The sequence below is a fragment of the Garra rufa genome, chromosome 6 (assembly GCF_049309525.1).
Source record: "Garra rufa chromosome 6, GarRuf1.0, whole genome shotgun sequence".
Taxonomy (NCBI): Eukaryota; Metazoa; Chordata; class Actinopteri; order Cypriniformes; family Cyprinidae; genus Garra; species Garra rufa.
The window spans coordinates 5,200,273-5,272,361 of record NC_133366.1 but is presented as its reverse complement, the minus strand read 5'-3'; the positions used below and the strand labels follow the sequence as shown (position 1 = coordinate 5,272,361).

The following is a 72,089-nucleotide window of genomic DNA, read 5'->3' as shown; positions in this document are numbered from 1 at the left end:
GCACTGTGTAAAATACAGACTGAACAGAACATCAAAACATCCCACTACTGTATGATACGCATAGATGATATGCAAACTATCTTGGCTAGATAAAGCACTAGTCTCACTAGTAAAGTTTTGATGGATGAGCATTGCAGGGAAGGTAAAGACGATTATGTGGGCTCTGATCACACACTGTATTCATGCACATTTCAGCATCCATGTTGTTTCCACGCACACAGTCAAGATGATATTTGGATTTGTTGCTGTGTTTAGTAATTGTACTGCAGTTGGTTTAGTTAAGATTTTTTGGCATCTTAATGTGGTCCTGTTCATAACAAACTTGACTTGTCTAAAATGTTTTTTTTCTTCTTTAGTAATAGCAAATGATGACAACATAAAAAATACAGAATGCTGGAGATATTTACAACGTATGATTGATTACATTTATATAGTGGCCTATATGTTTTGGATCAATATTTTGGCGGCTATTGCTTTCCTTGACAGTGAAATTATTAGTGTTTATAATTCGTACCTTGAAAAGGACATTCATTTGTTTTTGTTTGTTTTTTTGTTTGTTTTTGTTTTTAGCTTAGCAACAGCATCACTGTTGGGTATGTGTATGACTTCAGTAAGAGGAAGTCACTGTGGTTACTGAGTGGCAGAAAGCATTAGTGCTCAGCTTGAAAACACACACAGAAGCACAAAAAAAACTAAAACTAATCTAAAATTGATTGCTTGATTACTCATTGGTTATAGCAACATATATTATGCTTTTCAGTATGTGTTTATTTTTATTATTATTTTTAAAGTCAATTATGATGAATCTATTCTACAAAGATTCAAAAGGATTGTTAGTGTTAGCCAACCAAGACCAGTTTTAAGCAAACACAGTTTTCTTTATAAGAGGTTACATCACAAAGCTATTTGCTACTCTCTGTCTATTGTGGTACATGAGCTGTCAACCCTGACCTAATAGTCATAAGTTTTCTGTGATAAGTGTGTTTAACTTACCATGTTCAGCACATCAGATCACCAGCAGCCTATAGTTTATGTTAACACGTGAACGTTTACATTGGACAAGTACTGAGACTTTGTGTGGTTAACCATGCCCAGTGGCGGAAATGTCTGTCTCTAACTTCTCTGATCAAGAGAACAACATCAGTAACCTGGAACTGAACAGAAAAATAATATTAAAACTAACTAAATAAATTGATAATTAAAATGTTTTTTTTTTTTTTTTCCCTTAAAGTGAGCCTGAATACATTCCCACAAGGCATTGTCGTTTTATATGGAATTGTGTTTAGGAGATGAAATATTTTAGCTAAAATGAGAACTAATTTTAGTCTTGACACTCAAATACAGTATGTAAGTACATTTTCTCTGCTGTATATTTCACCCTCATTATGAAGGCAGTTGGTGATTTTGCATAGACTGAAGAGAAAACCAAACAGGAATTTTTTCTTACATCCTGAGATCACATACTTACACATTCTAACCTCTTAAACTTAATCACAGACAAACACTTGTGGTTTATTGGTAATTTCTATAGATGCTAACACACACACACACCCCTTAAAAACCTTATATCAGGTTAATGATATTTGCTTTTAAAGACCTGGCCTTCACAGATATGTGACTTCACTGAAATGAGCGTTTTATCACATTATTTGACTCAGATCAACTATTTGCCGACCTCTGCAGGACATATTTAGTTGTTCACTCACATAATGCTGAGTTAGCTCCCTAATTCAATTTTCAGGGCACTGATCCAGGAGTCGGCCATTTTAAGGGCTGTCTCGATTGAAAACCCTGAAAAATCCAACAATGCACTGCAAAAACCGGGAAACATCGATGCGCACTATACCCTCTTACCAGAAATGACACCACATTTCTGTAGTGCGAAACATAAGACACATTTTTAAGCATATTTATTGATTATGATGATTTGATACTTTGGCACTACTAATAGATTCTCATGTTTATATAAGCTCTGAGGATCAAGAGCAGTTTAGGTTTAATATTGCAGTTGTTACATTATATAATATGGTGGCTGAGGTTGACACTTTGTAACCTAATACAAAAATGTGTTATGGAAAAGGAATCTCAAATAATAGAGATGAAGAAGGTCTAGCAGTTTTACTTATCCATGGTAAAAAAATATATCAATAATAAACATATATGTAACAAACAATCATATATGTGATGAATGAATAAACAAATAAAAATCACAGCTGTAATGAAGTGCTCTGGTAATGATCTCAATAGTGCTTCATGTCTACTGTCTAAGTGCTGGTCACATTACACTTTTCATTCCATTGACTTCCATTCATACACAGACACATGTGTAAGAGTAAAAACACAGACAGCATGCATGGGTATGTTTAAGGGTAAGAGGATAAATTCACCTTTTGGTTCTAAAAATGGAGGCAACTTTTTAGGGTATGTAAGTAAATTACATAAGCCATTGCAATTTACTATGTGAAGGATTGATATACTGCATACCCAAAGTAAGCAAGGCGTTGGTTAATCAAATGAGAATTCATGGTGTATGTGATGGTAAGTTAACCTTGCTTTCTGGAATACCCTCCTGTTCTCTTCTCGAGATAATAGCGAAGGTTACCACAGGGACAGCGACCAAAATAACTAACAACTGACGTGACAAGATCCGATTTGAGGTGAGAATTTAATGTGCAAATTTTAACCGTCAGTGGAGTGGAGGGCGGGGTTTTTGAATGATGCGTAGACTACAAAACTGATATGAGAAACACTTGTGATAAAAACTGACTAGCAGCCTGTATTTAAAAACCTTCAGATGATACACATACTGCTTCAGAGTCTCTGTGAGTTACTTTGTTGAGTGTTACCATTGTTGAGTTTTGTATGTCACATCTTTCAAAGACGTATCTCAGCATTTGCCTCACCCCAGTGAAAGATCCATCCACAAACGGTTGTACATATGAAATAAGTTTTGAATTAATGTTTGTGGATAAATAATGCTAAAATAAAACCTTCATTTTCATGCTAAGAACTTAAAGTCAGACAGTTGGTTTATGTCATATTCCAGCTTGTCATCATTTCAATAAATTATTTTATTCGTCACACTTCTGACATGACTAGATCAGAAAATTAAACATGAATCACCGTTATGGTGACTTCAAAACAATTATAGTATACAGCTAAATTTCTCACAAAGCCACAGTTAAAGACTTTATAACGTGAATTCACAGGAAAACAACAGCAGTAAATAACTGTGATGCATCATTCTGCTGTTCATTCACAGACATCTGTAAGAAAATGACCCAGCATGCACTGATTTCCACAGTAATGTATTGTAAAATAACACTTTTTTTAATCCTGTAAACTCCTAGCATTTTTTGCAGTGTAGATTCTGTAAAATGTTTTCACCAGACTCAACTTAAAAAAAAGTTTTTGAGTTAAGTCAGCTTAAAACCAGAAGTCATTTTAACTTCTTAGAATAAAAATTAGTTGATTTGACTTGTGAGTTTAAATGACTTAACTTGATTTAACTTAAAATTTTAAGGCAGATGCAACTTAAGTTTTTAAGTTTAAACTGGTGAAAACTTTTTACAGTGCAGTGCTTTACCTTCTATTTTACCTAAATACAATTCAAATTATAATATAGCCTAATTCATCCTATCCTTATTTAAGTAAACAGTTTTAGTGTCCATTCATGAACAGAGGTTGTTTGTGTAAAATTGAACTGATACACATCTCATCAAAGTAAAATCACCTTTTTGTCTTTGTACAGAAATACAAAAAGGTAACATGAAATCAAAATTTACATTTATCATATATTTGGAATATATATATAAAAAAAATATTCGAGACATCACATAGCATTAAAATTGGAACTATAATAAAACCTTTAATCACTGCATGCACAAAAAAATCTGATACTAAATTATCTAGTTCTGTAGATTTGATCTAGAGATCACAGTGCTGATTACAATGCTACAACCAATCCTAACCCTTGTAGCCTACTCTATGCCCTAACTTTATGTGTAACTGATTATTGTATTATTTTGAATAATTGTATTATTTTGCATTTATTTGTGCTCTCAAATTTCTTTAAGCATCTTCCCAACAATATAAACAACACCCACCACCTATTTTTCTCTTTACCTATTTTCTCCTTGATTATCACTTCTCCTCTTTTCCTTGATATGTTTAACTTTACCTGTGACAACTTTAACACCAGATCCTCCTGCTAGAGCTGCTCCTCCTGCCATTAAAGCTACAGGCACAGCCAATCCTCCAGTGGCAGCAACTAGTACTGCACCTCCAGCTACTGCTGCTCCTGCTCCTGCTACAGCTGCTCCCAATAAAGCTGCATCCTCAGCCTTCTTCATCATGATCTTTCTCTGGGCCTTCTCGTACATCTCATTTGTGTAATGCTGTCCTCCGTTATTCGTCACCATCATGCCTATCTTCTTCAACAGCTTAGTAACCTGTGCTGGATTTTTATCAGTGTTATTAAAAACATGATACCTGCCACCACACTGACTAACTAGCTCATTAATCTGATTGTTTTTGGACACAATGTCCTTTATAGATGCTTTTTGAAACAGATCTCCTCTAGTGAACAAGATGATGGTGTAACGTTCAGCATCTTTTCCAAAGTTCTTCTGGATCCACTTCACAGTGTTTTTCTCCTCATCTGTGAATCTCACGTCCAGTCTGATGACCACCAAGAACACGTGAGGACCAGGAACAGACATCTCCACACACTTCACTATTTCTTCCTTCAATTTTTCTTTACTGATTTCTGTATCAAACAGTCCTGGAGTGTCGATCACTGAGATGTTTTGACACTCCACTGTGTTCTGTTGTTTCTGGCATGTCTTAGTCACAGACTCAAAATGTAATTTTTCTTCAAAAAGCTTAGTTCCCAGGATGGTGTTTCCTGTTGCGCTCTTTCCAACACCAGTTTTACCCACCATCACAATTCTGAGATCTGACAAGAATGAAAAAGGACAGGATCTTTTTTATGTAGTTTATGAACTGTAATAATATTTAATATACTATACAAAGTGAGATCTTCATTCATTGCCACGTAATTAACACATTACTATCATTTAATTAACTCATATTTAAAAAAAATAGGTCATGTTTTGTTAACAACTCATTTACTCATTTTTTGTTTACAACTCATAAATTGTTCTCACTTTTGTATCTAATCTACTAGTAGTAAATTACTACTATAACCTACATTTATAAACTATATATTATAAACTTTTAATACTTTATTATATGATATAAGAGGGAACATTCTCACCTTTTTTGGATATGTTATATGTATTTTTATTGCCCCAGTTTTTTTCTCTCACTCCTTCAGTAGATAAATCTACAAATCTGTCTAATGAGGCAGTATCAAGTTTTCCATATGTGTTGGTTTTCTTCATGTTTGGTTTCCAAGGAGAGAATAATCTTCTTGGGGGTTTCTTTTCTTCACTCAGAGTATGTGTTGATCTCTCTTCTGTTTCACTCTCTTCTGTTTCACTTTCCGTTTCCGAAGTCTCTGACTTTACATTTGCTTGTTCTTGTCTTGCCTCTTTCTCTTGATTTTTGTCTCTGTAGGCACTTTGTTCCTTTTGACTTTTTCTTTCCTCTTCTTGTTCAACCACAGAGTGTGTTGTCCTCTCTTCTATTACACTGTAGGTTGTAAAAGTCTCACATGATGATTGTGCTTGCTTCTGTTGAATATGTAGCTCTTTTCTTTGGTACGTATTTTCTTCTTGTTTGTTATTTATTCGTATGCTCTTCGTTCGAGACATTGAGTAAATCTTATTATTGTAATGCAGACCGCCATTCTGTCTGATGATTTCATCAATCTTCTGCAGAAGCTCTGTTATGTCGGTTTGATTAATCTGATTTGTGCTGTTGATTGCAAGATATTTATCTTTGCAGGGAGCAACTAGGTCCCTGAATCCTTCACTGTGTATAAAGGTTCCCCATTCTAGGTTTGTCATTTTTTCTCTTCCAATAAACAACACCACTGTGAACTTAAATGCTTGAGGTTCAAAGTTCTTCTGAAATTGTTCCACAATTTTCCTCTCATTCTCTGTCTTGAAAGTTTCCAGGTCAATGACGAGAAGGAACACATGAGGACCAGGATCAGAGAGATGCAGACTCTTCATCATTTCAGTCTGCAGCTCTTTATCAGTCAGTTGAGTGTTGCAGAATCCTGGAGTGTCGATGATGGAGATGTTTCTGTTTCCTACTAACCCTGTCTGTTTCTCACTCCTCCTGGTTATTCTCTCTTTAAATTCATCTCGACCCAGTATTGCATTTCCTACAGCACTCTTTCCAGCTCCAGAGACTCCCAATAACACAATCCTCAGATCCTGTGAATCACCTGCAGTCAAACAGTTAATGTCATTAAATTGAGTTATTATTGATTTGTATGCTTCATGTATTCTTTTCCCACCCCAGTTATTAACACAAACCCAATCTCCTTTACAATTTAAAATATAAATTCATAGAAACTGTGAGACAAGATATAGAATAAAAAATGCTTAAAAAAGTTATTTTACTGAGAGAACAGAGAGAATAATAATAACAGTTATTCTCTCTGTGATATTTTTCAATTTTTCAAGTGTTGCAGGTGTTTTTTCACTGCATATTTGATTTAACTAGAAAAGCATTAATTTTTCATTATGTTTAGTAAAAATATGTATTAATCTGGGGTGGGATGGGCATTTGGGAAAGGGGAGGTGCCATATTTATATGTGCCATATTATATCCATAGCTTCCCCCTGTACATATCTCCTATAAGTGCACTTATAACTTATAAATTATACCTTTATCCTGCACTTGCTGCTTATTGCACTCCTGGTTAGACCTATACTGCATTTCGTTGCCTTGTACTTGTACATGTGTAATGACAATAAAGTTGAATCTAATCTAATCTAATCTATTTTTTTATAGGTTTATAGGGGGGTGCGACCAAGAATGACAACCACTGTGCTAGATGGACATGTATAACTATTGTGCTTGCATCTGGCGTCTTTTGCAGCATCTTCCTCAAGCATCATGTTGTTAAGTTGCCACGTCAAGTTAAAAGCATTTTTAATTTTTTACACAGAACTGGTTATGAATGTCAGTGTAACAGAGTGATGAGGATGGATCCAAGTGCAAAGCTTTATTTAAATACAAGGTCAAACAGGCAAGGTCGAACAATGGCAAACAGGTATGTAGAGGGCAAGCCACAAGAGTAATCCAGGGACAGGCGAGGGTCAATCAACGGCAAGCATAATCCAAAGAGGCGAGGCAAACAGGTAATCCAAACAGACAGTCAGTAGATCAAATGAGGGGCTAACAAAGTCTGAAACGGCAAGACGAATGGTAATCCAAAACGGGAGAGAGATATAGGGCAGGCAGAAAAACAGACAGGACGAGATAAACCAAGCAGGGATTCAAGGCACGAATGACGAGACTAGAACAAGACTTTACTAGAATCAGGAAACTTGGAAGTGGCTCCATAGAGTTGCTAACACTAACAATAAATTATTCGCTTTTGAGCATAATTTGTGTGTTAAGGTCTTTTTTTTTTTTTTTTTTTTTTTGCCTGGTTCAAGTATAGTATAGGGGAGAGTGTGGAGGGTTGCAACAAGGGGCAGTTGCAACAAGGCTTATTTCTTCAAGCAGGTATAAGCTACAGTGTGTAATGCCAAGCCAGCAGAGGGAGCCATCACCCGAATACTGACTGAGCGCTCCCTCTGCTGCTTCTACACTCGCTTCCTGTTTGGGACTATTTGAGCTGTGCCCGCATGCTTCCTATTCGCGAAGTATTGCCAGTTTACCTGCCTTACCGAGCGTTCTATATTATTTCTGATAAGCCTGCCTGTGTATGATTCTGCTTCGTTCTCTGACTTCTGATTTCACGGATTACCCCATTTGGATTGTTAGCCTGATCGGACTGTTTTCAAGCTTGGACTTCTCTGCCTGGTTTATGACGTACGTTTGCTGGATTATCCTCTGGATTGTTGCTAGATTGAACTGCTTTACCGTTACCGACCATCTACCTGTTTCCACGTATTTGATATTTGTTGTGTTCAATAAACTTCTGCAAATGGATTCTAACGCCGCCTCAGCGTCCTCGTTACATAATACTTCGCCTACCCTGAATCCAGCGGAAGTTTCTAGCTTGCAAGCCGCGTTCGCTTACCAAAGCGAGGTTCTAAAGAATTATCAAGAACAACTTGTGAAGCTACAATCCGTCAACGAACATCTGACTAACTATGTGCGATCTCTTCCTCCTCCCACATCATCATCGGTAAGCTTTGCTCTTCCTAATAAGTTTGATGGCTCTGCTGAACAATGCAAGGGGTTTATTCGGCAAGTAAAGCTATATTTTGATTACCAACAAGATCGCTTTGAGTCTGAGGAGAAGAGATGTGCTTTTCTCATGACGTTGCTCACTGGCAAAGCCCTCGACTGGGCCTCAGCGGTGTGGGATAGCGATCCGCAGATTAAAGGATTTTTTACGTCAACTCCATAAAGTTTTTGAATATCCCGCAGGGGGCAGGGATATTTCAGATCAAATTATTCATGTTAAACAGGGCAACCGCACCGCAGCTGAGTATTCCATTGAATTTCGCACGCTGGCAGCTCAAAGTGGGTGGAATGATACTTCTCTCAAGGCCATCTTTTACAACAGCCTGAATATTGATCTGCAGACTGAACTCGCCTGTCGTCGGGAGGATTTATCATTTTCTGAGCTTGTTAATATGGCTATCAAGATTGATAATCTCATGAGGCAGACTCCTAAGCAACGTGTAAATAGGAGGGTTTATGATAAATCTCCAGCTACCTGTACCGCTGCTGAAAAGTCATCTGTTGAACCCATGCAGCTTAATATCTCTCGCCTATCTGAAGAAGAACGAATCAGACGTCGACAAAACCATCTCTGCTTCTACTGCGGTGAACCAGGCCATCGTAGTATTGGTTGCCCACTCAAGACCAAGGCAACCACAGGGGTAATTATTCACAATTTCTCTGTCCTGAAGAATAAATCACTTACATTACCTGTCACCATAAGAACTGATACTCTGTCTTTTGATCTCACAGCGATGATCGACTCTGGAGCAGCCCTGAATATCATCAGTTCCGATATCATCCAGAAATACCAGATTCCTACACAACCATGCATTCCTCCCATCCCGATCAAGGCCATCGACGACACCCTCATCAGTCAAGGTATCCAACGTCAAACTAAAACCCTCAAACTCCAAACTGGACTGTTCCACCAAGAAAACATCACTCTGTACATCGTTGATTCACCCAAATATGAAATCATCTTAGGATTTCCATGGCTCTCCATCCACGATCCCTCCATTTCATGGTTTCAAGGGGAATTAACCCATTGGTCGCCATTCTGCTCAAAGAACTGCCTTTCAATTCAACCACAACCATGTCTCACTACAAGCATCGAGAGTCCCGAAACCCAGGCAAAGGTAACTATCCCCATTCATTATCAAGATCTTTCAGAAGTCTTCAGCAAGACTAAGGCCACACAACTTCCTCCACATCGTCCATGGGATTGCGCCATTGATCTCCTTCCTAACGCCATGCCTCCCAAAAGTAGAGTGTACCCATTGTCACGAATTGAGGAACAGGCTATGGAGGACTACATTGAAGAGGCTCTTGACTCAGGGTTTATTCGCCCCTCCACATCGCCTGCAGCCGCCGGCTTCTTCTTCGTAGGCAAGAAGGATGGTGGTTTAAGACCCTGCATCGACTACCGTGGACTCAACAACGTCACAGTAAAATTCCGCTACCCCTTGCCCTTGGTACCTCCAGCTCTAGAACAACTGCGAGAAGCCACTATTTACACTAAATTAGACTTACGAAGCGCTTATAATCTTATCAGGATTAAGGAGGGTGATGAATGGAAGACCGCATTTCTCACCACCAGGGGGCACTTCGAGTACTTGGTAATGCCCTATGGCCTAGCCAACGCCCCAGCTGTCTTTCAATCTTTCATAAATGAGATCTTCAAGGACTTCACTAATAAATTCGTGATTGCCTACATTGACAACATTTTGATTTATTCCAAGTCAGAGACTGAACATATCACTCATGTACGTGCTGTACTGTCCCGTCTACTAGAACATCAACTCTACGTCAAAGCGGAAAAATGTGAGTTTCATGCCAGTCAAACCTCCTTTCTTGGTTATCAGGTCAGTCATCAGGGAGTTAAAATGGATCAAGCCAAAGTTCAAGCAGTCACTGATTGGCCTCCACCTGTTACCATCAAGGAACTTCAGCGATTTCTGGGCTTTGCTAACTTCTACCGCCGTTTCATCAGGAATTACAGCACAATAGCATCTCCACTCACATCACTCCTCAAAAACAAACCCAAGAAGCTCAACTGGAATGAAGAGGCGGATCAAGCCTTCACCACCCTCAAGTCAAGTTTCACCTCTGCTCCTATCCTGAAACACCCCGATCCTGATCTACCATTTGTTTTGGAAGTAGATGCATCAGACTGCGGAATAGGAGCTGTTCTCTCTCAACGTCACGGCCAACCAGGCAAGCTTCACCCATGTGCCTTTTACTCTAGAAAACTCACGAGTGCAGAAAGAAACTACGATGTTGGTAATAAGGAACTACTGTCTATGAAAGCCGCCATTGAGGAATGGAGACATTGGCTTGAGGGTGCCCGCTATCCGTTCCAAGTTATCACTGATCACAAAAATCTTGAATATATAAAGGGAGCTAAAAGACTTAACCCTCGTCAAGCTCGTTGGGCTCTCTTCTTCACCCGCTTTGACTTTTCTGTCACCTATCGACCAGGCAGTAAGAACAGTAAGGCAGACGCTCTCTCCCGTAAGCATGACCCCCCACTAGAGGATACCACACCAGAAACAATTCTACCACCCACTATCATTCTAGCACCTGTCTCATGGGACATCATGGAGGAAATTCAACGCAGGCAAGAACAAGACCCACCACCACCACAATGTCCTCCCAACAAACAATATGTACCCCAAGTTATGCGCCATCAAGTACTCCAATGGGTTCACACTTCCATCAGTTCAGGTCATCCGGGTATATCTCGCACCCTTCAATTATTAAGAAATTCGTTTTGGTGGCCTTCAATGACAAGGGACACAACCATCTTCGTTAAATCCTGTCAGATCTGTGCCACATCCAAGACCCCCAAGGAACTACCCTCAGGCCTACTTCAACCATTACCCATTCCTCAACGACCCTGGTCTCACCTCTCCATTGACTTCGTCACTGATCTGCCACCATCTGAGGGGTTTACTGCTATTCTGGTCATCATAGACAGATTCTCGAAATCATGCCGTCTAATCCCACTAAAAGGATTACCTACAGCCATGGAAACAGCTCTAGCTCTCTTCAACCAAGTGTTCCGCATCTATGGGCTACCTGAGGATATCGTCAGCGATCGTGGAACACAATTTACCTCCCAAGTCTGGAAAGCATTCTGCAAACAGTTAGATATCAACGTCAGTCTCACGTCAGGATATCATCCTCAGAGCAACGGCCAGGTGGAGAGACTCAACCAAGAGATCGGACGCTACCTGCGAACCTACTGCAGCAGAGAGCAACACAGGTGGTCAGAGTTTCTCCCCTGGGCCGAATACGCCCAAAACTCACTCACTCATGCATCTACAGGCCTCACCCCCTTTCAGTGCGTCCTGGGGTATCAGCCTCCCTTGTTCCCGTGGTCAGGGGAGCCTTCTTCGGTTCCAGCTGTAGACGATTGGATTAAGCGTAGTGAGAGGGTGTGGGACAGTGCCCATGTGCGTCTTCAACGGGCTGTTAGGAATCAGGAGATCCAGGCCAACAGACGCCGACGTCCACACCCTCCCTACCAACCGGGACAACGGGTCTGGCTCTCTACTAGGGACATCAAGCTGCGGCTGCCCAGCAGGAAGCTCAGCCCAAGGTATGTAGGCCCCTTTAAAATTCTTAAGATAATTAATGATGTGACCTACCAGCTTGAGCTTCCTGCTAATTATCGTATCTCTCCCTCTTTCCATGTGTCCCTGCTAAAACCGGTCCACCCGGAGGCTGACCCCGGCCAGATGGCCCCAGAACCACCGCCACCCATAGATGTAGGCGGTATGCCCGCCTATCAGGTAAAGGAGTTACTGGACTCTCGGCATAGAGGGGGTCAGCTCCAGTATCTGGTGGACTGGGAGGGCTATGGACCTGAGGAGAGGTCATGGGTGGCCGCCAACGAGATCCTGGACCCATCTCTCACGGAGGAGTTCCATCGAGCCAGACCCGACCGTCCAGCACCACGACCACAGGGACGTCCTCGCCGAGCTCCGGGAGTCGCTCCTAGAGGGAGGGGTTCTGTAATGCCAAGCCAGCAGAGGGAGCCATCACCCGAATACTGACTGAGCGCTCCCTCTGCTGCTTCTACACTCGCTTCCTGTTTGGGACTATTTGAGCTGTGCCCGCATGCTTCCTATTCGCGAAGTATTGCCAGTTTTCCTGCCTTACCGAGCGTTCTATATTATTTCTGATAAGCCTGCCTGTGTATGATTCTGCTTCGTTCTCTGACTTCTGATTTCACGGATTACCCCATTTGGATTGTTAGCCTGATCGGACTGTTTTCAAGCTTGGACTTCTCTGCCTGGTTTATGACGTACGTTTGCTGGATTATCCTCTGGATTGTTGCTAGATTGAACTGCTTTACCGTTACCGACCATCTGCCTGTTTCCACGTATTTGATATTTGTTGTGTTCAATAAACTTCCGCAAATGGATTCTAACGCCTCAGCGTCCTCGTTACACAGTGATGATATTCATACTGCACATGCTTTATTGGCCCCTTATACTTCCTGGAAAAAATCAGCCACATGTGATCATTCCTTCTACAAAAAATCAATTTCATGGTAAAAAAATGTTTGGTCATGGTGTCTAAGTTGTTTGTGTGACACACTGTAAATACATAACATTTTAATCAGTGTGTTCTGAGCTTCTCATAGGCATAGCTAGTGTGTGTCAATAATATTGTGTCTAGCTAATATACCAATTTTATCATGGCTATCACTGTAGCAACTGTTCCAACATGCTGTTCCTTACCACAAAATTGATTTAAAAGCTTGCCATAACATTACACAATTGGAACTTCATAATGATAATGATAATGAACCCCTTTTAATAGTTAGATATCTCTCATTTGTTAAGTGAATAGGTAAAAAAATCTACTTGTTACTTAAGAATGTTTTTCATTTTCTATTCTTTGTTTTTATACTGCCAATTTACCTTATTAAAGACCCTGACTGTGCACAAATAAAATTAATAAATTGCTAAATGATATTTAAGAAGTATTTAATTAAATTTTCTTAAATGTTGCAACTGTCCCTGTTGTGTTGCAACATTTCACTTTGTTTATTTTAAGTGTAAATTGTACGTATATTATCATATGTACACATGTTGCAGCAATATGGATAAGTAGCGGACAGATGCGGCTTTATTGTATTAAAATGTCGGCTTTCTAATAAAAACAGTCTCTGAGAAACTAAAGGAAATGCAAAAAGTGTTGCAACTGTCCCCACTCTCCCCTATACTTATATAGTACAGTATAAAATAAGTGTTACAATGTAACCCCTAGACTACTAAAATTCGGAACTGGCATAGCCAGAATGGCAACTGTTATATTTGATAGCAACATCGCCGGAGGATATCCTGGATACTTGATTATCATAACCTGTTTCTTTAAAAAATAAAAACACACACATTCAGTGTAAATGACCCCGCAGTCATTATTGAGACATGGGACAAAACAAGTAAAGCAATTATAACTGCTCATAGTAAAAAAAAAAAAAAAAAAGCATTTAATGTATTTAACACAATTATCCCCTTCAAATTAGTTGTATAATTATATGTGAAATCGATTACACAGTGTGTCCAGAGAAGGGTTTATCATTCATATGCTTGAAGTAAAATACGGTAAGGTAAAATACATTGTTTTATCAAAAGAAACACTTAATAAAATATCATATTAAAGCAAGGTTGTTTTTCAGTGAGACATGTGTTTAAGCAGGTTTAGAAGTTGTGTCCTTACTTTTTGTCAACACCGTCAGACATTAATTAAAATGTAATAAAATCAGGTAATATCATGGGCAACTGTCACTCTAAAGGACCCCCTTGCCACAGTCCTCTTCTGCAGAGTACATTAATGTCACACAGGCTCTGCTGTGTTTTACAGTTTTAGAATATTTTAATTCTAATGTTAATATTTCCTGTGTCACAACCATAATATGTCAACACCATCTTCCAATTTCTGAGGAAATTATTTGAAATATTTAGATTTTTTTTTCCATTAGCCTCTAGCATCAACAGAAAAAACAAAATTAAAATAATGTCTACTACATGAACTCCATTGCAAATGTGTCAACACCGTCTGATGTTGTGTTCCAATGATATATCAAAATACTTAAATGTGACTCTTGAATAGAAGCTTTATAAACAATAACATATTCACTGTTTGTTGTGGTTGTTTTAATAAAGTAATCAATTGATTCAATGTATCTACAAATTCAGGTTTTGGTCACCACCGTCAGATGTGTCAACAGATAAATATGTTGATGATATTTCATTATAATATTTTATATTTGTTGTGGAATTGTTGGTCACATGTAAAAGTGAAATCTGTCTACTAGCATGAGAATGTGTTTTGAAATGTTAAAAACATCTAGAAAGCTGTTAAAGATAAAGTAAAAATTATATTATACAGTCCAAGTAAAAAAAAAAAAATGTTGGGAGGTTGTATCAAAGCGTAACTCAGTAGCTTACATATAAGATACATAAATGTAGTTCTCTTTGTCTGAGTACAAGGTTTTACTTTATTTTATTTTTTATTTTTTTTATTTTTTTCAGTTTTGGACCCTGTTTTGTCCCTCTTCTCTAGAATGACTGCCCTAATGGACTTGAAACGTGTTCAGTGAGAACAGTCTGAAGCTGATAAAACGTGTAAAACTCTAACAAGAATTGTTTCCATCAGCAATAAATAAATGAATACAACTAAAAAATAAATTTAAGATACAAAACAGTAAAAACAGGATGAAAAAACAGGATGAAAAAATAAATTAATTAGGAGATTTGAATGTCAAAGGACACATTTAGTTGCCCTGAACCATCAGCGTGTTAACCTTACAACATAATAACAGTCAACTTTTACAAAATAGATTGTTTGAATGATATAAAGTAATTGTTGGATCCAATTCTTGAATACCTGAACCACGTTTTTTGGTACTTGTAATCACAGACATTCAGATATTGTGTTTTAATCAGGGTTGAGACTAACATCAGGAGCAGCATATCAAACTCTTGTCATACATATGTATGCAGCATTAGGATAGTGACATAATTCTGTTTGTACTAATGTATGATGAAACATGTATATTCTGAATGTATAAAACATAAATCAGCTTTTAAAACATAAGCTTTGTAAAATGACCACTGAAGTACATTCACTTTTTACTACCTGATTTACTTTTTAGTTTTGTCAGTACCACAAATAACAATATCAATATATATTCCTTTCTCAGTATGACATTAAACTAGCTATCATATTTGGTTAATTTAGACTGACCTTCAAATGCTGATGCCATGTCTCTTGCAGGTGTTTTTTTTTTTTTTTTTTTTTTTCAGTCTCTTTGTCTGACTAAACGATCTGAAGAAGAAAAACTAGAATTGTCTATACTGAACTTTAACCAAGTAACGTGTATACTGAACCTTGACCAAAGAAAAAAGCTGTAATTTAGACACCATGCAGAATAATGTGTTTTGCTGTAGCAGCCTGTGTAATGCCAGTCTCTTATCTTTATCAGAGATGGGCCTGGTTAATATTTGAATGGAGTGTAATATAATATATATATATATATATATATATATATATATATATATATATATATATATATTAGGGGTGGGCATAGATATTTTTTATTAATCTAGATTAAAATGGCTAATTTGAATTCTGCTGAAGGCATTCAGAATATGTGTGCTACCCAAATAATGACTAAAAGTAAGTCTTCGAGAACGGGCCAGGTGGCGCATTAGACCAGGCGCTCATCTCCTGTTTCCAAAATGCATCACAAACTGCTTGACAATTGCATTTACAACATAATTACCTATACAAACTTGTGTAACCAAGTACTTCTGCGCAAAAGGCTGCACGACGTGCGCGTTGCCGTTAAATACACAGACGCGCACGGGCATGGATTTCTGCGTGCATAGTCTTCCATTAAACTGCGTTGCTTTTTGAAGCGTCAATTCAGTTGTTGCATATAGTTTAATGTCTTTATTTCGGGATTATCAAAGTAAATTATAACTCACGTGCCCCAGTAAAAAGGGTCTAGCAATGCACCTGCCCTGAAGCGGCTTCATAGCTGCATCCATGTTTGCACGTCTCATTTGATGTGGTAATTTCACAGAAGTTGAAGACTCGTTCTCGCCCCCTACAGTGCAATTCGACTAGGTATACGTCATCCGCGCTAAAATATCAAGGTGAAAGTCATCATATCTTGCGTAGTTTAGACCCAGCTCCCAACCCAACTTTGAGAATAGATTAACGGCGATATTAACGGCGATATATCGCCCGATAAGAGTCTCACGTTAACGCAGCACGTTAACGCCGATAACGGCCCACCACTAATATATATATATATATATATCGGGCGGTTATTAGCCTCCACGTCCTGCATTTAAAATCCTTTAACGCACGGCAAACCGTTGATTATCCCTTTCGAATTCCACGGACCGATGTCAATTATTCCGTTTATTCTACAGTTACCACACCTCAAGACATCGATCAGATGATATATTTACGTTCGCCGTGCATTTCCCTGAAAATAATGCACACCTCTAGAACGTTCGTCAGCCATCAGATTCAAGCATTCAACGGCCATGTCGTATAAACTATTATATATATATGAAGGTTTAGGGGTTAGAGTAGAAATGTAAGAACATGCTTGGACCATCGTAGAGGCTCATTGTGATCAACTCACAACTTCCAAGCTGGATGGTCATATTATTGGGCTGTACCATTAAAGAAAGTGTAAAGGTCAACTTGGATCACATGTGCATTGATAACCAATCACATTAAAACTTTAATGCCGCTGCAGGTTGCCTTACCTGCAAGGTTAGGTAAACAAAGCAGCTGTGTTTACTACAGGGAAGGAGACCAGAATTTTTTTTTTTTTTTTTTTTTTTTTTTTTTAATGCAGTAAATAGAGCAGGTAGAGATTCTCAACAAGGGGGCACTACTGGGCCTCAGTGATCCTCGAGGTGGGCAGCGAGATGGCTTAAAATTAATTTAAATATTATCCTAAAATTGCATAATTTCATAAATAATGTTTTAAATTAAAATGATCAAAGCACGGTCTCTCTGGTGTTCTGTGATTGATTGCTATGGCAAGGCAAGGCAAGGCAAGTTTATTTATATAGCACATTTCATACACAATGGTAATTCAAAGTGAGGAATTAAAATCATAATATCATAAAAATCATGAAAATTAATAATAATAATCACAACAATAAAAACAGAGAATTGAAGAACATTTAAGATGATTTAACAATTGATTTAAAATTAATTAACACAGCAAAAATGATTATACATAAAATAATACAATCTGCTCGGACGTAGCACAGCGCTCATTCCATAAATGCACAATTGGACAGATTGAGTCTGCATTTAAATGTGGCTATTGTATTAGCACATCTGATCTCTTCTAGAAGCTGGTTCCAACTGCGGGCGGCATAGTAGCTAAAAGCAGATTCCCCTTGTTTTGTGTGAACCCTTGATATTACTAACTGACTCGACTTAGCACCGCAAGCCTCATCGCACTGTTAAATACAGACTGAACAGCGGCTCAAAACTTCCAATCACTGCCGCAAACTTCATGAGAGACATGCAAGGGACAGACGTTTTTTTTTAATTCCGCGCCCGCCCGCTCTATCCCTTTTCCAGCAGGATTTGGCACCTGTCCACAAAGTCAAAACTACCAGTACCTGGTTTAATAGTCATGGAATAACTGTACTTGATTGGCCGGCAAACTCGCCTGACTTAAACCCCATTGAAAATCTCTGGGGTATTGTCAAAAGGAAGATGAGGGAACAGAGACCCTGAAATGCAGACGTGCTGAAGGCCAATATCAAAGCAACTTGGGCTACCAGAACGCCTCAACTGTGTCGAAGGCTGATCGTCTCCATGCCACGCCGCCTTGATGCTGGAATTAGTGACAAAAGGAGTCACAACAAAGTGCTGAGGACATAATGCAGTACATTAACACACTTTTCAGAAGGCCAACATGTGTTTAAGATCCTTTTTTATTGGTCACATGAAATATTCTAATTTTGTGAAATACTGCATTTGGGTTTTTTGATGTCTTTAATCCATAATCACCAAAACTGAAACAACTAAAGGCTTGAAATATTCCACTTTGTGTGTAGTGAACTACTGTAATATAGCATACAAGTTTCACTATTTGAAACAAATTATTGAAATAAATGGACTTTCCCTCAATATATTTACATTTTTTGGCACATACCTGTATTCCAGTAGATTTAACTGCTGTTTTTAACCCACAATGGCTGACAGAATAAAAGATTAAACATACAATGTGTGTAAAGGCAAGACTTGTGTAGGGATCAATTTGTGTATATGGATTGACTGCTTCTTCACCATGAATATAGCCATAGATGCTGGAATGACATTAAGGAAATAAACAAACAAAAACCGTATAGAATACTAAGAAAAAGCATGATTTCTGCCTCTATATCTGAGATGAAACCACGTCAGATCACAGAAGGAAGATATTTCAAACACCCGACTGATGCTATGAAGTGAATTTGGACAAAAAGCATGTCATTAAATGTTCTCGAAATAAAAGTTTTCGAAACAGGCTCTCACAAACATGTTGCTATGGTAAATGCATGGCACAGACACATGACAAACAGGTCACACTGCATATCTTTTTTTTTTTAATGGAGTCATGATGGTATTAAAATGTGGATTAATTCAAGTAGGACATCATTAAAGGCCTAGGTATGAAATGCACAGTGCATTATACAAGGTTGTAGCTCCTATGCAAAAATGACCGATACAGGTGAAATTTTCTTGCTAATCGTGTATTACTACTTCAATCTAATGGCTTAAACGATTAATTCACAAAAATCCCGGATAATAAATTTACTAATTATGTTGTTTAACATGCACAGAGCGTATTATTAATTGCAGCTAGCAATCTATTAAAAGCTCTATTAAAACAGTTGGAAAACATAACCATTTAAAAGCGGCTTTGTGCCAAGATCATCTAGCTGCATGACCTATTTTACATTAATGACTTAAACAATGACATCACTAGTTTTGAATGACGTGTCTAATGCTGAAAACCGAGTTTACTGTCTACCAAAAAGGGAGGGATAAGATGTCTAATTATTACCTACTACACGCAGGCATGCATGTTCATTTCATCTTCTCTTCTGAGCTGCACATCACCTGAGACAACACTTGACACAATCCACCAGCCGCATCAAGTAAGTTTTCTCAGTCATCTTTCTAAAAAGGAAAAGAGATTATGGTGCAGGTCTAGGCATATCCACAACAATGTCTGTAGGCTAATCCTCACACTCTTCCAGGGTCTGTTGCTCATGCATGGATTACTCGGTTGGATTGAATTGTTGTTAAGTTAACATGATCGAGGATTGTTAGGTTCTTCGCAGTTTATCCTGAATTTGCTGTCATAGCACCAGGTCTGTTAGCTCAAACATGTTTGGGAGCATCTTATTTCATGTAAACAGTATTAGATGTAGCATTTTAAGTGAAGATAATACTGAAAGTCTGTCCCAGCCACTGCTAGTTTCTTATAAGTGTACCTTATTAAATCAGAAAAAAAAAAAAAAATTTAAGTAATTGAGAGATATATTCCTGGATTACTATTGTGAAGACTTTTCTGTAAAATGGAAATCTTTTGCAGCTACATCAATGCTTGGTCTTCTCCTGGACTGAAGCACAGGCTCTACCCTTTGGCTCTTAATGATAACCCTCAAAACTCAGACAACAGAATCCCTTTAAATCCAAACAGAACGTTAAACACTAACAGAACTCTCTAGATCTCAGCACATTTACTTCTTCAGACTATTTAAACTGTTAAACCAGTCTTACTTTATTTCTCATACAAAACGTCTTTTTAAGACTTAACAGAGGTTTGGATAGTAATGTTTTTAAATAAATAAATGAATAAAAAGTCACTGTTGTGAAGATAAGCATTTGCTTGACTAGTGTTTACCCTTGACTGTTTACCAATAGTTTTTCTCCAGATGCTGTAACTTTGTGAATGGTTTACTACACAGCAAAATCCCCGGTGTTAATTTAACACTCTCAGTGTTAATTTGTGGACTCATATATACACTGCTTCAGTGTTAACTTCAACACTGCTTCAGTGTTAACTTTAACACTGAAGCCAGTGTTAAAGTTAATGAGATAATTAGGTGATTAACAAAGCGATGATTGATCATTATTGAAGACACCTGATGTTAATAAGCATAATCACAGAAGGAGAAAACCAACATTTTTAAGCAACCATTATAGTGGTCAATATTTGCATTAGTTAGGCTCTTGACCCATAAATCTTCGATATTAGGTCTTATTTGGCTGCAATAACTGGGTTATAACAGCCAGATAAGCCAAGAGCAGAAATCATCAGGAGGCATTGACTGTGCTTGACATATTATCATATAGTGACTTGAGTATTTGAGATAGGATTTCCTTACAGACTACAAGAAACTGTGACCAAAAGAGCAATCAGTTTTGGCATAATCAGACAGATGAAAAGAGTTAATTTTAATTTAGACACACAGACATGAAGAATCATTGTGAGCATCACAACAACGGTGACCATCAAAAAGCGTGTTGTAGCCAATCAGAACTCATCCATGACTCCCATCATGCATTGCGGCATGAATAAACGATGAGAGTTCAGAGTTGATCTGTTTATCTGAATATGCCTTTGTCACCATTGTTGAGATTCATGGGCTGGTTCTTGATGTCTATGTGTGCCTACATGAAACACTTTTCTAAAACAGGTTGTAAAATAATCTTTCCAAAACAGTATAGGAAGTGCTGGATCTTCTGTGGATTGTCAAGGCTATTACAATAAGTGAAAAAACAACTAACAGATTAGACACGATGATTCATGTCAAACAATGAATATGTTAAAACATAATCATCACCTGATGACATGAGCTTATGTCTGGCTGTTTTAAATCAAACACAGCAACAAAAAAAATCTAGTATTAAAGATCTAAGGGTCAAGAGCCCAACTAATGCAAACACTGACCACTATAATGGTTGCTTAAAAATGTTGGTTTTCTCCTTTGGGGATTCTGCTTATTAACATCAGCTGTCTTCAACAATGATCAATCATCACTTTGTTAATCACCTAATTATCTCATTAACTTTAACACTGGCTTCAGTGTTAAAGTTAACACTGAAGCAGTGTTGAAGTTAACACTGAAGCAGTGTATATATGAGTCCACAAATTAACACCGGGGATTTTGCTGTGTAGTCTGCTTTAAATAATGCAAGATAACAGATAACGAACTCAGAGATCAGATTAGATTAGATGATGAGATTAGTAAATCAGACCACTATATGATGATGATCAAATAATTTTAAAATAAGATGTAGAGTCACTTCTTTAAATATCAAAATGTTTCATGTTGCACGGCTAATTTAAATGGTCAGTTATGTCTTAAGATGGATATTATGGCTTAAGAAACTTTCATTAAAGGGGTCATCAGATGCAAAATTCACCTTTATATGTTGTTTGAACATAAATGTGTGTTGGCAGTGTGTGTACAACAACCCAGTTTTTTTTTAGTTCTTTTTTTTTTTTCTTAAAAAATTATAACCCCTATCTTAGATCAAGCCATTCTCAGATTCTTGGTTGTGTGACGTCAACTTGCAGAAAACGGGCATCCGATGGCCCCTTCAGTGGTGTCACGCATAACAAAATCAGCTTCAAATTTTAATGAATTAAATTCAATTTAATGAAATACTTTTAACATGAAAAAATGCATATCCTGTACGAACACTAAAAATGGTGGGCACTCATTGGGAGTTATTTTAAAAAACCGTTACACATTTTATTCATCTGTTAAATCTTTTATGACATTTTACTCGCTAGACTGTTTCCTTGAACTAAATTATGTTTCTGTCTTATCACCAGCCAATCACTGCATTGCTAATCTTAGTTTAGACTTTCAATGTATGTGCCCTTTTCCCACGAACATTAGAGCACACAGTAATCTTAGACAGGTTAATGCAGCTATTTTAATCAAATCCACTAACTTGTTTGAAAAAAAGAAAGAAAGAAAGAAAAAGCCAGAGATGAGTTATCAGGATTAAAAGATCTAGCATCTGTCAAATGATCTCAGATGTACTAAGTGAGGTCTAATAGGTTTAAAAAAAATCCTTTCAGTTTTCTCGCATGTTTGCTATCCGTTATTTTTGACCAATATATTACAGCTTCAAAACCAACTTGAACTAAACCACGGACTACAGGGATGTTGTGTACATGTGTTTATGTTTGGAAGGCTGCCTCACAGCACACTGCTCTTGCAGATAGCCATTTCCACTTATTGTACATGTTAATGTAAATTATGCATCAAATGTTTAATGCATTTGTAAAAGTATGAATCATTTTATATACATTTATGCATTCATAGATATTTTGAAACACCTAACCCCACCCCTGCCCTAAACCTAGCCACTTCTGTACAATATATAATATGTAACAGGTAAATAAAAGTCTATTCATAGGTATTTATTGCAAAAACTTACCATAAAAAAGCAGTATAAAAGTGTTACAAACATGTGTTGCATTCCAAGTCATCTAAAGCCATACAATATCTTTAAGCAAAGAACAGAGAAAATGATAATGTTTTAATCACTGAAAATGATACCGCTTCAGCCACGAGACAGGCATTAGCCAATGGCATTTCACAACCAAAGCTGAACACTTCAGTACAGTAGATGTGGAAATGCACCTTAAAAGTTAGTTGCCACCCGCCATTAAGAAGAAGAAGAACCAAAGCTGACATAAAGCTTCTTTGGGCAGCAGTTTTTGAATTTGTGCACAAACTGCACACAGTATCTGAACTTTACAGTGGATAGAAACAACGATTGTGTTTATTCTTCTCAGAAATATGCTGTTATGTCTCAGAAGACTTACAACTTTTTGAAAAAATAAAAATAATAAGTGTAATTGTGTTTTGACTGTTTACATTGGAAAAAAAATGTCCAATAAAAAAATAAATCATACCCTAAACATATCCAATAATGCCAAAAATAATACCCAATATGTAGCCTAATTTAATCATGGCAATAAAATTCATGATTTCTTATTTAAAGCAATGGAGGGCCCTGCACGTCTAAAAATTATGCTAAAGGGGTAAAGTAATTCCAAGGGGTCCTGACCAAGTGTCAAGATGAGTTGGAAGTGAGAATGTGTTGGTTTTTGGGCATGTTTTGTAGGCTTGGCTCATAAGTCAATCAAGTTATTTTTTTATTTATTTCTTTATTTATTTTTCCCAGCAACATCTGAAAACACAGGCATGACTGAATCGAGACCTCATTTTATCTTGATTACCATGTGCAAAAGACATACTGAAAAAAGTAACATATTTTTGTGGAAGGATAAAAAAATCTGTCCTGTGCAGGTCTTTATTTTTGACTACCTGTGTGCAGTTTCAATATATTCTGGTTACAACATGATTTCACCTCTAGGTTGTGCTTATTTTCCATGATAATTATACTTGAATTAGTCTACTGAGCTGAATGCATATAGTTTTATTTAGTACGTTTACACATCATACCTCTCCTTTTTTGCTTCACAGGAAACAACACAATATGTTTGAAGCAGAATTATCTTCTGAATCAGTGACTGAGACATGCTGTCAAAATCAGCAGAAGCTGAAAGGACGAATCATGTCAGTGATCAGCACTCCAGGACTGTCAACAAATAAGCAGATTAAAGATCTAGTCAAACAGTTTAAAGGAGGTTATAGTGTGTTCAATAACACAGATGAAGAAGAGCAATCACATGTGGCTAAACTAATAGAGAAAGCAGACATGGCGGAGGAGAACGGAGGACAGCATTACATGCACAAGGAAGCTCAAAGATGGAGGTTGGAAAATTTGGAAGAGGAGGAAAATTTGGAGGCTGAAGAACCACTGAGTCTGGCTCAGAAAGCAGCGTTATTGGGAGCAGCTGTGGTAGGAGGACTAATAGGAGGAACAGCAGCAGCAGCAGTCGTTGGATGTGTAACGCGTGGGGCTATTTGGTTTATAGCACCTATAGCTTTAATAGGAGCAGGAGTTGCTCTCATAGCAGAAGGAAGTGCAATAACTATTACACGATCATTGAAAGTTTGCAAGGAGCAGATGAGAAACACAGACAATTGCGCATGATGGGGTTACAATTATTACAAACATTACCAGAGCATTGGACAATCTCATTATTCTGCTTCCAGCAAGTTAATAGAAATTGCATAGTTTAAGTAAATGTTTAATTGTGATGCATGCATTAACTTCTGCATACAACAGTGTATAAAGTATATTTTCAAATGTGAGGGTTTTATAGGTATCTTCATAACTATAAACATCACTTTATGAACAGTTTAGGTCCCAAATCCAAACCAAGTCTGTATTGTCCAATGGCTTGTATTGGTGCTTGAATGATTCGATTGCATTTTAATTTCATTTACTGTAGGTCAAGTTCAGGTTTTTGTTATTATGCGATGCTTATTTGTTATGAAGATATAAACAGTTATTTGTCCTGGTGGCACCCCTGCCCTGCATGTTTTGCATGTTTTTTTTTTTTCCATCTGACACACCTGATGCAAATCATCAGCTCATTTTAGAGACTGCAAGACCTGATTTGGGAGTGTCTAATAAGGAAGATGTTCAAAATATTCAGGGCAGGTTTGCCCTCAGGACAGGTTTGAAATCACCTGCTCTAAACTACACCCTCAAAGACTTTTCATTTCCCTGTTAGCCCTAAACTCCACCCACCCAGTCTCAAACCAATCAAGACTTTCTCACTGGCTTTATAAGCTGCACCTGTGCTCACAGCTTTTTTTATTTTAATTTTTATTGTGTGTGGCTGTACTGTGCAAAGGACTATGAGATCTACTTCTTTCATTCTGTTTTTCTTGTGTATGCATAATTGACTGTGTAAGTGCCTTTCTTTGATATTTAAAAATAATTTTGTATGACTAAAGTTCGAAATGTATTCATTTTCATATGTGCTATATTTTCTGTTTAGGCATGTGCTTTAGTTATTTAAATGTGTATTTAAGGAACTTATAGTATGAGTAGACAGCCTACATCACTCCCAGCTCATCACATTAGTGGCACTTGGTCAGGACCCCTTGGTGTCACTTTTTGTCATTCAGGCTACCCCTTTAGCATAAAATGTCGACATGCAGGATACTCCATTGCTTTCAGTTGTTTGCATTTTGGATCAAATTTTATTTTTTGCATGAATTTCAAAAAAATATAGATCATTCTATATACATTTATACTTTAATAGTTTTTTAAAACACCGAACTCCACCCCTGCCCTAAATCTAATGTAGTGTAATGTAAAGTATCATTTCTGCAGGAGTGGAACTAAAAAAAAAAAAACTGTCCCGTGCAGGTCTCTATTTTTTTGACTACCTGTTTCAGGATTGTCACGGAGACACCAGTCTTGTCAAGTCCCATGTTCAGATTTTACCTGAATTCTGATCCCCCACACCTGCTGCACCGCAATCAAGTCCAAATGGATGATAAGAAGGTTCAAACTATTAAGCGATAGCCATTACCCTCCACCATAAAAGAAATGCATTGTTTCCTCGGATTTGCCAACTTCTACCACTGGTTCATTCAGTCCTTTCTCACAGCTCCACTTACATCCTTACTCACAGAACCAGCTTGGCTGGGAGGTCCAGAGCGGAAGCCCTAAGTACCATCCTCTCTCCGACTTACTCTTCTGGACAGGCATAGGAGTCGAACTCCTATACATGCATCCTGATGGCAGTTGACTGATTTGTTAAGGCAGGGGTGGGGAACATTGATCCTTAAGGGCCGGTGTCCCTCTAATCAAGGTCTTCAGGATACACGTTGGTATTTTTTATTTTTTTTTAGGGTTGGAGCTAAAACTCTGCATGGACACCGGCCCTCCAGGATCAAGGTTCCCCACCCCTGCTCTAAGGCATGTAAACTCATCCCTCTACCCAGATTACCTACCACCATGGAAACTGCTGAATTACTGTTTTACCATGTGTCCAATCGAGGAGCACAGTTCATCTCACGGATCTGGCGAGCCTTCTTCCGTCTCTTGGAAGAAGGCTGCAGCACCAACATATTTCTCCAGATACCACCCTCAATCCAATGGCTAGTATTTCGGCCCAGAGGAACAATCCTGGATGCCCAGGGACGACATACTTGACCCATCTTTGTGCACAGACTTCCTAGGGGTTGCAGCCGCCCTCTGCATCGACAGAGAGCATCAGGAGCCACCTTTGGAGGAGGGGGTACTGTCACAGAGACACCAGTCTTGTCAGGTCTCACTAATCAGCCAACACATTAACAATAACCTGAACTCCGATTCTCCACACCTGCTGCACCACAATAGGCTTCATGCCCAACAGGCTTCCGTTTTCTGCTAAACAGGTCTCGTTGCTTCCGGTTCACGCGTTTTGCATATCCCTCTTTAAATATGAACATGATTTACTCAAGATTCATTCAAAGTAGACACTAAAAATGATCATAACCAATGTCCATCACATATGTGGATTGATATATAAAAGTTTTAAATTTTTATTCTTTTCACTAACATTTATATATAAATATCGAATGAAACGTCCACAATAAACAGCTGGCTTGTTTAACTGATTACCTTAAAAGTCCGTCGATATCGCCATTATTTATTACGGCTATTAACACGTTCTCCGACAAGCGGAAGCAATGAGACCTGTTTTCCGGGGTTGGTCATGTGACGTTCGGCATAAAGCCTATTAAACCAGCATAAAGCAACCATCAGTTTCATTCACCTTTGCCTGGTCTTAAAGTCACATACAGACTGTTTACTGGACTCAACCTTGGATACTTACCAGCATCTCCCGATGCTTACCTTCATCCGCCGTTGATCCAAGCAGCCACCTATAAAGAAAGAAAAGGACTTTGCTCAGATTTCCAAGGTGGTTCAGTTCATACTCTGCATATTTGCTTAGCTGTTTGTGGCTTCACACTTGCTCATCCTGCCTGTTGAGTGAATTATCCTTAACTTGCCTGTTTGCCTTTTGTGTTGTGACTAATATATTCTGGTTACTATCCGATTTCACCTCTACAGTAGGTAGTGCTTATTTTCCATGTTCATTCATTCTCAATCATTATGACTGATTTAAGGTATCTATGCTTGAATTAGTCCACTGAACTGAAGGTATATAGTTTTTCTTTAGCACATGTTTACACATAATGTCTATTCTTTTTTGCTCCACAGGAAACTGAGACAAAAGATGTGTGAAGCACAATTATCTTTTGAATCAGTGACTGAGAAATGGCAACAAAATCAGCAGAAGGTGAAAGGACAAATTACCTCAGTGATAGACACTCCAGGACTGTCAACAAATGAGCAGATTATGGAGCTAGTTGAACAGTTTAAAGAAGATTATCATGTGCTCAATAACAGAGATGAAGAAAAGCGATCACTTACGACTAAACTGATAGAGAAGACAGACAGCACGGTGGAGGAGAACAGAGAACAGCATTACATGTACAAGGAAGCTCAGAGAGGGAGGTTGGAAGTGGAGGAAAAATTGGGGTTGGAAGAACCATTGAGTCTGACTCAGAAAGCAACATTATTTGGAGCAGGTGTGGTAGGAGGGCTGATTGGAGGAGCAGCAGCAGCAGCAATCGTTGGATGTGTAGCACATGGGGCTATTGGTTTAGTAGCGCCAATAGCTTTAATAGGAGCAGGAGTTGCTTACCTGACAGAATAACTATTACACATCTCTATTGAAAGTTTGCAAGGAGCAGAGGAGAAACACAGAAAATTGTGCATAATGGGGTTACAATTATCGACATTAACAGAGTGTCAGACAATGTTATTATTCTGCTTCCAGCTTGTTGTTAGAAATGACAAGAGGATCTAAACAAGACACCATTAACAATACTTCAAACAAATGATAACTAATCTGTAATAAGAGTACCAATGAAGTGCTAATGTGGTGTATTATTGGATGTTTTTTTTCTGACATTGATAGCACTATTTATCAAATCTGGTTATATATCTGTAATGCGATTTATACAGTAACATATTTCTGTACAGTAATTTCTTATGTACCGGTTTTTGGTTCAATTAGTAGTATGCCTTCTTTGAAACTTATTGAATCATAGATGCAGTAAATGTTTAATTGTGATGCATGTATTAAATTAAATAATTAATTAAATAGTTAAACTGGCGTAATGATGTGCCCTTATATTTTTCAGCTCTTACCTGATGACATTCCTCTGTAAGGTCACATTGTACAGTTCATTATTTTTAATATTTTTATGCCTACAGTGTATATTTTCAAGTGTGAGGGTTTTACATGTGTATACATTTATAACTATAAACAAACTCAACGAACAGTTAATGTTTTAATCAAAATAAGTCTGTATTGTCCAATGACTTGTATTGGTATTGTTGAATGAATGATTAAATTGAATTTCACTTTCATCCAGGTAAATTTCATATTTTCTTTATTATATTTATTATATAACACAAACAATAAACAGCACAAAAACCACATTTTTAAACATGGTTACTATTGGGAAGTTTTTGTGTCTCTCAAGCCTGAAAAACACACTGCATAATTGTCAGAAGTCCTAGACGAAAGATTGGCATTGTGAAACAATCATGGTGATTTCTGTGACCTTAAAAAAAAACAAGTTTCAACAAAAAATAAAAAAATAAAAATAAAAATAAAAAAGTTTACTCAACTCAATGATCCACGTTTTCAAGTAGTACAACTTAACATTTCATGTTGACTAAACTTAAAATTTTAAGGCAGCATGTCACACTTACTATTTTAAGTTGAATCAACTTTTTTTTACAGTGTACATGAGAGACATTCAAAGACAGCATTGTCACAGTCTTGTGTGTCTTGCGACAAAAGATAGCCTACGATCATTTTCTGACATTGTTAAAAATTCAGCCTGATCAACGCACACTGTGTGTTCACTCCCACAACCCATGTTTGCTGACCAGCCAGACCAATAATAATGCGACATGAAATCAACTTGACATGTTGCTAAAACTTAAACCTGCTTACCTTGAGGTCTTATCCTTTCTCTTTAAAAAACGACAACTGCCAAAATGCAATTTATTCTGCTCTTTTTGTTTACCAATAGTGCATACTGATTTTTCTATAATAATGTGCATGGTAGCCTATGAGTCAATAGGTGTTATCATCATATAGTTTACATGCATGTCAAGTTTATTAGATCCATGTTGCACAGTTTGTTAGTATCTTGTCTATCGTCTCGTTTCGTCCAGCACGCAGTTTCTAACACTACCAATATAATATCTTACATTGTCTACGTGTGCATTTAGCACTGAGTGAATTCTCACTCTCACCCTGTATTTATATATGCATTTATTAATATCTTAACATATTATTATCTTTTCTTAACCATTTGCTCAAACAAGCTTTATCCGACTCTCCTCCTGAACAAAGACGGAGGTTTTCAAGCCACTTTTTCCTGCACATTTTTCAATTTCTAGCCGTTCCCCCAACAAATTTTTCATACATGATAAAAGCTCCTTATGGTTTCTCGAGCATCCTTGAGCAATGCAAAACATAGGCATTTTAAGTTTCTGCTAGTGATTCCTATGGAGAAAAATCACTTCCTGCTCTCAAGCTGCATTTCGCGCCATAGCAATGACGTCATGTGCAAACAACCTATAAGCTACACCTTCAAAGCAAGTGCCACACCCCTCTTAGACTGATCATTCCCCTGTTAGCTCCAAGCTCCACCGACCCAATCTAAAGCCAATCGTCACTTTATGGCCTGTGAAAACATTGTGCTGTTTTAATTTTGCTGGATCTCAGTGCAACATTTAACACCCTTGGTCATGGCATTCTTTTAAATTGTTAATAGCAAATTGTGATTCAAGATTGTGTTTTATTTAGAAACCCATCCCTGATACTTGATACTATTTGAGCCTCACCTAAACACACAGTACCTGCTTGGATGCTGACGTGACTAGACTGAACCTGTTCTAACGACAGCCCCACAGGCACAAGCTAGCTATACCTAATAGATTTACCTAAGCATTCCCGCCTCCTCCTTTTCAGTTGCATGACTGCATATGTTTCATAACTACGTAGCTGAATAGTTTGTTTTGTGATGTCATGTAGAGCTGATGATTAGTATTCATCAGCTGGAGTCATTGGGTTAAAATTGATTAAAAAAAGCTACCAGGGAATTGCAAATTTTTAATAAATGAGATAATACAGTGTAACTTACTTTCTAGAAAGCCATGGTCACGATTTCATGAGAATTCACTAACAAGGAACTATATATGTGAGCTTAACATGGATTAATATGTATTTAAATTTTTAATTGTGATGGAAACAATTCAATTGGGCTTATATTTCCTTATCACAACAATGGAGTGATAACTTCACCATAATCATCTCAAAATGCACAGATATTTTAATAGTTAAGCAGTTAATCTCAGGTGAGGATCGCTGTATTTCAGTTTACATCATCAGGTAAGATTTTCTGCTTTTGATGATTAACATTTACTGTTTGTTAATCAAACATGTGTTGATGTGTGATCATGCATCTATTTTTTTTTTTTTAGAAACTAATGCACTACATTTCTTTTGGCATTACTTTTTTGTTACCTGGGTAGGGCTTGCTTATTTTTTATTTTAATAACTACAGGATGCTTCGATAGCGGCCTTAAGCTCATCCAGAGTGTTGGGTCTTGCGTCTCTCAACTTTCTCTTCACAATATCCCACAGATTCTCTATGGGGTTCAGGTCAGGAGAGTTGGCAGGCCAATTGAGCACAGTAATACCATGATCAGTAAACCATTTACCAGTGGTTTTGGCACTGTGAGCAGATGCCAGGTCGTGCTGAAAAATGAAATCTTCATCTCCATAAAGCTTTTCAGCAGATGGAAGCATGAAATGCTCCAAAACCTCCTGATAGCTAGCTGCATTGACCCTGCCCTTGATAAAACACAGTGGACCAACACCAGCAGCTGACATGGCACCCCAGACCATCACTGACTGTGGGTACTTGACACTGGACTTCAGGTATTTTGGCATTTCCCTCTCCCCAGTCTTCCTCCAGACTCTGGCACCTTGATTTCCGAATGACATGCAAAATTTGCTTTCATCTGAAAAAAGTACTTTGGACCACTGAGCAACAGTCCAGTGCTGCTTCTCTGTAGCCCAGGTCAGGCGCTTCTGCCGCTGTTTCTGGTTCAAAAGTGGCTTGACCTGGCGCCTGTACACAGTGGCTCTGGATGTTTCTACTCCAGACTCAGTCCACTGCTTCCGCAGGTCCCCCAAGGTCTGGAATCGGTCCTTCTCCACAATCTTCCTCAGGGTCCGGTCACCTCTTCTCGTTGTGCAGCGTTTTCTGCCACACTTTTTCCTTCCCACAGACTTCCCACTGAGGTGCCTTGATACAGCACTCTGGGAACAGCCTATTCTTTCAGAAATTTCTTTCTGTGTCTTACCCTCTTGCTTGAGGGTGTCAATGATGGCCTTCTGGACAGCAGTCAGGTCGGCAGTCTTACCCATGATTGCGGTTTTGAGCACAGCAAAATCCCCGGTGTTAATTTAACACTCCCAGTGTTAATTGTGGACTCATATATACACTGGCTTTGGTGTTAAAGTTAACACTAAAGCAGTGTTGAAGTTAACACTGAAGCAGTGTTGAAGTTAATGAGATAATTAGGTGATTAACGAAGTGATGATTGATCATTATTGAAGACACCTGATGTTAATAAGTAGAATCCCCAAAGGAGAAAACCAACATTTTTAAGTAACCATTATAGCGGTCAATGTTTGCATTAGTTGGGCTCTTGACCCGTAAATCTTTAAAACTAGGTCTTGTTTGTTGCTGTGTTTGATTTAAAGCAGCCAGACATAAGCTCATATCATCAGGTGATGATTGTGTTTTAACATATTCATTGTTTGACATGAATCACCGTGTCTAATCTGTGAGTTTTTTTTTTTTTTTCTCTCTTATTGTAATGGCCTTGACTATCCACAGAAGATCCAGCACTTCATATACTTTTTGGAAAGATTTTTTTTACAACCTGTTTTAGAGAGGTGTTTCACGTCGGCACACATAGACATCAATAACCAGCCCATGAATCTCAACAATGGTGACAAACAGCATATTCAGATAAACAGATCAACTCTGAACTCTCATCATTTATTCATGCCGCAATGCATGATGGGAGTTATGGATGAGTTCTGATTGGCTACAACACGCTTTTTGATGGTCACCGTTGTTGTGATTCTCACGCTGATTCTTCATGTCTGTGTGTCCAAATTAAACTAAACTACTTTTTCATCATCTGTCTGATTATGCTAAAACTGATTGCTCTTTTTTTCACAGTTTCTTGTAGTCTGTAAGGTAATCCTATGTCAAATGCTCAAGTCACTATATGATGATTATGTCAAGCACAGTCAAAGCCACCTGATGACTTTTGCTCTTGGCTTGTCTGGCTGTTATAACTCAGTAATTACAGCCAAACAAGACCTAATATTGAAGATTTACAGGTCAAGAGCCTAACTAATGCAAACATTGATCACTGTAATGGTTGCTTAAAAATGTTGGTTTTCTCCTTTGGGGATTCTGCTTATTAACATCAGGTGTCTTCAATAATGATCAATCATCACTTCGTTAATCACCTAATTATCTCATTAACGTTAACACTGCTTCAGTGTTAACTTCAACACTGCTTCAGTGTTAACTTTAACACTGAAGCCAGTGTATATATGAGTCCACAATTAACACTGGGAGTGTTAAATTAACACCGGGGATTTTGCTGTGAGTAATGAACCAGGCTGGGAGTTTTTAAAAGCCTCGGGAATCTTTTGCAGGTGTTTAGAGTTAATTAGTTGATTCAGATGATTAGGTTAATAGCTCATTTAGAGAAATTTTTACATGATATGCTAATTTTTTGAGATAGGAATTTTGGGTTTTCATGAGCTGTATGCCAAAATCATCAATATTAAAACAATAAAAGGCTTGAACTACTTCAGTTGTGTAGTAATGAATCTAAAATATATGAAAGTCTAATGTTTATCAGTACATTACAAAAAATAATGAACTTTATCACAATATGTTAATTTTTTGAGAAGGACCTGTAGCTGCCATCCAGGTGGATTTTGCACATTGATGGTGGTTGAGATTCCCTGCAAAGCACTTTTAGTATCCAGTAAAGCCAGTATTTTGGCATTTAGTGAACACTTTTAAGACACTGTGCCAGAGGTACAACAGTGTCAGTGTTTCTATTGGAATTTTCATATCTCATTGGCTGTTGTTTTTGCTTTATTAAAGCATTAATGTAAAATGTTCATATCTTTCTAATAGTTAATAATTAATAGTTGCCTGTTGTCAGTCTGACTTTACAGGCATAGCAAAAGGCATTCCTCAAGGCTCTTCTCTGGGACCGTTATTATTTTCTATATTTGTAAATGATATGCCTCTATGCTGCACAGACTGTAATATTCATCTTTATGCTGATGATACAGTTATTTACTGTAGTAAACCCACCATCTCCGGGATAGCCCTCTCTTTACAACACGATTTCAATTCTGTACAGCAGTGGCTATTAGTTAATAAACTTCTCCTTAATAAATCGAAGTCCTATTCTTTACTGTTCCATAGGAAAGCCTTGAATATAGGTGAAAACAACCTTAATCTTCGTTTTCTTGACTCCTCTCCTTTGGAGTCAACTAAGACCTTTAAATATCTTGGTGTTTGGCTGGAATCTGATTTATCTTTCAAAACTCATGTACAAGCAGTGACAAATAAACTCAATTCTCGTCTTAAAATACTTTATCAATCTGTTAAATGTTTTAATTTTCTGGTCAGGAAAAGAATAGTCTCACAGCTGCTCCTGCCTATTTTGGACTATGCTGATATTATTTATCAGAACACTACTGCCTCTTGTCTTCACTCCATTGATGTGGTCTACAACAGTCTTTGCCGTTTTGTTCTCCGCTGTCCCTTTAGGACACACCGTTGTGTGTTGTACAGAGAGTTGTCCTGGTTTGCACCTTCTGCCAGGAGACAGTTTCACTGGTTACAGTTTATTTTCAAAAGTTTTTATTTTAATTATCCTATTTATCTCAAGCAACATCTTGTGCTTTATAATACGCTTTACAGTCTGCGACACAATTGTCAGATTTTTTTTTTTTGTTCCTAGAGTCAAAAGAGAGGTAGGGAAATATGCATTTTGCTTTAAGGCTCCATATGATTGGAATAATCTTCCTTTATCTGTTCGCTCTTTAACTTCATTTTCTGCGTTCCGAAGGGCTCTTGGGGAACATCTTCGGAACATTTGTCTTTGCTTGTAGTTTTGTTTGTTTGATTTTGGATATTATTATTATTATTATCATTATCATCATTATCAATGTTTTTGTTTGTGTTCTTCTCAGTCTTTGATCTTGTGCAATGTTAGTCATGGGGTTGTTCTTCTGTCACATGTGGGGTTTGTGTTGGGTGGGGTGGGGTTGAGCATTGTGAGCTGGTGTGTGTGTGTGTGTGTGTGTGTGTGTGTGTGTGTGTGTGTGTGTGTGTACCTGGTATTCATCACGTTGTGGGGACCAAATGTCCCCACAAGGATAGTAATACCAGTAGATTTTGACCTTGTGGGGACATTTCTTAGGTCCCCATGAGGAAACAGGCTTATAAATCATGCACAATGAGTTTTTTTTGAGGAAGTAAAAGTGTGCACAATCTCCTGTGAGGGCTAGGTTTAGGTGTGGGGTAGGTGTAGGGCAATAGAAAATACGGTTTGTACAGTATAAAAACCATTACGCCTATGGAATGTCCCCATAAAACATGTAAACCCAACATGTGTGTGTGTGTGTGTGTGTGTGTGTGTGTGTGTGTGTGTGTGTGTCGTGTGTTGTTGTGTATTATTATGCTGTCTTTGACTGTGATTTTTGCTCTGCTGTCTTGGTTCTTTTTTTTTCCTTTTACTGTGATGTACTGGAGGACCCCCTTGAAAACGAGATGTTTCATCTCAAGGGGTAATCCTCGCAATAAAGATATGTTAATAAAGTATAAAATCGTTGCTTAAAAATATATCTTCATATTTATAACATGAAATATACATCACTGCTTCATAACACCAACCTGTGATATTAACGTTTCAAAATGAAGACATGTGAACGTAAAGACAAATATTTATTGAAACCACACAATGAAAAGATCAAACAACAATGAAAAATAATATCAAATGACTGATCAATGAAAGAGTCAATAAAAAATGTATAAATGGCTTAAATGAAAAATGAATGAATGGATATAAAATAAGAAAATGTATGGTTGCTCTCTTTAAGCAGAGAATGTTCAGTTTGCAACAATGTTGTCCAAAATATATAGTTTGATTTAGAACATGTCTTCACATATTTCCTTTTAGCTCCAATCATGTCAGATCTAAGCCCTAGATCAAATAGCTTGTCTACAATGTTTGCATTAGCATGTGCTAACATAAAATGAAATGTAATAAAACAAGTACTGTAAATTCTGAATGTAGTAGCTTTAAATAAATAAATAAAAAAACATAACAAATAAAGATGCAATCATATTTATGATTTCAACCGCAGAATACAGTTTAGATCTTACCACTAATCAATAAGCTGTAGTCTGTGTCATATTAGGTTTTCATTTACCTTTATTATGCAGATGACTCTTGTCTGACTAAATCAATTGAATGATGCAAACTAAAAGATTCTGATCTTCCTCATACTCTCAAACATCATTCAGCATCAGCAATTGGTTGCATTTTCAGTCGTGTCCAATTTCGTATCTCACAGGTTATCTAGAGTAAGATCTGTTTGTACTAAACAAAAGTATTTGTATGAGTAACCACATCTAAACCATAATGCACTCACCTGACTGCAAGATAAATGTAAATTGCTTTGATGTTCTTGTTTATGCTTTAGTTTTACTGCACTGTAAAACGATTTCACAAGTTTCAACTAAAAACTTTCAGTTCAGCAGCTGCCTTAAAATTTTAAGTTAAATCAATTTAGAACTAAAAGTCATTTCAACTCATGACAATAAAATAAGTTACATTGACTTGATTTAACTTAAAATGTTAAGGGAGCTGCTGAACTTAAAAATAATTAAGCAACCATTATAGTGGTCAATGTTTGCATTAGTTGGGCTCTTGACCCTTAAATCTTCAATTTTGTGACCCAGTTTAACGTTTGACTTTCTGAAGAGTGAAAGATACTTTCATTAACATTGATCTGTTTATTTGTCTTAGCATGTCAACTTCTGACTCAACCATTGATGTGAGTTAGTGTGGGACTTTCTGTCTGACTGACTAATGACACATAAGAGTAAAAAGTGACCAGCAATATATTTCACATCTGAATGAAATTCTCTGACCAAAACCGAAGTGAGAGGCATGATAAATGTGTTAAGATAGATATATACATGTAAGTATTATCATGTATTTAACATGATTTTCTGTAAACATGTCTAGGGTTGAATATAATGTAGTCAACATAAAACACTTTAGTAGTTGTTAGTATTTGATTTTTAATAAATGTGTCATCTGAAATAAACGCAGCATTAAATATGACATGAAACTGAAACGTTTTGCTAAATAAAGGGTTTGTTTGTTTGAATGGTTGCGAATTGTTTTGTTAAAGTTGGCGTTATATCACTTAATGAACAGCTGATGGCTCAAATTCAGAATAAGTCTTCATTGTCCAATGGTTTGTATTAGGTTTTAGCACATAAATAACTGTATTTCAGTTTCATTCAGGTCAAGTTATATTTTTTATGCTTTTGTTATGAAGATAATATAAATGCAGTACAATAATCTAAATATACAATATGCAAGTACAAAATCTATGTATAACAGAATAAATACAATACAATAAAAATAATTTTTCTTTTTTTTATACAAAAGACTAAAAGCTCTGTACGAAACACGTTTATAAGAATATCGGTAACACTTTACAATAAGTGTGAACAAATGTGCATTAATTTATGTTTAATTAATGCACAGATAATCACAAGTTAATGTATAATTAATGAAGAACTAAACAATTTATTAATTAAAAAAATGCATCTTACTGAAGAAGAATAAATGGGATTAGTAATGACAACTAAGAAGAAAACAAAAAAGTAATGGTCAATATTGGATTTCTTGGGGTAAATCTGATCAAACCAGGGAGTTAGCTACGGCAAATGAAGGTGAAAATATTAGATATTCAAGTATAATATTCCAGCTAGATAGCAAAAGTAAAGTTTATATAAAAATGCACTGACAAGGAATTGCAAATGGGAGTTTTACATGCATCCATTTGTTTTTGAATTTGAATTTGAGGAGGAAACGGTGGACTACAGCTTGTATTTCCTTATCAGAATGATGGTCTGGTAACTTGTCTATAAATATCTGAAAACACAGAGATATTTTAATATTTAAGCAGTCAGTTGTGTCGGTGAGGATCGCTGTATATCAGCTCACATCAGGTAAGATCTTTCTGCTTATGATGATGAACAGTCTCTGTAAATCAAACACTGATAAGATAAAAAATGTTTATCTTGTTTCTAGTCAAAATAAATAAAAATGCTTAAATTAAGATGCATTTACTAGATAAGCAAAATGACATATGATATTTAATCTTGTTTTAGCTAAATGCACTTAATTTAGTTTCCCCCCTAGAGTATTTTAGGAAAATATTCATGAAACAAGAGTATTTTACATACCCCATTGGCAGACTAGAAACTAGCCAAAAATACTAAGTGAGATAAGCTTTTTTTTTTTTTTGCAGTGTGATGTGTGATTATGTCTGTGATTTGTAGTTACAGCTGAGCAATTTGGGCTTTGATTAGGTCCGGACTCACTATAAATCCTTTAACATTTTTAAGGATATATAATTTTTTATTAATTACTCTAAACTCGGATATTTCATTGTAAGCTTAAAAAGCAATGTGGTTAATATTCACTTATATTCATTAAAATATACCTGATTACGTAACTTGTAACTACGTAACTAGTTTTACTTGTGATGCATTACTCCCAGCAGTGGTAATATCTATACGAGAATCGTTTCATTATGTATTTAATTATGCTTTGACAATAAATGATTCATTTTTAAAATTTTAATTTATAAATGCAGTGGAATTGAAGAAAAAGATACAGAAGTAAACAGCAGATTTTTTTTTTTTTTTTAGTCTCTCTCTGAACATTTGGCATTTGGATGAAGATAAATACACCCACCTGTCAAAACTGTCAATGGCTTCCTTTCAGGCTGGTAAGTATGTATGTATTTATTTAGCAGACTGATTGTATTGATTGTAATGAATAGCATGTAATAGTTGGGTAACACTAAACCAAAAACATTAAGAAAATTTTTGGTCAGACGATGAATGTAGGATTTTATTTCTTCATATTTAATTACAGGTTTCATAAGAGCACTGATCTCTGTTCTGCTGTGTAAGTATAAACTGTGAGTTTTGTTTGTTGCTTTTTTAAAAATGCAAATATGTGACACGAACAGTGTTGGGGAAAGTTACTTCCTTTCTAATGTTGATATATGTTTTGTATCGTTATCTTTTTTTCAGATGTCTTGGCCTGTATAACTGTCTCACAAGAGACAACCACAGCTGGTAATGTAGTGTGCTGTAATGTTTTAACTGTAAATGTAAAACTGTAAATCAACATTTTTGTTGACTCCAGTAATACTGTCTGTATTTTTGAAAGATAATGTATGTGAACAACTGCTAAGTTATGTTAATGCTAAATAAAAAGAAATGTATTTTTTTCCCCATAACAGCAAATCTGTCTGACCCCTGCTACAACTACACTGTGCTGGACGAACCATGGAGAGCCTTTACTAGTATACCTAGAGTTCCAGCAAAGTGTGACAGGTCAGTGACCTGGAGCGGCTGGTATCGTCTCTTCATGAACAGTGTGAGTGCTCATATCCCAGAGACATGTGTTACACAGAATCATTGTGGCACTTATGCCGCACTGTCAATACCTGGTGGACACCCAACAGTTGAGGATGGAGTCGTCACTCGAGAGGCCTGCGCTCAATGGAGCGATTTCTGCTGCTATACTAGGTCTTTTCCCATTAAAGTCAAAGCCTGTCCAGGCAATTATTATGTCTATGAGCTGGTTAAACCAACTCGCTGTGATTCAGCATACTGTGCAGGTGATTATATTCACATTAGACCTTTTCTACACATTCAATGTGTGTCTCTGTTCATTCATCACTATTCATCCACACTTTCAGATGTTAGCAGCATCAACACCAGCTCTACAGCCGTCACACCAGCAACCATCTCAACTGGTAATGTAACACACTATTGGTCTATTTTGTGGCCTGGTGTGATGATCTGTATTCTAGGGTTTGCTTGTCAAGTGAATCAAATATGAGTCAAGGAAGCAAGCTAGCCAAAAGTGTCAGTATTCAGCTCAAATTCCTTTTGTGTTGATAAATTAGAAAATCAAACCGATGTTTCACCGCAAAGAACCTTTTGTGAAACAGAAAGGTTCTTCAGATGTTTAAGGAACCATTTAGACAAAAAGGGTTCTTCTATGGCATCATGAAGCATCTTTATTTTTAAGAGTGTACCTGAACACCTTCTCCTTTTACTGGCATAAAGAAGTCTCCAACGTTACACACACCCCTGGTTTCACAGACAAGGCTTCAGCCTATTCCTAGACTAAAATGTAAATCTGAGCTGTTTCAACTGAAAGAAATAGCACTGACTGATCTTAAAATAAATCAGTGCCTTTGTTTTGTCTCAAGATGCACACCATTATTTTTTTTCTAAGCATGTTTATCAAAAATCACTTAAATGTCTTAACTGAACTAGGGTCTAATCCTTAGTCTAAGCCCTGTCTGTGAAACTGGGCCATACTAGCACCAAATTATGCAGCATTTGAATTCATATATATTTTCATTCCAGTTTATCCCTCTGTTGACCCCTGCTACAACTACACTGTGCTGGACGATCAGTGGAGAGCCAACAGCAGTCAGCCATCAAATCCCTTGACCAAGTGTGACAGATGTATCACCTGGAGCGGCTGGTATCGTCTCTTCATTAATGGTGTGAGCACTCGGATCCAAGACAAGTGTGTTGAAGTCTATAGTTGTGGCGCTCTTTACCCACTGTGGATTCGTGGAGGACACCCTACAATTGAGGATGGAGTCGTCACTCGAGATGTCTGCGGTCACTGGGACAATTACTGCTGCTATTACGGGTCTTACCCCATTAAAGTCAAAGCCTGCCCAGGCAATTATTATGTCTATGAGCTGGTTACTCCAACTATCTACCAAGCAGCATACTGTGCAGGTAATTATAATTACATGAGTCTTTTGTATTATTTCTGTCCTTGTTCATTGATATTTATCAGTCATTGTTTGTTTCAGTTCAGTTTTTTCAGTTTCAGTTGTTACTAATATCATTGCCACTTTTTCAACAGTCGCACCAGAGACAAGCTCAGCTGGTAATGTAGTCTATTGTTTCCTCTGTTGACTGTGTTTTGACTAAATGCTTGTGGATCTGAAGAATTGAGTTTGAGTGTGTTTGTGTCTCTAGATAAAGATGAGGGGTGTAAAATGTTCTTCACTATTCACCCAAACTTTTAGATGTAAGCAGCATTAAAAGGCAGTGAATGGTGACCTACTTCAAGCTTTAAAGCAACACCAAAGAGGTTTATTTTACCTTAAATTAATGTTTCCGAACTCGTGTCAGTGGTTCATCAACTCATAACGGTGAAACGGCACTTCCGCATTCGCTTTGCGACCTTTTATCGGCCATAACAGCACTATGTAAGTTTGGGTCGTCCAGTAGCGGTTTTGTAGTTCAAATGAGACTACAAATGTGACTTGCTTTACGGCAAAAATAAATAGCAAACAATGTCATTATTATGTTTTATTTCGTTTTCATACTTTCGTAAATTCATGCAACATAATCTACCTTGTCACTGGACATCATTATTTCCAAAGCCGGTCCTGGATAGCCTCCAAACAAAAATCGTGCATGTGACGCGACGGTAGGCTAAATTATTTACGACAGCGGTAATGGACAATTCCGCTTCCAAGCTGTAGAGGGATAAAAAAGTTATATGGTGTTGCTTTAAAAAAGGCTGTGAAAGACCGTGAATATTGGATATTATGTCTTGAGCGTCAGTGTGCAAATGAAATGTTTAGGAATATTAAGAATTTATGTTTCCATATGATTGGACATGACTGTGCGGAGAATGAATGACATATTAGTCATGTTTTATCACAATGAAACTACAAAAAATGTGTTTATTTCCCACACTCATGGTTGCATCTGTTGATTTTTGTCATTGCAGGTATAAATATTACACTACAGGAAGGATGCACTGTAAGTTGAGTTTCTGAAATTAAAGTTTTAGAGTTAGACTCAGCTTCTATCAATAATAGTCCAAAGAGCAGTGCAGTAAAATGTTGCAGATATGAAAAATATAAGTGTGATTTTCTATTTATTGCTGGATGTGTGCACTTACTTTTGTTCGCTATTAACTAAAACCCCAGAGTCTGGTTTATTTATGGTATAAAGCTCAATTCTGATTTCAGAGTCAGACCTCTGGAGGATGTTTTCAAAATCTTTTTGAGCAGATAGAGAACATCACAGCTCAAGTGCTTCCTCTGGATGTAAGTCCTCATACAGTATAAAATTATACAATAATCATATCTGTGTGATTACATTAATGATTGATGTTGCAGGCATGTACAATAACTGCATTTTTTGTAATCTATAAACTAGACTGTGGAAAACATTTTGAATATGGTCATGAACACTTCAGAAAAGATTGTAGAGTCATCTGCAGCAAACTCATCTGAACTAGCCTCCTATGGAAACCGTGTGTTAAAAGCCAACGAGAAACTCGTTTCTACATTGGTGAAGCCGACAGGCAGTAGTGACAGAGTCAGTTTTGCTCTTGCTGCTGTGGGTAAGTGGAAACACAATTATTAATAAAGAGGAAATTCTGATTATATATAATGTCAGTGATTTTATTTAGTGTGGAGAGCAGTAGTGGGTTGTAGCTATTTAATAGTGTTTCCCATAAGAGTGGGCATAGGGCGAATAGTGGGCAAAATGGTGAGTCTTACCACATTATTTTGATGGATTATCATACTTTTAAGCAAACAGTTGTACCATTAATGCACTTTGTTATCCTTTTCGTTATTTCCCTATAGTAGCTAATGAACCTGAAGTCTCACTCTTAGGCTTACTTCCACATTGAAAAATAAGGTGGAGATAAGAGATAAGACAGCAGGAAACACTTGCCTGTATTATTTTTTTATTTTAATTATTTATTTTTTTATTTTGTCAACGGTGCAATTTATGCTGGTAATAAATTACAGCATTTGATTTTAAGGACATTCTGGAGGTTAAAGTCTCTGAAGAGTTTTAACTACATCAGAAATGAAAGCCCAACAGTACTCAATAGTTTATTTGATTATTATTATTATTTAATCAGAGGGCCAAGTCTTCATGGTTGGACCACAGGTCACCTTAGAGAAAATCCCTCGACTTGACACAACAAGTACTTCTGTGGACATTGATCTGATTGGGATCGCCAAGAACAACATTGAGAGTATGTCAAATGTTTTAGTTTGTTAAAAATAATAATAAAAAATTAATCAGAGAGATATCATATTATTACAACTAAAGCACATTTATTTTTGTTTTTACATAGTATGTAAGCTTCTGTTTCTGTCACTCAGGATCAGCTGCTGTGGCTTTCATGAGCTACAACACGATGGAGGATCTACTGAAGCCAGGCTTCTTCAACACACCAAAAGACACGAATAAAACCATGATGTCCACTGTGATCTCAGTTACTCTTCCCAAAACCACCAACACTAAACTCACCAAACCTGTCAACTTCACCTTTAAACACATCAGAGTGAGAGACTAAATGTGCTTTCGTCACCTGAGCACTGATGAACTTAATCTTAAAATATCTCATATTCAATGTTCTGATATTTTCTTTATGTTCATTCTTCTGTTTGCAGGAGTTTGATCCCAGTGGTTCTCTGTCCTGTGTGTACTGGAATATCAGCGAGTGGATTGTAGATGGTTGTTCTGTTTTAGAGACCAACAGCAGCTACACTGTGTGTTCCTGTGATCATCTGTCAACATTCGCTCTCATCATGCAAATCAACCGCCCACCAGAGGTACGAGAACATTTCTAGTCAACACTGAAGAACAGCACAGATTTGTCACTCATGTACTCTGACATGTTTATTCTCAGAGCGACTCACAGATGGATCTGTTGAATTTGGTGTGTGTGATCGTGGGGCTGGTGTTCTTCATTCTGGCCCTGTTGAGCTTTGTCCTTTGTCAGTGGAGTCCTGGAGTCAATAATGTGGCTCGAATCAACATCTGCATCAGTCTTCTGTTGGCTCACCTTCTGTTCCTGCTCACACAGCAGTTCCTGAGCGTCATACGGCCTCAGCAGGTGAGAATGATGAAGGAGCCCTACAGCTCAGCACAGCCTCACTGAGAATCATCATAACCGTCTCTCATGGTCTCCAGGTGTTGTGTGCCGTGATCTCAGGCCTTCTGCACTTCCTCTTTCTCTCCGGCTTTGTGTGGATGTTCATCGAAGCTGTGATGCTCTTCATCTGTGTGAGGAACCTATCAAAGATCAGCTCCAGAAAGAAGGAGCTCCTTAGCAGTGGATACTTGTGTGTGATTGGATATCTGGTTGCGCTGGTTGTGGTTTGTGTGTCTGTCGGTCTGGTTCCTGAAGGCTACGGCAGTGAACAGTGAGTTGTTGTTGTTGAATTGATTTGATTAGAAATCATGCACACAATTACAATCTCTAATATTTCATCAGTCAGCAAGTGAAATTGATGAATTCATTCAGTTATTATATTGTATTATTTGTTTCTCTAAACAGGTGCTGGATTAAAATGGATAAAGGCTTCATCTGGAGTTTTCTTGGTCCTGTTTGCATTATACTAGCAGTAAACACATTTTTTTTTATTTCTCATGACTTCTATATTATAAGGAAAACAAGGTGATTAACTGCTCTCCTACTTTGCAGTCAAACATGATTCTCTTCATCAAAATTGTCATCAGTCTGAGCTCAGCTCTCAAAAATCTCAATGCTGAAGTTTCACAGATGAAACAAACCAAGTAACAGTATGATTTAGTCTCATTATAGAAAATTACATAGTCAACAAAGACATATCAATGCGTTTTATTTTATTTTATTTTATTTTTTTTCTGCAGGATTTTAGTGTTCAAAACACTGGCTCAGTTTGTGGTTCTTGGTTGCTCCTGGATTCTGGGTTTCTTCACTAATGACAGTAAGGTGCTGGAGATCCTCTTCCTGATCTTGAACTCCCAGCAGGGAACCTTCATCTTCCTGATCTATTGTGTTCTCAATAATGAGGTCAGACATCACTCAGTTTACTTGTGTAATATGTAGGATGTTTTTACTGTTCTTATTTTGGTGATCTGCAACTTTTAGAAAGGAATATCAGAGAAAGTTTGTTTAATCTTTTACTTTTCCATTTCTTTCCTTTGACAGAATGTTCAAATGAGCCTAAACTATTCAAACTCAAATATAAATCGACACCGAATGTCTTTCATCTCCAAGCTTTTAAAATTACAAATACAATTTTAGGCTCTGGTTTTTCAAGTCAATGTCAGATTGTAAAGTATTTTTCTTTATTTTGTCAGTTTCTTTCTTTCTTTATTTTTCAGTATCTTCACATCTTAAAAAAAAATCATGAATATTTGTTTCTAAAAAAAATTATATACTATTTTTCTTACTGGTTAATTATTAACAAACTCTATTCTGGTTCATGAGTTTCAGATGTTACATTGATCAGTCATTCAGTTCCTCTCTTCTCATTCTTGTCCAGGTCAGACAGCAGTACAGGAAATTCTTCAGATGTCTTTGCTGTGTCAAAAAACCCTGAGGACAGCATGTTCAGAAAGTAATGCATTCTTTTTAAGTGCCACTGAAATACAGGTGATTAAAAATAAATAAATAGATAAACAAAAAAATCTATGTTTTTTGGATGTTACATGTCAGAGTCATTGCTCCTTTTTACACGTTAGAAAAACATGTTTATTTAAGTGTCATATTTTATAGCTTTTAATACTACTGATGTAAAGCTGTTTTACTGCTGAAGTGTTTTATTTAGTCCTCTTTAAATGTTTTTTTTTTTTTTTTTTTTTTTATTGGTGGAGGGTAAAAAGCATATTTTTACAGCTTTCTTAAAATAATCACACTTAAATACTTTCAAGTAGAAGATGGCAAATTAAAAAGGAAAAACTCCTAAACAATATGAAATATATGCATGGTAAAGGGAAATAAATGATGTGTATGGAATCATACAGTTTATTGTGATTAACAAATGTTTACAATGTTATCTTTCCTTGTTGAGTTCAGAAAGCTCCAACTTAATTACATTATTTTCTGTATAAAGATCCATTTTACAGTTGATTACTTTAAATATTTTACTGCATGTTAAATATTCATATGCCTCATAGAAAATACTGTTTGCAGGAATGAAGGACACACGTGTTACTGGTGTAGTGAAAAACATTTAATAAGGAGCTAATGTTTTCTGTTCAGTTCTGTTTACGTTCAAAACTAATCTGCATTGTCACTTAACTTTGAATTTTGTATTGGAACATGAATTTCCTTTTGCCTTTGTTCAGGTCACATTGAGGTTTTTCTGAATAATTGTAATGCATTTCTGTTACAAAATATGTTAATAAATTAATTATGTAATAGACTGACTAATGATCAGTATTCAGCTGCTGCCAAAGTTACAGCAACCATGCAGTCCAATTCATTGGGTTAAAATAGACAAAAACCTGATAGAGAATTACTTCAAATGAATGTGAAACTGTCAAATCCTGTCTACATTATGAAACACTCACCTGGCCGCAGGGTGAAGGCAACACTTGTTGATGGTCTCTTTTTTTTAACATTCTGTCGACAATAAGTAGCATTGCACCTTCATATCTACTAACTCTCATTAGAGTATCAGTATCTGCTAAATATCTGTTAACACTTTATTGCGATTGCCCTTTAAAATTGTGAAACCTATAACACTTTATTTTCAACATGATATACAAAAGAGGTGACATACATGTTTTACTCATTTGCAATTGCATATCATGGGCCTCTTTGTGGAATTTGGCTCTTTGGGTTGTTTCAACACTTCTAATCGAATTATCTGATTCTTTCTGATTCGCTCTGATACGCTAATACATGAAGCCGGTAATGCTGTTTGTGGAGTTGTTTAATTCTCCTCTGCTATGATCTTCAGAGATTTAATGTCTTTTATATTCAGTTAATTTCATCTAAGGCTGTGGCTGAAGTAAGTTGTGTTTTTATCTGTCTCTTTTTTTCCGTTCTCTTCTTTCCTTCCGTAATTTTGCCTGTTAATGAGTTTCTTAAGGCTGAGATGAATCCATATTTAATATATAGAGATTTTGTGGCTCAGATAAGGTCCAGTTGTGGTTTATTTCTTTGGTTTTGGTTGACATGTGGCATTGCTTTTACATATGGCCTGCTTTTGGCCCAGATTTGGCAAACAGGCACGGTCCACCCAGGTGCTATCATTCCATGTTGCATGATGGCTAGATCATCATTCCACATGTTCCGGATGTGGGCCGGATCTGGGCCGACAATATGTCTATAGCCAAAGACATTTATGTAGAGCATTTGTATATATAAAAAAAATCGTATTTGTTTGTCACGATTGACAGGATTGCATTAACATGTTCAACCCAAAGGGATTAAAAGTTTGCATACATTTATGTACATTTTTTATTGTGTATGCGACCTTTGAATTTTTGTGTAATCTCAGTAGATCATAACTACTGAGCAGTGATAAGATTAGGTCTTTAACGAAAAATAAGTCTCATAGATTTTACAAATATCATCGGTTTATCAGCAATAAATTGCTTTACAGCCTGTTCATCTGCCGGCCAAAGTCAAAGCATTACTTTTTTCAGAAATAATTATCAAGAAAGGAATAATAAATGTTCGTTATTGCAAAATAAACCCTGACAGCATGGTCACGTCCCAGACACAGATTTGTATCACTCTAAAAGGGTTTATTTTACTATAATGCACTGTTCTTTTTGCTTCTTATTACCCTGCCAATTTACTGTGGTAAAACTGATTGGACGTAAATTTATTCAATTATGTGACAAGAAAGAGGCCGTAGAGTACAAAAGACATAAAGCACAGTGTATGAAATTGAAGGACAACAGCCAAATATAAACTTAGAACGTTGTGACTGACCAATCAGAATGATTATTCCATAAGGCTGAATAATAATAAACAAACATAGACTTAAGAGACTGAAACCATTGCATACGTTCAGTTACAAAGGTTCAAAATGTCAGATATTCTCAAATGAACTTGTATCATGAAACTCTTTCCAGTCACTCCGTCCCTTATCCTCTCAATCTTGCATTACTGGCAAGACTGATTATCTTTAAAGCACCGTTGATACCTGCTTACAGTAGAAGCCATAACTGTTTATGACAAACAAGTAATTACAGCGCGGAGAGGGATATATATTGCGCGGATAGTCATTCTCTTCACTGACTTCACAATACAAACTGACCTGACTGTGAATTATGGAAAAGATGGCCTTATTCTCTGTTTTGTTTGTTTTAGCTTGTCTGCACGTCGACAGTGTAAGGAGTGCTTTAGGTAAGTCAAATTTGTGAACATTTTCTTCACAGGACAAAAATCTTAAGGTTGTAGTTTTGATTATATCATGATTATGCACTGTAAAAAACAACCTATAGAATCTACTCAATAAAATGGGGTAAACTGATGTAACAATTTGCACAGTTTGTTTGGGTAGATTCTATCCTATATATCTGAGTAAACAATACCTGAATTGATCAGCTAAGACAAACTAAAAAAAGTAGGTAAAGTCTACACAGCAAAAAGCCCAGTATTAAATGAACTCTCCCAATAGTTTGAGTCCATACTCAAGAGTATTAAAATGAACACTGAAGCAGTGTTAGAGTTATTGAGGTAATTAAGTTATTCATTGAGTGGTGATTGACCATCATTAAAGACCTGATGTTAAAAAGCAGAATCACCAAAAGGAGAAAATCTAATTTTGTAAGTCACCATTATAGTGGTCAGTGTTAGCATTAGTTTTGCTCTTTACCATTAACTTTTTAACATTAGGTTTTGTTTGGGTGCTCTAATTGAGTTATAACGATCAGACAAACCAGGAGAAAGAAGATTATGTGATGTTGAACATGCTTTGACAAAGTCATAATGTAATGACCTGAATAACAGAGTTATATTTTATTTATTAATTATGCTGGATTAATCAGAGAGGTGCTTATTTTGACAAAAATATGCACATACTTTAGAAATAGACACACAGACATCAACAATCAGCATGAGAATCACAACAATGGTGACCATCAAAAACGTATGTTGTAGCCAATCAAAACTCATCCGTGTCTCCCATCATGCATTGCGGCATGAATAAATTATAAGCTGATGATTTCCGTGATGTTTAGAGTTGATCTGTTTCTGAATATGCTGTTTGTCACCATTGTTGAGATTCATATGCTGATTCCTGATGTCAGTGTGTGCCTAAGAGAGCAACTTTTAAAAAAATTTGATCAGAGGAGCTTGTAAAAAGGCCAATCAAAAAAGAAGAAGAAGAAAAAAAAAAGGCTTTATCATTTTTGCTGCTGTGAAACCCCAAAGCAGTTGTAATGAATAAAGGATATAGAACTGAAAGACTGCACTCTAAACGATTCCAGTGGCTCAAATTAAGCTTATTTTAAACCAGAATTATCACCACTGCGTGACTTTTGCTCTTTAGCTTGTCTGGCTGGTTTAACTAAACAGCTAAACAAAACTTAATGCTAAAGAGCTACAGGTCAAGAGCCCAACTAATGCTAACACTGACCACTATAATGGTGACATAAAAATTTTGGTGTCTTCAATAATTTTCAATCACCACTCAATGAATCACTTAATTACCTGATTAGCTTTGACACTGCTTCAGTGTTAATTTTGACACTCTGAGTATGGACTCAAATAAACTCCCGGGAGAGTTCATTTAATACTGAGCTTTTTGCTGTGTAGACTTTACCTACTTTTTTTTTTTTTTCTTAGCTGATAAATTCAGGTATTCTTTACTCAGATATATAGGATAGAATCTACCCAAACAAACTGTGTAAATTGTTTCCTCAGTTTACCCCATTTTATTGAGTAGATTCTTAAATTCAGGTATTGTTTACTCAGATATATAGGATAGAATCTACCCAAACAAACTGAGTGCAAATTGTTACACCAGTTTACCCCATTTTATTGAGTAGATTCTATAGGTTGTTTTTTACAGTGTGGTTTCACTGATTTGCTGCTGAGGCGACAAACAATTGAAGTAAAGATTTGAGATTGGTTGCTGAGCCATGAAACTAGCATTTTCAGCTGAAGTTTAGTATTTCAGACCAGTTTTTACAAGGACTCCTTAATTTTCTTTTTCTTGATTTCTTGATATGTTGTATATATTAAAGGAGTAGTTCAATTTCAGAACAAAAATTTACAGATAATGTACTCACCCCCTTGTCATCCAAGATGTTCATGTCTTACTTTCTTCAGTCGTAAAGGAATGGTGTTTTTTGGGGGAAACATTTCAGGACTTCTATGGCACCCCCGAGTTTGAGCTTCCAAAATGCAGTTTAAATGCAGCTTCAAAGGGCTCTTAATGATCCCAGTCGAGGATAAAGGGTCTTATCTAGCAAAACGATCAGTTATTTTCTAAAAAACATTTACAACAATTTTTAATCTCAAACGCTCATCTTGCCAAACTAGACAAGATGAGCATTTGAGGTTAAAAAGTATATAAATTGTATGGTTTTTTTTTTTTTTTTCCTATAGCCAATAACCCAACCATTTCCTAGATAAGACCCGTCTTTCTTCGGCTGTGATCGTTTAGAGCCCTTTGAAGCTGCATTTTGGAAGTTCAAACTCTGGGTCACCATAGAAGTCCATTATATGGAGGGAAATCCTGAAATGTTTTACTCAAATAAACAATTTCCTTACAACTGAAGAAAGAAAGACAAGAACATCTTGAATGACAAGGGAGTGAGAACATTATCTGTAAAATATCTCTGTTCTGAAAGTGAACTATTCCTTTAACATAGTGTGTGCTACTGAAAGGAATCTTTTAAGTGTTTATTAAGTACTAAAACTTGTTGTTTAAGGTTCTACAGAGGTAAACTGTGTAAGTGGAAGTAATGTCAATCTAGGGAATACCGAGGAGGGATATGAAGGTATGCCCACATATATAATATGTTTTTGTTATAATATGTGATATAAAATAATGTTTTCATTATTTTTTTTTTTATTTGTTGTTAATATTTAGCCGAAAAGACCTTAAATGGACCTTGGTAATTAAGGAGCATCGCAGTAGCAATGCAAAGCAATACTGGCGTTATAGTTTTTATGTTTTAGTTTGTGTGTTTAAATATGCATTTAAATGTATATTTGATCTGGCTTACAGGAGTTATAGAGATTATCACTAACATCAGCCCAGATGTTCGTTTGGTTCTGGAGCCACATATCAGCAGCATTGCTATGAAATTTCTGGAGCTGGTTTACTCTGATGGAGACTCAATCGCTATTGTACGGACCATCAAACCGTTGGATGCTGAGGAAATAAAGATGGTTTGTTCTACCCTCACTGATCCAGTGCCGATAGATAGATGTCCAGAATTATTCATACCTTTCTCAATAATCAATAGAAAAGCCTTTATTGGCTATTACAGCAATGAAACATGTCCTATAATTGCTGACCAGCTTTTTGCATGTCTCCACTGGTATTTTTGCCCATTCATCTTTAGCGATGAGCTCCAACTCTTTTAGGTTGGAGGGTCTCCTTGCCATCACCCTGATATTTAGCTCCTCCACAGATTCTCAATTGGATTTAAGTCAGGACTCTGGCTGGGCCACTGCAAAACGTTAATGTTTTGTCTGTTAACCATTTCTTCACCACTTTTGCTGTGTGTTTTGGGTCGTTGTGGTGCTGAAATGTCCACTGGTGCCCAAGGCCATGTTTCTCTGCAGACTGCCTGATGTTCTTGTTGAGAATTTGGATGTATTGCTCCTTTTTAATGGTGCCGTTTACTGTGAGTATAGGTTCTCTGGTCCACCGGCTGAAAAAACACCCCCAAAACATTAGGTTCCCACCACCATGTTTGACAGTGGGGATGGTGTTCTCAGGGCTACATCATTGTGGCCAAACAATTCCATTTTTGTTTCATCTGACCATAAAACAGAAGACCAGAAGTCTTCTTCTTTGTCCAGATGAGAATTTGCAAAGGCCAAGTGGGCTTTTTTGTGCCTTATCTGGAGAAGTGGTGTCCTCCTTTAGAACAGCTTGGACTATTTGGAATGGTATAGAACTTTGGATTTTCCCTTAGACCGTGTCAGTTTGCAAAGGCTATGAATAACTTTGGACATGCCACTTTTTGTTCAAATGTAAAAGCGGAGAAATATTTTTTTTTTTTCACAATAATGCCTCTTGTACATCGTCCTATTATATTTTGGGAAAAGCCTGTGTCATTTCCAGTCAAAAAAAAAAAATGCTGGTTAAATACAAATAACTTTAAATCAGAATTTGCCAGGGGTATGAATAATTTCTGGCTTGACTGTACATAGTACTGCATTTTTTCATATAGCATGTCTCTTTGTATGTTTTATGTCTTCTAGTCTGCAGATGCTTTGTATTATTCAGTCACCTGCTATAGAGGGGTATGTTTATTTAAAACATAATATCAATACAATGTAATATAGAAATACAGATTCAGCAAAGAAACATTGACTATAAAATCTTAATTTTCTATTTTAGCCGAAAAACGTCCGGACTCTATACATTCTGGATGTCAATGACAACCCTCCAATCTTCCAGAGCAAATCATACAGCGCCACAGTGTCAGAGGTGTGTTTAATCTCACAGTTTCAGCTGTACAGTGTTTGGTCTCTAAGGACCCTCACGTCTCTTAGTAAACCATGTCTTTTATTCCAGACGACAGCTGTGGGAACAGATCTGCTCAATGTCAGGGCTATTGATGCAGATGCGTTTACAGAAAACAAAAGAATTACATATTCTATACTGGTGAGTCATGAAAGGTTCATATAAATTTGATATATGCAATAGGCTTCCACAAAACTGCATTAATGATCAATGCGAAAGTCTAAATGAGAAAATGCTTCCTCCATTTGATCTGACTGTGTTCAAAGCCCAGCGCTCTTGACTTGCTTGGTAATTCTGCACTTTGATGTTTATAATAAGCTCCCATGCAACTCAAGAGCCCTATAGCCTCCTAAAAAAGAAATAAATATATATGTATTTAATATTGCACTTGTATGTCCCAGTCATCTGGTCACTCTCTCATATGACTTTGAATCCGTCAGACCAGATTTAATCTATTGAAACACTGAATATGTCTAATCGCATGTTTACAGAATTTATGCATGCATCTTATTTTTAAGGAAACAAAATAAAATAAAATGAAATAATATTGCATAAGCTCAGTTTGTATCTATGAATTTATGCATGTACCAATTTTAATTCATCACTTCCGCTCTGTTAACAGCCTCCAGATGAATTTGAAGTGAGCTATGACGCACAGATGAACGCGTGTGACATCAAGTTGGCTAAACCTCTGAACTACAATAATGTTCAACAGTACAACTTCATCGTGGAAGCTAAAGTAAAAACAAACTCTCTTACATCCTACTAGTCCTGCATCCACTTTACATTCATTACTATACATCATTGAACCCAAACTGAAAACTGTTTGTTAATGTACTTAAACGCAGGACACAATAAGAGATGTTTAGCAGAACGTCAAAACCATGCAATTTTTATTAATTCGTTTATTTCTTTACTTATTTTTATGTCATAAAAAAGATGATAATAAAAGTCAATTTAGTGGTTGGGTAAAGTTTAATCTACTGTATAGTTGTGATAAATCACAACTGGTAAGGTGTTCTACCAATCCAATAATTAAGTTGGCTTGAGAAAGCTCCTCCAAGAGCTTTAAATCTACAAACTCCAAACACTGCCCAGATATTCAGACTGATCTGTCAACTTGCTAATCACACTAGAACCTTCCTAACAACATGCTAACAACTTGCTAGTAATATGCTAATAACTTGCTAATGATGCTAGAATCATGTTAATAACATGCTAGCAACATGTTTACCATGCTACACTATAAAAAAAAAAACAATTTGTTGAGTCAACTTAAAAAAAAATGTTACCTGGCTGCCTTAAAATTTTAAGTTTAGTGAACTCAGAAAAGTTTAGTCAACTTGATATGTTAAGTTGTACTAAGTGACAACTTAGATATTTGAGTTCATTCAACTTAAAATCTGAAGGCAGCAGTGTAACAAATTATTTTAAGTTGGCTCAACAATGTGTTTTTTTGCAGTGTAGAAACATGCTAACAACCTGCTAATTATGCTAGAAACATGTTAGTAACATGCTAATAACTTGCTAAAGATGCTAAACTCATGTTAACAACATGCTAACATGTTAATCATAATAGAAACATGCTAGCAACCTGCTAATCATGCTAGAAACATGCTAATAACTTGCTAATGATTCTAGAATCATGTTAACATCATGCTACCAGCATGTTAATTATGTTAGAAACATGGTAGCAACCTGCTAATCATTGTAGAAACATGATAACAACATGCTAGCAACTTGCTAATCATGCTAGAAACATGCTAGCAACCTGCTAATCATGCTAGTAACATGCTAATAACTCACTAATGATGCTACAATCATGTTAACAACATGCTAGCAACTTGTTAATCATGCTAGAAACAGGCTAACAACATGTTAATCATGCTAGAAACATAATAATAACATCCTCATCATGTCAGAGACATGCTAACAACATACTAATAACTAATAATTATGCCAGAATTGTGTTAGCAACATGCTAGCAGCATGTTAATCATGCTAGAAACATGCTAGCAACCTGCTAATGATGCTAGAAACATGTTAATAACTTGCTACTGATGCTAGAATGTTAACATTAACATGCTAGCATGTTACTCATGCTAGAAGCATGCTAACAACCTGTTAATCATGTTAGAAACATGGTAACAACATGCTAGCAACTTGCTAATAATACTAGAAACATGCTAACAACCTGCTAATCATGTTACAAACATGCTAGAAACAAGTTATCAACTCATTAATCATGATAACAACATGCTAACAACTTGTTAATCATGCTATAAAAATGTTAGCAACTTGCTAATAATGCTAACAACATGCTAACAACTTGATAATCATGCTAGAAATGCGCTAGGAACATGTTAACCATGCTAGGACCATGCTAGCAACTTGCTTATTATGCTAGAAACACACTAACAACATGTTAATCATGCTACAAAACATGCTAGCAACTTGTTAATCATGCTACAAAATGCTAATCATGTTAGAAACATACCAGCAACTTGCTTTTAAACTTTTATTGTTTATACTTTTTAAACTTCTTTAAACTTCTTTAAATGTTTCAAACTTTCTGGTCCAACTTTCTCAATCCATATTAAAGTTTGTCTTGACAAACATTTTTACCTAGTTACTAGATTTTAAGTGTGTTTGTTTTCTCGCAGGATATAGGAGGACTCAGAGACACAACAACAGTTACAATAACAGTTGAAGGTTCCCCTTATTTTGATCACTCACTTTACAAGGCATCCATTGAGGAAAATAAGGTAAATGACGTCAAGATTGATCCTTTAAATGCATGTGTGAGCACACAAATACAGCCCTCTTTTCTGTCCATGCACAGGTAGGACACGTCTCAGATGTCACTCCTGAGGCAATAAAAGCTCAGGATGACAAGAAGGGCATCAACAAGCCTGTAGTGTTCAGCATAACAACAGGTACCATCAACAGAAAATTTACAACTCACTTACATGACACACGTCCTATAACCTAAACTAAATGAAATAAAGAAATGTTCTCATAATCTAAATGAAGTTTCTGATAATAAATCATATAATGACATTTTTGTTCCAGTCGTTCCAAAGAAATATCAGAACAGCTTTGAAATTGACCAAAACAGTGGGGTCATCTCTGTGACAACGCCACTAGACAGAGAAGAAACGGAGCAGATTGCTGTTTTCATACAGGTATCAGACGTTTCTGAAGTCATTCATGAAAACCAATCCTACGAATTTGAAGAGATTTCAGAGCTTTTGTTTGTATATATTTTCTAAAAACAGGCAACTCAAAAGGATGATGCCAGTAAGACGGCTGATGCTGTGGTGCTCATCACCATCGTGAATGTGAACGACAACCTGCTGAAAGTTGACCTCGCTTAATACATCAGAGATGATTTGAATTTGGTTCTTCAAACAAGTTAACGGATTTGATTAAAATATCAAATTGTGGGAGAAGGCAGATATATCAATACTCGAAAGCATGATTAGCAATGTAGTGATTGGCTGGTGGTTCAGGTTTGCATTTTATGAGCTCAAGAGTACTGTAATCAGCAATGTATTTAATTTTGAAGTGTATTAGTTATGTGTGACAGCAATTAAAGTTTCTTAATCCATAAGATCCATCCTAACACATAACTGACTGTGTTTAAATTAATTGTGCATCATAAAAATCTTTTGAGGTTTGAGAAGCAAGTCTGCATCTGATTTGTCCTGGCTTACAGGAAAAGTTTCCTTTCCAGAACAAAATATTTACAGTTGATGTACCTGTTGTCAAACAAGATGTCTACCTTTGCTTAGTCTCAGCCTCAGACGTCACACCCACGGAACGTTGGCTAAACATCTGATGCATATGGTACACTTAACTGGAAACACTTCAGGAATGTCCAAGTCGTGATCTGATTAGTTGAATTTGATCGGATACCTGGGAGACGTGAGTGTCGCGTTTATTTCCGGTCCGCCGGGAAACAAAGCGCCGACGGATTTACTCAGCGTTTTGCTAAAAGGTGCTTATGCAGACGCCGTTGTTGTTATACACATTTGCGACGTTCGCGAACAAATTACTGACTTACTGCTTGTTCTCCCTCTTCTTATTTAACTTTCAATGCTGGTTATTTCAATGATTGACTTGTTGCACGCCAGTCTTTCCATGCACTGAAACGTGACGCTGAACGAAACGAACTGTGATTGGTTGTTTGACATGTCGGTCAAACGCCCTTATGGGCGGGCCTTGGCCAACTAAAGCTGCCATGAATTCCAGACCTTCAGCCGTCAGTCTGAAGGTCTAGCTACGCGCGACTAACCTTTGCTATGCATGTGCATACTCTGTGTAATCTGGGTCAATACAGTTAGGGTATGGAATGTGAAGGTAAAAATGGGTAAAACAGTGATGTAGGACAATTTTGAAGTTGGAGGAGAAAATGAGATGGGAGTTTTTCAACATACCCTAACTGTATTGACCCGGGTTATGCATGTGCATCGCAGATCTAGACAAGATGAGCAGTTGAGGTTAAAAATTATATATATATATATATATATATATATATATATATATATATATATATATATATATATGAGGCACTATTGAACCTTCAGATTGTCTGTATATTGTTGGATCGACTGTTTCTCATCTTTCTCTTGAAAATATCCCATAGATTCTCAATGGGGTTCAGGTCAAGCATGTTGGCTGGCCAATAAAGCACAGTAATATCATGGCCAGCAAACCACTTGGAAGTGTTTTTTCGACTGTGGGCAGGTGCTAAAGTCCTGCTGGAAAAGGAAATCAGCATCTCCATGAAGCTTGTCAGCAGGTGGAAGCATAATCTCCTGGTAGATGGCTGCATTGACTTTGCCCTTGCTCAAACACAGCGGACCAGCGCCAGCAGACGTCACGGCACCCCAAAGCATTACTGACTTCAGAAACTTCACAATGGACTTCGAGCAGCTTGGATTCTCTGCCTCTCCAGTCTTCCTCCAGACTCTAGGACCATGATTTCAACATCAAATGCAAAATTTACTTTTATCTGAAAAGAGGACTTCCAGTTAATTTTCTCCTTAGTTCGGGTAAGATGCTTCTGATGTTGTTTTTTGCTTTAGAAGTGGCTTGGTAGTGCTTTTCCTGAAGATGTCTAAACGTGAGGACTCTTGATGCGATAACTCTGGCTTCAGTCCACTCCTTGTGAAGCTCTGCCAATAGTTTGAATCAGCTTTACTTGACAGTATTCTCAAGCCAGCGGTCATCCCTGTTGCTTGTGTACCTTTGCCTACCCAATTTCTTCCTTCCAGTCAACTTAGCATTTAATATGCTTTGATACAGCACTCTGTAAACAGCCACCTCATTCAGTAATGACCTTTTGTGACTTACCCTCTGTGTGGAGGGTGTCAATGATTGTCTCATGGACCATTGGCAAGTCAGCAGACTTCTCCATTAGTGTGGTTTCAAAGAATAAGAGATACCTGGAATTTATACTGTAAGTTTGGGAATTTAATGAAACTCAAATGTAAATATTCTAATATTTTGAGATACTGGAACTTTGACTTTCATGAGCTGTACACTCCAATCATCAAAATTAAAACAAAATAAATATTTTGAAATGTTTTACTTTACATGTACATTTTTTTTTTTTTTAGAAAATGGCCAATTGTTTCACTGGATAAGAGCCTTATTCCTCGGCTTTAAAGCTACATTGAAACTGCATTTTGGAAGTTAAAACTTGCGCGCACCATAAAAGTCCACTATATAGAGATCATTCATCTTTAAAAAACATAATTTCTTTATGACTGAAGAAACAAAGGCATGAACATCTTGAATGACAACGGGGAGAGTACATTGTCTGTAAATATTTGTTCTGGAAGTGAACTTCTCCTTTAAAGGTGTGGTTGATTGTGATTGTGGTTTCCAAAACTGTGCAAAACTGACTCGCAGTAAAAGCCCTGGAGGCCCAGCTGCACTTAAAGCTTTAGCCATTTCAAATATACTTGTTTCAAGACACAGATCTGCAAATCCTGTTGTTCTTCCAACAGTTGCTGTGGCACATGACCAAGTAGAGTCAGTGTAGCTGTCAGCGCCCTCTGCTGGAGAAAATAATCTCTACATGATTGCTCAGATAGCCAGCAGGCTACTGCATGTCAGTCAGGCTTTTTTGCAATGTATTTGCAGGTAATTTTAAATGGGGTGGTGCTGTAAAATTTCCGGGGACAGCTCCAGTTGGAGACAGGATACCAAAAACCAGTTACTGTCCCCCAAAAATTGGGACGTCTGGTTGCCCTAGCACAAACACTTGTAACAGAGAAGATAATGGACACCTATGCTAATAAGGCTTGGGTAGAAGATTACTAAATACAGCTAAAGTTTTAAAAAGTACAAAGTACTAAGACATTATGCACCATAACTATTGGAAATACATAGCATCCTCTGTGGGTGAGCAGGGACAAACTGTCCTAGTCCGCACAAACCACCTGTGTTTGCATAGTCAAATGGAGCAGGGTACTTTCCATGAAAAACAAAAAACAAGCATCTGTATAAATGCTTTAGAGAATGTGTAAAACCCAAAGCTTAACGGGGCATTCTCACAGAATGTGTTCTTGCATTTAAAATGTAAGACATGTTAGTAAAAGTTGATAAAAGTCTCAAAAATCAGTGTCCAAAGACATTTGTGTGGAGCAATTGTATTGACAGGTTTACATTAGCCTGATCAACCCAAAGAGGTTTGCTGGATTCATTCTGGACCAGGGCCAGATTAACATAAGGGTGAGTGAGCAATGTGAAGGCGAGTAAATAATGACAGAATTTTCCTTTCTGGGCGTGCATGTGTGATAGTGACAGGAACACATCCTTAGTACAGATTTAAGTGCTCAGAGCAAACATTTTGCAGTCAAGAAAGAAGCAAATATATAACAATCACAGACTCTTTCATGTTCAGTCAAAACATTTGTAACAGCATGAGAGTATAATATGAGCTTCCCATTGACGTTGCAAGCTTCATTTATCATCACAACTGACAACACATGGAATACTCTAAATCATATATGCAAATTATTATGTTTTGACATCACTACAGGGAAATAACATGATTTATTAATAAAGTCTTGTAAATGTGGTTTACTTGCTTTGCCAGGATTACATTATTTGCGTAAACTGACATTTAGTTATTAGCTTATTATTGTTCATAGCTCCAAGCATGTCTGAAGTGTAGAGGAAAACTGTAACGGTAAATACAAGCCTTTAAAACCACAGACAGCACTAGTCACTATAGAAATATGGCATTATGGTATTTATTATTAATTCACTACTACTTTTGGCTAGTTATATATAAATATGTTTTAATTGTTGTTGTTAAAGAAGCATGAAACATAAAACCACAGAGCATATAAAGCAATGGTTCCTCAAAGTTGAAGTGAAGCAGTCAGTCACATATATAAGGTTTTCTTTACTTTTAGAAAACACATGCTTGTTTTCAATAGTTTTTTTTAATCAATTTATTTGAATTCAAGTAAATTACTAATTCACTAATTAAGAGCCTTTTTAATGTTCTGTTAATATTTGTATCTGTCCTTAAATTATTTATTCCGATTGCCTTTACACTAGTAAAACATTAATGAAGGATTGTTTTCCTGAATGGCCAAAATTTCACCTCTTCAGGTGGCAGAAATAAGACGTTCTAATAATAAAACCATTTAAAGTAAATTAAAGAGGCATGTAATCAAAAGTTGTTGCTGTTTCTGGAAACCCAATTTGCTTTGACCTCATATCTGGTGTTAATGCATTTATGCTCTTAATGTATTGTAGCCTGGAATATTTAGGACATACTCTGTGTTTGGGGAAAATAATAATAATAATAATAAAAATACTAAATATTCCTGTGGTAGAAACTGTTGTGGCACCAAGATAGGCTACTATGAAAGGGGCCTTTAGGTTTGCTATAGCCCCAGGGCTTTACATGTTTTAAATGTGGTCATGTTCATGGGAATCACATAAGCTATTGTTAGGTGTACATTTGTATTTAAATTTGAATTTTAAAATGAAACAGTGGACTGAAGGATGAACATATATCACACCAATAAACATCTTAGCTCACACATCTGTTTCTTCAGTCACTTGTGTCGGTAAGGATCACTGCACATCAGGTAAGAGTTTCTTTGTGATCATGGACTTTGATTTGTGTGTAGTTAATTGACTAGTTTAAGCTTTGACCAGGTCAGGACTCATAAATAAGGATGCATAAATCTTTATTAATTACTCCATTTGTAGATCTACACCAGTTTTCATGTGTGATGTTTTTGGGAAACAGTTTGTAATTCCAATGTAATTCCTATACAATCACACTGCAACAAATGCTTTTCTAGCTTAGATTTTTTGTCTTGTTTCCAGCCAAAATATCTAAAAATTCATGAAACAATAAGGATTTTCTAGACAAGTAAAAACTATTTTCTTGTTTTCAGAAAAAAACAAGTCAAAATTAAGTGAGTTTTTGCTTAGAACAAGCAAAATAATCTGCCAATGGGGTAAGAAAAAAAATCTTATTTCAAACAGAAAACAAGATTATTTTGCTTGTTTCAAGCATAAATGCACTTAATTTTGACTCTTTTTTTTTCTGAAAACAGGCCAATAATTTTTACTCATCTAGAAAATGATTTAAGAATGTTTAGATATTTTGGCTGGAAACAAGCCAAAAAATCTAAGCTAGAAAAGCATTTTTTTGCAGTGCACTTCTGTCACTTGTATAATATAAGATAATCATTTCATGCTTTAATTATGCTTTGACAATAAATTATTCAAACTCTCTGCATTTATCATTTAAATTCATAAATGCTGAAAATGTTTTCCAAAAAGAGGAGGAAATTAAGTCATATGTGAACAACAAAGTTATTCATTTATTTATTTTCCCTCTAAACTGTAAGGGAAACATCCTCTGAACTGGCTTTTGGTTGAAGACAAACACACAGGACTGTCAAAACATGACAATGGCTTCCTTTCATACCTGTGAGTATGTATTTGGTTGGTCATGATTAGCCTTTAAAGGTTTGTTCTCACTGACCCAAAAAACAGATGATTGAATGTAGTTCTAAATTCAATACATTTTCAATTGTTTGTATTATTTTCTTCATATATCATGACAGGTTTCATAATAGTGCCGATCTCTGTTATACTGTGTAAGTATGACAATTAATATACTATAGCATGCCTTGATCAATTAAATAACAGTTAATTCATTCAGTGACAGCTGAGTAAATCCAGATCTATATGTTGATTTTGTTTAGCGTCATTTGTTTGTTTTCTTCCCAGCTAATAGTGAAATGTTCAAAAAAAAAGTAAGGATTATAACTAACTTTTCCATGATCATGTAGCTACTGTTCTCAGATCAGTGTACTGTTGGAGTAACTGGAGCACTGAATTACTTCACTCAAAAGGCTCAAAATAATCAATTTGTTTTGAGTAAGACAAACTTAGGTTAAACAAATTAAATCAAACACATGTACTTTTATGAGCATTTAGAACTTTTTTTTTATGAAACTGACACATTTTAAGTAAATCAGCGGCTATTTGCAGTAAGTGCAATTAGCTACAGATTCTATTTACACTATCTTGAAATAGCAGGATTTTCTGATATGTATAATACTTATTGCAAATAGACACAATTATCTGCACCTCAGTATTGTAGTACACTAAAACAGTATGCAGTAATTACTGAGTGTAAATTATAGTTTTATTCAATTTATTAAATGATATTGGGACAATAAGCCTTCCCTACACCTACCCAAACTGATACTTTATTTTCAACTTTTCAATTATGTCCTTCATTTTTATTGAAAATATATGCCTTTCTGATGTGATATGATATTTGAAAAGGGAGAAAATTAGTTTGCCAGAAGGGGGATTCGAACCCAGATCAGTCGCGTCAAAAAGAGTGAAACATGATTTATTCTCTGCGCCACCAGAGCTGCCAGTTACTGACCATCTTTTGTAGTGTTGACTAATTCAATCACACATTGGTGAGTGGAGTTAGTGTAAATAGCCTTTGCCAACAAGGCGGGCTTTTTGCACTTAGTGTAAATAGACACTGTATAAGGCATTTGACTTTTTTTCACTGTTTTGAGTGCAATGTTCTTTTTTTTTTTTTTTTTTTTTTAGAGCAACTTAGATATAACTGAAAATGTGCTGGGGATTTATATTTCCCAGCATGCTTTACCATGCACTCAAAAAAACGCTGGGTTAAAATAACCCAAATTGGGTTATTTTGGTAACCCAACGCTGGGTCATTTTTTTTTTTTTTGCAGGATTAATGTTAAGTGGGAGATTTAGTACAGTTTAATGTTTTGCTACTTTGAACGGATAAATGTAAATGCTGTGTATTGTCTTCCTCAAGTTTCAGAGGGTTCAGTCAGATTCAGTGAATTGGTTCCTCTAGCATCCCTTTAAGTGATAGTTCATTAACCCTTTGTTATGTTGTTAATTAATTTGGCTTTATTATCATTTATTTCAGATATCTTGGCCTGTGCAACTGTCACACAAGAGACATCCACAGTTGGTAATGCATTCTGTTGTGTTTTTTAACTGTATATGAGCAGATCTGTAGATTGGTGTGTTGAGCTTCCGTGTGTTTGGACTAGAGCTGTCACAATATTAGTTTTTTGGGTTTTTTTTCACCACACAATTATCATGGCTAAATGAAGAATACGATTTCACAATATCTAAATAAATCTATAAATTAATAGTTATCTGTTTGCTTGCCAATGAATCACACCACTCAAAGGAACAATTACTTATTTATAGTCATTTATTTATTTACTTTTTCCCCAAAACAGTTAATATGTCTGACCCCTGCTACAACCACACTGTGCTGGACAATAAATGGAGAGCCAACATCAGTCAGCCATCAAAGCCCTTAACCATGTGTGACCAGAATGTCACCTGGAGCGGCTGGTATCGTCTCTTCATTAACAACATGAACGCTCAGATCCCAGACACGTGTGTTGCGAAGTATAGCTGTGGTACTGATATCCCACTGTGGATTCGTGATGGACACCCAACAGTTAAAGATGGAGTCGTCACTCGAGATGTCTGCGGTTACTCTGGCAGTTACTGCTGCTATTACGGCTCTTACCCCATTAAAGTCAAAGCCTGTCCTGGCAATTATTATGTCTATGAGCTGGTTAGTCCAACTGTCTGCAATGCAGCATACTGTGCAGGTAATTATATTCACATGAACTTTTTATTTTATTTTATTTTATTTTATTTTATTTTTCACACTGCCTTATCTGCTTATTTCACCTTGACCTATTACATTGTAATCAAGACAAAATCAGGTTATGTTTCCTATGCCGTTTTGTCATGTGTATCAAATAGATTTTTTTTACATGCATTAGACCAGAGGTCATAACATTTTTTGACCAAAACAAAAGGTTTCGACCCCTGGTCTTCAAAACATTTTGATTGCCATCTGGTAGCTGGCTGCAGTAAAGGTCACAAACCCTGCCCTCTTCATGCAAACGAATGGGATGTGAGCTGAGCTAAATAAACAAATTACACTTAAATAAATTGTTTTCCATATTTATTTTTGTTCCATCCATGCAGCTTTGAGTGGGTGAAACAGTAGCATAAACAGGAGTGCAAATATGAGCTGTTGGTGGCGCTAGAGATTATGAGTTAGAGCAGGGGAGTCCAATACTGTTCCTGGAGATCTACCTACCTGCAGACATTAGTTCCAGCCCTGCTCCAACACAGCTGTCTGTAATTATCAAGGCCTAAGAGATTAATTACCTGGTTCAGGTGTGTTCGATTAGGGTTGGAGATGAACTTTGTAGGAAAGTAGATCTCCAGGAACAGGATTTGGCACCTCTGAGTTAGAGACTCCAAAATTGCTGTAGTTAATATTGAGACCTTGATCCTATGCCAAATTTCATAACTTTAACTGAAAGCAGTTCTGTGTGCTCTCAAAGACTTCAAGAGCGGAAGAAGAATCATTATAGTCAAAGTCGAAGTTTTTTTCTTTATGGTCACATTCATCATTTATGTTTGGTCTATGCTTACATGATATTGTACAAATGAATCTATACCATCTGCTGTTTTGTTTTAATATAGTCTTTATGTTGTTTTCTGTCATTGCAGTTATAAATATAACACTGCAGGAAGGGTGCACTGTAAGTTGAGTTTCTGAAATTGAAGTTTTAGAGTTGGACTCACAGCTACTGACCTTTATAGTTCAATTAGCAATAAGATGCACATTGGCAGATATTTAAAATATGGATATGCTTTTCAATTTATTGCTGATGGTTACATGCACAAACATACATTTGTTTGCTATTAATATTGCTTAGCATGATTAAGAGTGTTTTATTTACCATATAAAGCTTGATTGTGATTTCAGAGTCAGACCTCTGGAGGATGTTTTCAAAAACTTCTCGAGCAGATCGAGAACATGACGGATCAAGTGCTTCCTTTGAATGTAAGTGCCTGATCAAGGATTTTCAATTCAGATACTATAACTGACATAGAAGTGCTTTCTGGCTTTCTTGACATTTACATGTACAGTAATGCTATTGAACTGCATTTTTCTGGTCAATAAATTAGGCTGTGACGAACATTTTGACTGTGGCCTTCAGCGCTTCAGAGAAGATTTTAGATTCATTGTCATCAGCAAACCCAACCCAACTAGCCTCCCATGGAAACCGTATCTTAAAAACCAGTGAGAAACTAATTTCTACATTAGTGAAGCCGACAGACACAAGTGACAATGTCAATTTTACTCTTCCTGCTGTAGGTAAGTGAAGCAACAAGTGTTATTGTTGATGAAACAGAGATTAAATATGATATCAGAGACTTTATTTAGTCTAGGAAAACAGCAGCAAATACAGAGAAACCCAACAATAGTGAATAACCTTTTCGTTTTTGTATTTTGCAAAGAAAATGATTGAACTAAATCATTTCCATAACTGCTTGTTTCTGTTTAATCAGAGGGTCAAGTCTTCATGGTTGGACCAAATGTTGCCTTAAATAAAACCCCTCAACTTGACACGACAAATGCTTCTGTGGACATCGATCTCATTGGGATCGCCAAGAGCAACAATGAAAGCATGTCAAATGTTATGATTTAAAAAAAGATACATCTACCTTTACCACTGAACCACTACTTACTTTTTTTTTTTGGTTGCTGTTGTTATTATTGAAACATATAGTATTTCATGTTTCTTTTTCTGTTTCTGTCACTCAGGATCAGCTGCTGTGGCTTTCATGAGCTACAACATGATGGAGAATCTACTGAAGCCAAACTTCTTCAACACTTCAAATGACACGATTAAAACCATGATGTCCACTGTGATCTCAGCTACTCTTCCCAAAACCACCAACACTAAACTCACCAAACCAGTCAACTTCACCTTCAGACACATCAGAGTGAGAGACTGAAATGTGTTTTGTCCAAACTGAGAGCTGTTGAAAACGTAATATTTAATGTTCAAACATTTTCTTTTTGTTCATTCTTCTGTTTGTAGAAGTTCGATCCCAATGGTTCTCTGTCCTGTGTGTACTGGAAGATCAGCGAGTGGATTGTAGATGGTTGTTCTGTTTTAGAGACCAACAGCAGCTACACTGTGTGTTCCTGTGATCATCTGTCAACATTCGCTCTCATCATGCAAACCAGCCGTCCACCAGAGGTACGAGAACATTTCTACTGAACACTGAAGAACAGCACAGATTTGTCACTCATGTACTCTGACATGTTTTTTTTTTTTTCTCAGAGCGACTCTCAACTGATGGAGCTGTTGAATTTGGTGTGTGTGATCGTGGGGCTGGTGTTCTTCATTCTGGCCCTGTTGAGCTTTGTCCTTTGTCGCTGGAGTCCTGGAGTGAATAATGTGGCTCGAATCAACATCTGCACCAGTCTTCTGTTGGCTCACCTTCTGTTCCTGCTCACACAGCAGTTCCTGAGCGTCATACGGCCTCAGCAGGTGAGAATGATGAAGGAGCCCTACAGCTCAGCACAGCCTCACTGAGAATCATCATAACCGTCTCTCATGGTCTCCAGGTGTTGTGTGCCGTGATCTCAGGCCTTCTGCACTTCTTCTTTCTCTCCGGCTTTGTGTGGATGTTCATCGAAGCTGTGATGCTCTTCATCTGTGTGAGGAACCTATCAAAGATCAGCTCCAAAAAGAGGGAGATGCTTAGCAGTGGATACTTGTGTGTGATTGGATATCTGGTTGCTCTGGTTGTGGTTGTGTGTCTGTCGGTCTGGTTCCTGAAGGCTACGGCAGCGAACAGTGAGTTGTTGTTGTTTTCAAGTTAATTTGGTTATAAAGAAATTAAGCAGTTCTGTCTGTCTTTTGTGAAATTTCTGCTGTCTGGTTAAATATACACTCTTGACAGAGGCTGTAACAGTGTCACACTCAAGATTAAAATTTGTGATATTTCTCTAGTCAACATCTGAATTCACTCAAATTCACTTATATTGATTTTTCTCTAAACAGGTGCTGGATTAAAATGGATAAAGGTTTAATCTGGAGTTTTCTGGGTCCTGTTTGCGTTATACTAACAGTAAACACATTTCTCATGACTTATATCAAAAGACTTTTATATCAAAAGTAAACAAGGTGATTAATTGCTCTTCTACTTTGCAGTCAAACATGATTCTCTTCATCAAGATCGGCATCAGTCTGAACTCAACTCTTAAAAAGCTCAATGCTGAAGTTTCACAGATGAAACAAACCAAGTAACATTATTTTTCAAGCGCTCTATAGAAAATCACATAGTCAATAAAGACACATTAACTCCTTTTTTTATCTGTTTTTCTGCAGGATCATGGTGTTTAAAACACTGGCTCAGTTTGTGGTTCTCGGTTGCTCCTGGATTCTGGGTTTCTTCACTAATGGCAGTGAGGTGCTGGAGATCCTCTTCCTGATCTTGAACTCCCAGCAGGGAACCTTCATCTTCCTGATCTACTGTGTTCTCAATGATGAGGTCAGACATCACTCAGTTTACATGTGTAATCTGGATGTTTATACTGTTCTTATTTTGGTGATCTGTGACTTTTAGAGATGGATGTCAGAAGCAATTTCAACAGAGAATGCCTTTGATCTCCAAGCTTTAAAATTACTCCAAAATTGTATGCTCTGATTTGACTGTTTAGTTCTTTTTTTATATACCTGTTTGTTATAAACAAAGTCTCTTCTGTTCCATGAGTTTCAGGGGTTAAATTGCTCTCATGAAATCACTCAGCTCCTCTCGTCTCATTCTTGTCCAGGTCATGCAGCAGTACAGGAAGTTCTTTAGATGTCTTTGCTGGGCCAAACAACACTGAGGACCACATCAGCACATTTAAAATATAATAAATACTGCTTAAGTGCCATTAATTTACAGCTGATTTAAAAAAAAAAAAAAATCTATGTTTTTGAATTTTAAATGTCATCATCATGTCATCATACAGTACCTTTCTACAACTGATAGAAAAACATGTTATTTGAGTGTCTTATTTTATAGTTGTTATACTGTTGATGTAAAGCTGTTTCACTGCTTTATTTAGTCTTCTTTAAATATATATATATATATATATTTTTTTTTAATAGGTGGTGGGTGAACAAGCATATGTTTACACATTTCTCAAAATAATCACATTTAAATACTTTCAAGTGAATGATGGCAAGTTAAAAATAAAATAAAACTTCTGAATGCTATTTGTATGGTAAAGGGAAATAAATGGCTTTATGGGCAATTCAATCTTTCCTGAATAAATAATGTGCAATTATTTGTATTGGCTAATTATTCTTAATCATAATTCAGTAGATGAACTGTTGCCTACTAACACAGAGTTAATATTAATACTTTTTATATATAATTACTTGTGTAGTGTATTTAAAAAATATTACTTTGACTTTACCTACTTTTATTTTGGTTTGTCATAGCTGTTAAATTTAGGTATTCTTTACTCAAATGTATAGGATAAAATCTACCCAAACAAACTGAGTGCAAATTTGTACCTCAGTTTTATTGAATGGATTCTATAGGTTGTTTTTTTTACAGGACTTTAAATTTAGCACAAAAACAATTGCTGTGCGTGTGTTTGTGTAAGTGTGTGTGTGTACAGTATACAGTCACTAGCTGTTTTGCCATCTACCTATGTTTATGTGAATTTTGGAATATCACATACAAAATTTTGGATGGATATTTCAAGATGTGCATAAATTCTAAATGTGCACAAAAAAAAAAAAAAAAAAACATGTGCCATGGTAGAAGCTTCATTCTGTGCTCAGTGACACAATTTTGTGTTGATTTTGATGATTGTTTTGGATCATCGTCCAACTGGAAGATGCAACCATGGCCCATTATAAGATTTCCAACAGAGGCAGTCAGGTTTAGATTTTTAATCTGCTGGTATTTGATAGAATCAATGAAGCCATGTATCTAAACAAGATGCCTAGGACCTCCGGGAGAAAAACAGGCCCACCACATTAAAATAACCGTGGACATGGGTGTACTTTTTTTTTATCCCTGTCTGCACCAAAACCATCTGGAGGATTAGCTGCCAAAAAGCTAATTAATAATTTCATCTGACCAGAGAAGCCAGTCATGTTTGAAGTTTCAGTCATGTCTGACAATTTAATATGCTGAAGTTGAGCCAGGAGGACTATTCTTGAAACCCTCCGGAACAACATGTAGTGATGTAGGGGCTGATTGATCATTTTATTTTAGGTTTTCTTACCCCAAGACTCAAACAATTCTTTGCAATTCTCCAGCTGTGATCCTTGGAAAGTCTTTGGCCACTCAAACTCTCCTCCTTATCGTGCTTTAGGATGATATAGACACACACCCTCTTCTTGGCAAATTTGTAGCATCTTTAGTTAGACAATCTGGTCAATTGATTGCAATGTAAACTCTGCTTTATCAAGCTAATACTATTCAATTATCTGAATTTTATTAATATTTCTCGTTTAACCTAATTCGCAACACACAATATTGTGTCAGTGAGAATCACTGAACAGCAACTTACATCCAAAAGATCTTTTTGCTTATGATGATGATAAAACAGTCTATATCAAATATGTGCTGATGTGTGATGATCATGTAGTTTTCTGTAATTTTTTCACATGTTTTACAACAAGTTTACAAGGTGGATGAGACTTGAAATGTCCTGAAAAGCAGCTGGCAACATTGTACAGCAACCATTTCATGTAGAGTCCTTGGGAAAAAACTGACCAAAAAACCTAATAATGAATTATACAGATTAAAATCGGCCCAACCGCTCGACCGATGATGCCATCTCCACTGCACTCCACTCTGCACTCACACATCTGGACAAAAAGACTCATATGTCTGAATGCTGTTCATAGACTTCAGTTCAGCATTTAACACTATAATCCCCCAACAGCTCACACAAAAACTGATCCAGCTGGGACTCAACACCTCACTGTGCAACTGGCTGTTGGATTTCCTCATAGGAAGACCACAAGCAGTACAGGTCGGCAGTAACACATCCAGGACTATCATTCTAAACACGGGCGCCCCTCAGGGATGTATGCTGAGCCCCCTCCTCTTCACTCTGCTGACCCACGACTGCACTCCGTCACACAGCTCCAACCTCTTCATCAAGTTTGCGGATGACACGACTGTGGTGGGTCTCATCAGCAACAGGGATGAGACAAACTACAGAAGCGAGGTGAGCCACCTGGCCACGTGGTGCGGAGACAACAATCTCTCTCTGAATGTGAAGAAGACGAAGGAGATTGTTGCTGACTTCAGAAGAGCGCACACTCAGCATGCTCCTCTGACCATCAACGGTGCGTCTGTGGAGAGAGTGAGCAGCACCAAAGTTCCTGGGTGTGCACATCACTGAGGATCTCTCCTGGACAAACAACACCACTGCACTGGCCCAGAAAGCACAGCAGCGTCTCTACTTCCTCCGCAAACTAAGAAGAGCAAGAGCACCAGCCCCCATCATGTACACATTCTACCGAGGAACCATCGAGAGCATCCTGTCGAGCTGCATCACTGTGTGGTTTGGAGCCTGCAATGCGTCCTGCCAAAAAACTCTCCAATGCATAGTCAGAGCAGCTGAGAGGATAATCGGTGTCCCTCTCCCCTCCCTCCAAGACATCTACAGCACACGTCTCACCAAAAAAGCCCTCTGCATAGCAGCCGATCCCACCCACCCAATGCAAAGCTTCTTCAGCCTGCTGCCATCAGGGAGAAGACAGCGGAGTCTCCAGGCCAGGACCAGCAGACTGAAGGACAGCTTCACCCATCAGGCTGTCAGGAAGCTCAACTCTCTCCCTACTCTGCCCCCACTCTCCTCTTCTGCCCCATAAACTTTCTGAACTCTGACACACACACACACACACACACACACACACACACACACACACACACACACACACTGACCTGCACCTGACCTCACCTACTCATAGACAGTTACAAGACTGCTCTGACACTTTTGCACATTACAAGCTCTGTTGCACTATTATGTTTACATGGTTTGCACTCTCTACCATGTGCCCTTACTTGTATATTGTGTTTTTCATTTTATATATTATGTTTATTTGTATTTATTCATATTTTTTTTTTAATTCTACCTTTGTATTTAATGTTACTGTTTGCATTTAATGTTTCTGTTTGTATTTAATGTTACTTGTATGCACCATGGGTCTGAGAGTAACGCAATTTCAATTCTCTGTATGTCCTGTACATGTGGCAGAATTGACAATAAAGTTGACTTTGACTTTGACTTTGACTAATGTAAAAGATAGCTGAAAATGAAAATACACTTCATAGGAACTGGAGATATGAACTATTGTTAGGTATACATTTGTATTCGAATTTGAATGTAAGAAGGAAACAGTGGACAAAATGATGAAAAGATAATATCAGCAAACATCTTAGCACACACAATATTTCAGTATTTTCTTTAATCATTTGTGTTGGTGAGGATCACTGTATGACAGCTTACTGTACATCAAGTAAGATTTATTTCTTCTCATAATGATAATTTTCAATGTCTTTAAAACAAACCTTATGCAGCATGTGTTGATGTGTGCTCATGAACTGTGATTTGTGTGTAGTTTATTGAGTAATTTAGTCTTTGAAGAGTTCAGGACTCTTACTAAAAGTTATATAACATACACCAGTTTTCATGTGTGATGTTTTTGGGAAACTGTTTCTGATTCCAAGATCACTTCTGTCAACTTCTGTCAATATAGGAGAATCCTTTATTTATCCTTCAATTATGCTTTGACCAAAAAAAAAAAATATAATAATACATGCATAATAGCTGTGGAAATATGAACAGTTTGGCAAAAAGAGGGAAACAGTCATATGTCATGTGTGATATGTGATATGTGAGATGTATATATAATATGAAAGCTCAGAAATAAGCTTTCTATTGATGTATGGTTTGTTAGGATAGGACAATATTTGGCCGAGATACATCTATTTGAAAATCTGGAATCTGAGGGTGCAAAAAAATCAAAATCCTGAGAAAATCACCTTTAAAGTTGTCCAAATTAGGTTCTTAACAATGCATATTACTAATCAAAAATTACATTTTGATACATTTACAGTAGGAATTTTACAAAAAATCTTCATGGAACATGATCTTTACTTCATTTCCTAATGATTTTTGGCATAAAAGAAAAATCAATAATTTTGACCCATGCAATGTATTTTTGGCTATTGCTACAAACATACCCCAGCGACTTAAGACTTAAGGTCTTGTGGTCCAGGGTCACATATGTCAACAGCAAAGCTAATTTGTTTTTTTTTTTTTTTTTTTTTTTTGTTTTGTTCCCTCTAAACTGTAAGGGAAACT

The 72,089-nt window shown here is 36.8% G+C and overlaps 3 protein-coding genes and 1 pseudogene across 3 annotated transcripts; 3 read left to right on the top strand and 1 right to left on the bottom strand.

Moving 5' to 3' along the window:
• Positions 1 to 3,053: 3,053 nt before the first annotated feature.
• On the bottom strand, positions 3,054 to 15,701 carry LOC141337119 (uncharacterized). Its single transcript, XM_073842879.1, has 3 exons — positions 15,586 to 15,701; positions 5,279 to 6,358; positions 3,054 to 4,957 (listed from the first exon to the last, which is right to left on the bottom strand). Exons 1-3 carry the CDS (start codon positions 15,602 to 15,604, stop codon positions 4,122 to 4,124), a joined length of 1,935 nt encoding a protein of 644 aa, XP_073698980.1. The 5' UTR covers positions 15,605 to 15,701; the 3' UTR covers positions 3,054 to 4,121.
• Positions 15,702 to 27,432: 11,731 nt separating this feature from the next.
• Positions 27,433 to 45,235, top strand: LOC141336347 (adhesion G protein-coupled receptor E1-like). The gene is made up of 17 exons (XM_073841919.1): positions 27,433 to 27,446; positions 27,541 to 27,911; positions 39,089 to 39,469; positions 39,551 to 39,607; positions 40,230 to 40,616; positions 41,626 to 41,657; positions 41,870 to 41,947; positions 42,060 to 42,246; positions 42,778 to 42,894; positions 43,025 to 43,206; positions 43,316 to 43,477; positions 43,555 to 43,761; positions 43,839 to 44,071; positions 44,206 to 44,272; positions 44,353 to 44,444; positions 44,541 to 44,703; positions 45,179 to 45,235. Exons 1-17 carry the CDS (start codon positions 27,433 to 27,435, stop codon positions 45,233 to 45,235), a joined length of 2,787 nt encoding a protein of 928 aa, XP_073698020.1.
• A 2,608-nt stretch (positions 45,236 to 47,843) lies between these two features.
• Positions 47,844 to 55,991, top strand: LOC141337018 (cadherin-11-like). Its single transcript, XM_073842747.1, has 11 exons — positions 47,844 to 48,000; positions 50,535 to 50,603; positions 50,834 to 50,997; positions 52,042 to 52,083; positions 52,181 to 52,270; positions 52,358 to 52,447; positions 52,929 to 53,045; positions 54,970 to 55,071; positions 55,149 to 55,242; positions 55,379 to 55,491; positions 55,585 to 55,991. The coding sequence occupies exons 1-11, from the start codon at positions 47,925 to 47,927 to the stop codon at positions 55,681 to 55,683; spliced, it is 1,056 nt and encodes a 351-aa protein (XP_073698848.1). The 5' UTR covers positions 47,844 to 47,924; the 3' UTR covers positions 55,684 to 55,991.
• A 7,119-nt stretch (positions 55,992 to 63,110) lies between these two features.
• Positions 63,111 to 67,592, top strand: LOC141336346 (adhesion G protein-coupled receptor E3-like; annotated as a pseudogene).
• The last annotated feature ends 4,497 nt before the right edge of the window (positions 67,593 to 72,089 follow it).

Excerpts from the sequence above, each read along its gene's own strand:
- LOC141336347 (XM_073841919.1), top strand. Across the intron at positions 41,948-42,059 it reads CTCAAGTGCTTCCTCTGGAT|ACTGTGGAAAACATTTTGAA; the intron begins GTAAGTCCTCAT and ends TCTATAAACTAG. Across the intron at positions 43,762-43,838 it reads GCGTCATACGGCCTCAGCAG|GTGTTGTGTGCCGTGATCTC; the intron begins GTGAGAATGATG and ends CATGGTCTCCAG.
- LOC141337018 (XM_073842747.1), top strand. The coding sequence starts at position 47,925 with ATGGAAAAGATGGCCTTATTCTCTGTTTTGTTTGTTTTAGCTTGTCTG. Across the intron at positions 48,001-50,534 it reads CAGTGTAAGGAGTGCTTTAG|GTTCTACAGAGGTAAACTGT; the intron begins GTAAGTCAAATT and ends TTGTTGTTTAAG. Across the intron at positions 55,243-55,378 it reads AGTGTTCAGCATAACAACAG|TCGTTCCAAAGAAATATCAG; the intron begins GTACCATCAACA and ends TTTTTGTTCCAG.
- LOC141337119 (XM_073842879.1), bottom strand. Across the intron at positions 4,958-5,278 it reads ATATAACATATCCAAAAAAG|ATCTCAGAATTGTGATGGTG; the intron begins GTGAGAATGTTC and ends CATTCTTGTCAG.